This window comes from Lutra lutra, chromosome 2 (genome assembly GCF_902655055.1).
Source record: "Lutra lutra chromosome 2, mLutLut1.2, whole genome shotgun sequence".
NCBI classification, from domain to species: domain Eukaryota; kingdom Metazoa; phylum Chordata; class Mammalia; order Carnivora; family Mustelidae; genus Lutra; species Lutra lutra.
Genome location: NC_062279.1, coordinates 192,959,019 through 193,031,107, shown reverse-complemented (window position 1 = coordinate 193,031,107; position 72,089 = coordinate 192,959,019). Strand labels below are relative to the sequence as shown.

The 72,089-nt window shown below is 35.1% G+C and overlaps 1 protein-coding gene, 1 non-coding gene and 1 pseudogene across 2 annotated transcripts; 2 read left to right on the top strand and 1 right to left on the bottom strand.

Annotated features, from left to right (window-relative positions):
* Positions 1 to 58,132: 58,132 nt before the first annotated feature.
* On the bottom strand, positions 58,133 to 60,460 carry LOC125094180 (MIF4G domain-containing protein-like; annotated as a pseudogene).
* A 3,549-nt stretch (positions 60,461 to 64,009) lies between these two features.
* LOC125094459 (U4 spliceosomal RNA) lies at positions 64,010 to 64,144 on the top strand. Its single transcript, XR_007125508.1, has one exon. It is a non-coding gene; the product is annotated as a U4 spliceosomal RNA (small nuclear RNA).
* A 1,765-nt stretch (positions 64,145 to 65,909) lies between these two features.
* LOC125094375 (glyceraldehyde-3-phosphate dehydrogenase-like) lies at positions 65,910 to 67,184 on the top strand. The gene is made up of 2 exons (XM_047719965.1): positions 65,910 to 66,097; positions 66,897 to 67,184. The coding sequence occupies exons 1-2, from the start codon at positions 65,910 to 65,912 to the stop codon at positions 67,117 to 67,119; spliced, it is 411 nt and encodes a 136-aa protein (XP_047575921.1). The 3' UTR covers positions 67,120 to 67,184.
* Positions 67,185 to 72,089: the final 4,905 nt, after the last annotated feature.

Here is a 72,089-nt window from a genome sequence, read left to right as displayed (position 1 = left end):
ACTGCATTTTCGGTTTTTTTTTTTTTTTAAGATTTTACTTATTTATTTGACAGAGAGAGAGATCATTAGCCAGAGAGGCAGGCAGAGAGAGAAGGAGAAGCTGGCTCCCTACTGAGCAGAGAGCCTAATGCCAGGCCTTGATCCCAGGACCCTGATATCATGACCTGAGCTGAAGGCAGAGGCTTAACCCACTGAGCCACCCAGGTGCCCATGCATTTTCTTTTTTAAAGTAAGTGATCTGGTTCACTAAATAAACATAAACAATTTCAGTTAAAAGTCCCCCCTAAAAAGAAGTTAGTTAGAATAAAAGATTCTAAACAAATGCCTGTAATCATTAATCTCTGACAAGCTAAAAGGACAAAAAATTATCTCGCCTCAAAATACACTTTATTTATCAGTATGCCCATCCAGTCCACAGCAGGTAGGCTCAGCGGGGCCACTTTAATCCTCCATTTGAATGCAGATTTCTAGATCTCAGATTTAGAATATCTCAGGGATACTAATTTTCTCTAGCTAAATATCACCTTACATTCTTAAGGCTCTTTATGATTTTATGACTCCTGTGAATGGAGCAATCTCCTTACTATGACTTTAAAAATAGTTCCCAAAATTAGCATCTGAAAACTGAACTTTAAAATTCTGATTTGAAGACTTATCAGTGTTTATTATTTAAAAACATCTTCTCGGGGCGCCTGGGTGGCTCAGTGGGTTAAGCCGCTGCCTTCGGCTCAGGTCATGATCTCCGAGTCCTGGGATAGAGCCCCGCATTGGGCTCTCTGCTCAGCAGGGAGCCTGCTTCCTCCTCTCTCTCTACCTGCCTCTCTGCCTGCTTGTGATCTCTCTGTCAAATAAATAAATAAAATCTTTTAAAAATAAATAAATAAATAAAAACATCTTCTATTCACAGATTTTCTATATATTATAAATGTGCTTTTCTGTATGGGTTAAATAATCAAAGTCCTACAAAAATATGTGATTTCCTTTGCAACTATCTTTGGTAGCATTCCCCTTGACAAATTTTCTTTATTCATAATTCCTCAACATGATAATACTTAAAATTAGATTTAAAAAGTTAAGATTCTAGCATAACACACTGCTTACATTTCCTATCACAAAGCTGTTTGCAGGTATGTAACATCTAATCTCAGTTTTAAAATGTGAGGTAAATAAACACTTTCTCTCTTTCTCTTTTTCTCCCTCTCTTCCTTTTCTTTTCTCTCTCTCTCTTTTATTCTTTCTTTCTTTTTCTCTCTCTTTCTTCCTTCTTTTCTTCCTTCTTTCTTTTCTTCCTTCCTTCCTTTCTATCTTTTCATCCTTTATTAAAATGTCTTGTGGAGAAGACAATATGAGCTTTTAAGGTTTTGAGCAGGACACTATACCCAAATCATGAAATTAAGAGTTTTCTTAGATGCTTCATTTTTATTTTTATATCTCCCTTCTCCCTCCAGGAACATCTGCCTACTCTGTCCTTTTGTGGTATTACACTCACAAGAATATCAGTTGATTTTGGTTTATCAAGTAATCAAGTTACTGGAGATTAGCATTCAGGTGAATGATTATAGGCAGTCATTAATAAAGCATTAATGTATTCATAGATATATGAAACCTTCAGTGATATAAAGAAGTAAGATTTAATTCTGAAACCTCTTAATATATAATAAATATATAAATATATACAGTAAATATATTGGTATCCGCTAATAGGTGACTTGTATTCCTCAAAAAAACACGCTGAAACTAACCCCCCAGTATTTATGAATGTGATCTCATTTGAAAACAGGTTTTTTATGCACATAATCAAGTTAAGATGAGGTCATACTTGATTAGTGTGGATCTTAAGCCAGTATAACTGGCATCCTTATAAAAGAAGAGTGATAAACACACAGAGAAGAGAATTTTGTAAGAAACAGAAGCAGAGATTGGAGTGATGCATCCACAAGTGAAAGAATACTGAGATTGCAAATAACCTGCAGAAGCTAGGTGTCTTGGAGCAGATCCCCACTCTGCACCTCCAAGAAGCAACCAAACCTGTTGACATCTTGGTTTTGGACTTCTCGCTTCCAGAGCTGTGAGAGAATAATAATGTTCTGTTTTAAGCCACCCAGTTTGTGGTAATTTGTTACAGTAACTGTAAGAAACCTATAGGGTGTCTTCAAAGAAAATGATCTGATATGTACTGCTGCTCCATGGAGGCCTCCTGGGAAAAACAATAAAGGTACATGTTCAACAAGTTATTAGTCTTCAAGTTAATAAAGGAGGATACTATATTCACAAACTAAAAGGTCCCAAGAAAAGTGAAGTATATGTTCCATTTAGCATGGCATAGATCATTATTTTGATACCTATGCTGTCTCTCTCTGTGTTGATACAATCTGAGGCCAGTCTAACATTTCTCTGCTATTCTTACATGGGACAACTTGACTAAAATGATTTTAGAGAAAAGGCATTCACACTTAAAGGAAAATCCATGTTTGGATTGGGTAGTTCAAGGATGAGCTGGCATTGTAAAAAGGAGGGCAAATATAAGTTACCCAAGAATAGGAAGTCCCATGTTTAGCTTGCAGACATGTTTAGGTTTTCTGAGTGCAGTTTTCCTCATCTGTAGAAGACACACAAGTCCTCTGATTCTCGAGGTAACCAACCCACTTCTAATGTATCCATTTTTTTAAACCTTCTTTTTTTTTTTTTAAAGATTTTATTTATTTATTTGACAGAGAGAAATCACAAGTAGGCAGAGAGGCAGGCAGAGGGAGAGGAGGAAGCAGGCTCCCTGCTGAGCAGAAAGCCCGATGTGGGGCTCGAACCCAGGACCTGGGATCATGACCTGAGCCGAAGGCAGCGGCTTAACCCACTGAGCCACCCAGGCGCCCCTAAACCTTCTTTTAAGTCAGAAAGGGAATAGTTTATCTTGACTTGTTTCACCTTGAAAAGACAGCTGCTTGCCATGTACTTTAAACAAGTTACAATATGAGAATGCTTATTCAAAATACATTATAACTTTAATTTTATCCAATTACTAAATAATTTTTCTCTTCTTAGAACCTAATTTCTATTTTTACCTAAAGTAGTAAAAAAATTAAGATCATCTTTTTTGTTGTTGTTATTGCTTCTCAAATGCTGGGATTTTACTTTTTATTGTTTTCCAGTGAGAGTTATCACTTTTAACAAGGATGAAAGAATACCAGTCTTCTTTTCAGACTGTTTTCCTAAAAGGCTATTTTGGGTCTTTGTGAAATTTCCTTTTATGCTTTTGATTATACTCCTGAAACATATGTCTTATTATCTACTATTCCCCAATTTCACAAAACAAAGTGACTCACAATATATACTAGTCATCAGTCTCTAAGATCACATAATTCCTTCAAGAAGAATGTTATCCACTTAAAACAATTATTTATTGGAGTGGCAAGATGGCAGAAGAGTAGAAGACTTAAGTATCTTCAGGTTCCAGGAGTTCAGCTAGATAGTTATCAAACCATTCTGAACAGCTACAAACTCAATAAGAGAGAGAAGAGAAGAAGAGCAGCAATTCTAGGAACAGAAAATCGACCACATTCCGGAAGGTAGAATATGCAGAGAAGTGATTCCAAGGCAACATTCAGGAAGATAGGCCATGGGAGAAAGGGCCAGCTCCTGCCAAGTGAGAGAGCAGCAGAGCACAAAATTGGAACTTTAGAAGTCTGCTCCACTGGGGTTCCTGAGTGGCTCAGTGGGTTAAAGCCTCTGCCTTTGGTTCAGGCCATGATCTCAGGGTCCTGGGATTGAGCCCCACATTGAGCTCTCTGCTCAGCAGGGAGTCTGCTTCCCTTCCTCCCTCTCTGCCTGCCTCTCTGCCTACTTGTGATCTCTATCTGTCAAATAAATAAATAAATAAAATCTTTAAAAAAAAAAGACAAACTCGATTTGAATATTGTAACACTAGAGGTAAAGAAAAGGAAAGAAATCTATATAGTATACTCATATACTAGTCTGTGATATTGAGAAATTTTAAATATAAGTCTTTTTTGAGATATATAAAGTTTTTTTCATATTCATGGGATATGTGGTTGGTACTAATTTTTTTGATGCCCATTTACATACATATGTAAAAAAATGTACTTCTAAGTAAATAAAATCTTAAAATAAAAAAAGAAGAAGAAGAAGAAGTCTGCTCCACTGAGGGACGTTGCTCCAGAGGCTAAGAGGAGGAGTGGAGCCCTTGTGGGGGGGAGTGTGGTCTCAGGACCCGCAGGGTCACAAAAAGACCAGGGGTGCCTGAATGTGGCAGAGCTCCCAGGTATTGGAGTGGGGAAGCCAGCTGCAAAGATGGAGCCAAGGAGGGGGATCTCACCTTGGGGTTACCATAAACTGTGATCCAAGGCCCAGTCCGACCACTGCTCTTCAGGCAGTGACACAACCAAGCAGCAGATCCAGGGAGACTCACCTTCCTCCTCCAGGAGGAGTGATGCAAGAGCACGCTGCAGGAATCAGCTGGCTTTGGAGACTCAAACAGGGCCATACACCAGAGATAGAAATGCTCAATCACAGGCCAGGTGAGCTCAGAGTGAGACCGGAAACCAGGGAGATGGGAAGGATTGACTGCTTTTCTCTGAAGCATGGAACCCTGAGCTCTCAGCTCCTATGGGGCCAGAGAATGAGAGGTTGCTATTTTCATTCCCATCCTCCAAAGCTATATGGAACACTTTCAGGGGACAAAAGCTACCAAGAGCAAAACCAAGCAGATTGCTTAGCCTGGCTCCTGGCAAGGGCAGTACAATTCCGACTCAGCAAAGACATTTGAGAATCACTGCAACAGACCCCTCCCCCAGAAGATCAGCAAGAACATTGAGCCAAGACCAAGTTCACCATCAATGAGAACTGTGGAACTCCAGAACTAGGGGAAAGCAACATACAGAATTCATGGCTTTTTCTGCATAATCCTTTAGTCTTGCAAAGTTAATTTTTTTTAATTTAATTTTTTTCTTATTCTATCTTTAAAATTTTTCCTCTTTCCTATTTTAACGTTTTTAACTACTTTATCTTACCAATACCCTTTTAAAAATATTTTTTTAATTTTCATTTTATAATCATATTTTATACCTTCAATGTGTTTAACCTTATTTTTGTATACATATATTTGTTTTTTCTTTAAAATTTTGGGATACAATTTCTTTTAACAAATCAAACTATACCCTAAATCTAGCACATGGTTTGGTTCTAGTCTCCAGTCTGATCACATTCTTTCTTTTTTTTTTTTTTAGAATTTTTAAAAATATTCATCTTTACAGTCATATTCCATCCCTTTATCGTGTTTACCCTTACTTTTGTGTGTATATATATATATATATATATATGTTTTTCTTTCTTTAAAAATTTGGGAGGTTGTTTCATCTAACAAACCAAAATACGTTCAAAATGAAGTGTGTAGTTCTTTTTTATTTATCAATCTAACTAACTATATATATATATATATATATATATATATATATAGTTCTATATATATATACACGCATATATTTATTTATATTTAAAATATTTATATATTTTGGTCAGTGTACATCTTTCTGGGTTCATGCTACCCTTTTAGAATCTTGTTCTCTCATTCATCTACTCTTATGTGGATAAAATGACAAGGTGGAAAAACTCACCAAGAAAAAAACAAAACAAAACAAAAAACAAGAGGCAGTACCAATGAATAGGCACCTAATCAGTACAGACATCAGTAATATGTCAGAACTAGAGCTCAAAATAATGATTATCAAGGTGCTACCTGGGCTTGAAAAAAGCATGGAATATTAGAGAATCCCTTTCTGAAGAAATAAAATCTCTTTCTGGAGAAAAAAAGAACTAAAATCTAACCAAGTTGAAATAAAAAGCTATTAATGAGGTGCAGTGAAAAATGGAGGCTCTTACTGCTAGGATAAATGAGGCAGCAGAGAGAATTAGTGATACAGAAGAAAACATGATGGAGAATAAAGAAGCTGAGAAAAAGAGAGACAAACAAATACTGGACAATGAGGGGAGAATTGGAGAGGTAAGTAATATAAGACAAACAATATTAGAATAATTGGGATCTCAGAAGAAGAAGAAAGAGAGAAAGGGGCAGAAGGTATATTGGAGCAAATGATAGCAGAGAATTTCCCTAATTTGGTGAAGGAAACAAGCATCAAAATCCAAGAGGCACAGAGAAACCTCCTCAAAATCAATAAAAATAGGTCCACACCCCCTCATCTAATAGTAAAACTTACAAGTCTCAGTGACAAAGAGAAAATCCTAAAAGCAGCTTGGGGCAAGAGATCTGGAACATACAACAGTAGAAATATTATATTGGCAGGAGACCTACCCACAGAGACCTGGCAGCCCAGAATGGACTGGCATGATACATTCAGGGCACTAAATGGAAAAAAAAAAAATGTAACCAAGAATACTATATCAAGTTTGGCTGTCATTGAAAATAGGAAAGATTAAAAAGCTTCCAGGACAAAAAAAACTAAGAGCTTGGAAACACCAAATCAGCCCTACAGGAAATATTGAAAGAGGTCCTCTAATAAAAGAGAGAGATTAAAAGTAAAGACCAGAAAGGAATAGAAACAATATACAGTCTCTATTCGCCTTACCAACAGTCACCTTACAGGCAATACAAGGGCACTAAGTCATATCTTTCAATAGTTACCCTGAATGTCAATGGGCTAAGTGCCCCAATCAAATGACACAGGGTATCAGAACTGATTAAAAAACAACAACAAAAACCAACCCCCCCCAAAAAAAAAGCCCCATCAATATGCTACCTACAAGAAATTCATTTTAGATCCAAAAACACCTCCAGATTTAAAGTGAGATGGTGGAAAATAATTTACCATGCTAATGGACATCAAAAGAAAGCTGGGGTGGCAATCCTTATATCAGATCAATTAGATTTTAAGCCAAAGACTATAAGAGATGAGGAAGGACACTATATCATACTTAAGTGGTCTGTCCAAAAAGAAGATCTAACAATTTTAAGTATCTATGCCCTAACATGGGAACACCCAATTATATAAATCAATTAATAATAAAGTCAAAGAAACACATCAAGAGTAATACTATAATAGTAGGGACTTTAACACCCCCTCACCGAAATAGATCATCTAAGCAAAAGATCAACAAGGAAATAAAGGCACTAAATGACATACTGGACCAGAAGGACTTCATAGATATATTCAAAACATTCACTCCCAAAGCAGAAGAATACACAATCTTCTCTAGTGCACATGGAACACTCTCCAGAATAGATCACATCCTGGGTCACAAATCAGGTCACAACCAGGACCAAAAGATTGAGATCATTCCCTGCATATTTTCAGACCACAATTGCTTTGAAACTAGAACTCAATCACAAGAGGAAAGTTGGAAAAACTCAAATACGTGGAGGCTAACAAGTATCCTACTAAAGAATGAATGGGTCAGTCAGGAAATTAAAGAAGAATTGAAAAAAATTCATGGAAACAAATGAAAATGAAAACACAACTGTTCAAAATCTTTGGGAAACAGCAAAGGCGGTCCTGAGGGAAAAGTATATAGCTATATAAGCCTTTCTCAAGAAAGGTCTCAAATACACAACCTAACCTACACCTAAAGAAGCTGGAAAAAGAACAGCAAAGAAAGCCAAAACCCAGCAGGAGAAGAGAAATAATAAAGATCAGGGTAGAAATCAATCAAATAGAAACCAAAAGAACAGTAGAACAAATCAATGAAACTAGTGGCTGGTTCTTTGAAAGAATTAATAAGATTGATAAACCCCTGGCCAGACTTATCAAAAAGAAAAGAGAAAGGACCCAGATAAATAAAATCATGAATGAAATAGGAGAGATCACAACCAACACCAAAGAACACAATTATGAGAACATATTATGAGCAACTATATGCCATCAAATTTGACAATTGGGAAGTCATGGATGCATTCCTAGAGATATATAAACTAGCAAAACTGAACCAGGAAGAAACAGAAAACCTGAACAGACCCACGACCAGTAAGGAGATTGAACCAGTCATCAAAAATCTCCCAAGAAACAAGAGCTCAGGGCCAGATGGATTCCCAAGGGAATTCTGCCAATCATTTAAAGAGGGATTAATACCTATTCTCCTGAAACTGTTCCAAAGAACAGAAATGGAAGGAAAACTTCCAAACTCATTTTATGAGGCCACCATTACCTTGATCCCAAAACCAGACAGAGACCCCATCAAGAAGGAGAATTAGAGACCAATATCCATGATGTACATGGATGCAAAATTCTCACTAAAATACTAGCCAATAGGATCAAACAGTATATTAAAAGGATTATTCACCATGACCAAGTGGGATTTATTCCTGGGTTGCAAAGTGGGTTCAACATCTGCAAATCAATCAATATGATACAATGCATTAATAAAAGAAAGAACAAGAACCATATGATACTTTCAACAGATACAGAAAAAGCATTTGACAAAGTACAGCATCCTTTCTTGATCAAAACTCTTCACAGTATAGCGATGAAGGGTACATACTTCAATATCATCAAAAACATCTGTGAAAAACCCACAGTGAATATCATTCTCAATGGGGAAAAACAGAGTGTTTCCCCTAAGGTCAGGGAACATGGCAGGGATGTCCACTTCACCACTGCTCTTCAGCATAGTACTAGAAGCTCTAACCTCAGCAATCAGACAACAGACAGAAATAAAAGGCATATGAATTGGCAAAAAAGAAGTCAAACACCAAAACTGCTAGAACTCATACAAGAATTCAGTAAAATGTTAAGATATAAAATCAATGCACATAAATTATTTGCATTTCTATACAGAAACAGCAAGACAGAAGAAAGAGAAATTAAGGACTCAATCCCATTTACAATTACACCAAAAACCATAGGATACCTAAGGATAAACCTAACCAAAGAGGTAAAGAATCTGCACTCAGAAAACTATAAAGTACTCATGAAAGAAATTGAGGAAGACACAAAGTAATGGAAAAATGTTCCATGCTCATGGATTGGAAGAAAACATATTATAAAAATGTCTATGTTACCTACAGCAATCTACACATTTAACACAATCTTATCAAAATACCATCAATTTTTTCAAAGAAGTGGAATAAATAATCCTAAAAATGTTTTGGAACCAGAAAAGACCCCTAATAGCCAGAAGAATGTAGAAAAAAGAAAACCAAAGTTGGCAGCATCACAATTCCAGACTTCAAGCTCTATTACAAAGCTGTAATCATCAAGACAGTATGGTAACAACACAAAAAGAGACACATAGATCAATGGAACAGAATAGAGAGCCCAGAAATGGAGCCTCAACTTTACAATCAACTAATCTTTGACAAAGTGGGAAAAAAACGTCCAATGGAAAAAAGACAGTCTCTTCAACAAATGGTGTTGGAAAAATTGGACAATCACATGCAGAAGAAGGAAACTGGACCATTTCCTTACACCACACACAAAAATAGGCCCGAAATGGATGAAAGACCTTAATGTGAGACAGGAATCCATCAAAATTCTTGAGGAGAACACAGGCAGCAACCTCTTTTACCTCACCCACAGCAACTTCTTCCTAGAAATATTGCCAAAAGCAAGGGAAGCAAGGGCAAAAATGAACTATTGGGACTTCATCAAAATCAAAAGCTTTTGCACAGCAAAGGAAACAGTCAACAAAACCAAAGATAACTGACAGGATGGGAGAAGATATTGGCAAATGACATATCAGATAAAGGGTTAGTATCCAAAATCTATGAAGAACTTATCAAACTCAGCACCCAAAGAACAAAGAATCCAATCAAGAAATGGGCAGAAGACTTGAACAGATATTTCTGCAATGAAGACATCCCCATGGTCAGCAAACACATGAAAAAGTTCTCAATGTCACTCGCCATCAGGGAAATACAAATCAAAACTACAGTGAGATACCACCTCATACCAGTCAGAATGGCTAAAATTAACAAGTCAGGAAATGACAGGTGTTGGCAAGGATGTGGAGAAAGGGGAACCCTTCTACATTGTTGTTGGGAATGCAAGCTGGTACGGCCACTCCTGAAAACAAAATGGAGGTTCCTCAAAAAGTTGAAAATAGAGCTACCCTATGACCCAGCAATCGCACTACTGGGCATTTACCCTAGAGATAATAATGTAGTGATTAGAAGGAGCACTTGCAACCAAATGTTTACAGCAGCAATGTCCACAATAGCCAAAATGTGGGAAGAACCTAGATATCCATCAACAGATGAATGGATAAAGAAGATGTGGTATATATATGTAGAATGGAAATCTATGCAGCCATCAAAAACAAGAACAAACAAACAAACACACAAAAAAATCTTGCCTTTTGCAATGATGTGGATGGAACTAGAGGGTATTATGCTAAGTAAAATAAGTCAATCAGAGAAAGACAATTATATGATCTCTCTGATATGAGAGGCAGGGCTGGGGTTGTGGGGAAAAAAATGGGAAAAAATGGGGAAAAATGGGAAAAATGAAACAAGATGCGATCAGGAGGGAGACAAACCATAAGAGACTCTTAATCTCACAAAACATTCTAAGGGCTTCTGGGGGATTGGGGGATAGAGATAGGGTGGCTGGGTTATGGACATTGAGGAGGGTATGTACTATGGTGATTGCTGTGAAATATGTAAACCTGATGATTCACAGACCTGTACCCTTGGGGAAAATAACACATTATATGTTAATAAAAAATAAATTAAAATAATTTAAAAAAACAATTACTGGATTTCACAGTTTGACACGGGGAGTGAAAGGAGAAATAAAACTTTTCAGTGAAAAAAAAAAAAGAACAACTTTTCACTGAATATCACCCACTGCTGCTTCTTGTATTCATTTCTCTCCAGTTCAAAGCTGGAACTAATGTAAAAATAGAAAAATTATCTCTCAGAACATAAGTTAACACTGAGATAGCACTTTGTCATATTTCTAAATATTCCAGCAAGTATTCCTGTCTTCTAGGAATTACTTTCTGATTGTTATGTAGACAAAATTTTAGAGTCTTTTTCTTTTCTTTTATATTTCCCTTTGAGAAGTTTTTCTAGGATTTTGAGTCTCTTTACTTGACTATCATTAATCAACCTGGTAACCTGAGCCTTAGTTCGTATGGGATAAATCGCATCTCTGTAGGACTCTGGAAGAGTTTTAAGACGTAAGAAATGCCCTTCCCCTTGCCATCTTGCCTCTTTAGCCTCCACAGAATAATACAACAAATTATATAGCCAAAATATAAACAAAATTCCAATGTTAGAGGAACACAGATGAAATTTCTCACTAACCTGAACTTTTCTTTGAACATTATTAAAGAGAAGATCATTAATGCATGCTTGCACCCCTGGGAATTCCCAGGGCAAAGTTTCCTTTGCTTGCCCACCGCCCTCACATTCAAGTTTCCTGCTCCATATCCTAGGTAAACTCTGTTCCACGCCTTTCTCCTAGAGACTCTCAGTAGTTTCTTTTCCCCTAGAAGCATGGTGTCTCCACTCTTGGGAAGAGAGTTTTCTTCCTAATTCAATCTTAAATCTTTGCTATTAAGTAGTGTCCTGAGGGTCAGCCAATACATCAAAATTTGCTGAAGCTCTATATCATTTACATGGAGAAGATGGCTTTAGGCCCATGACCAACCATGAAACATCCTAGTTTTTTTTTTTTTTTTTTCAATATTCTGCCAGAAAAACAGCATGCCTTCAAAATCCCTTAGCTGTCAATCAATAATGCAAGTTCCTGTCACGTGTCAAAAGGATGGTTTCATTATAAGTAATAGGAATCCTAATTGAAAATAGTTTATAAAATAAATATATTTGTATGTAACAGAAAGTCCTGAGATAGAGCAATTTTCAGATTTAGCTGATTTAGTGGCTTTATGATGTCATCAAAGACAGATCATTTTCATTTCCTTGCAATGTCATTATCAATTTTAGTTTATTCTCTGTGTGTAGAGAAATTTTATTATCTATCTATATTTCAATGAATTCTGTAAAAGGGAGAGAAAGAAAGAGAGAGAGAGACCTCTCCTCATGCAGCAAATTATCTTCCAGAAGAGACTTAGCAGATTTCCCTCATGCATTATTGCTAGATATGAGTCACATGCCTATTTCTGAATCAAAAACAAAGAAGGGTAATTTGCTTCCCTTAGTCGATTCATGCCCCATCTGTGATGAGGTGGGAGAACCAGCTTCAGCTTGAGACACTAGGTAAACAAAACTGAAGCTCTGTTGGGGAAAAAAAGTGAGAGAAGTAGACACTAAGTAGACATAAATATTGCCTTAAATGTAAGTTTTCTTTTTTTTTTTTTAAAGATTTTATTTATTTATTTGACAGAGAGATCACAAGCAGGCAGAGAGGCAGGCAGAGAGAGGAGGAAGCAGGCTCCCCGCTGAGCAGAGAGCCCGATGCGGGGCTCGATCCCAGGACTCGGAGATCATGACCTGAGCCGAAGGCAGCGGCTTAACCCACTGAGCCACCCAGGTGCCCCAAATGTAAGTTTTCTTGTTTTTCTCTCTCTTAGAAAAATGACAGTCCTTTCTAAATTCAACACCAGGATAAGGTAGCAGCTTTTCTTAAAAATTTCAATTCAGTAATTTCCAACAGAGTGAGAACAGGTGAAGGAAACAAAAAAACAAAATTATATCCTCAGCATATTAGGACACTGTCTCACTCTCAGGAGTGAAAAAAGATACTTAACAAATATGTACTCTCTTTATCTGGAAATAATATCATCTTTCAAAACAGATAAAGAGCCCTCACCCTTACCCAAATAAACCAATTTTCTTTCATAGCATGAGGGCCACTGACTTATTTGAAACTTCTCAAATTAAACTATTTTCTGAGTACTGTGCAGGTTTAAAAGTCTCTGCTTTGACATTCAACTTTGCCAGCCACACCTTCAATCTCTTTTGATCAGTGTTCAGGCATCTGAGAAACTCATTCAGGATACTCTTTTCTAGTGTTGCTTCAAGTCCACTGCCTGGATTCAGAAGTAAAGCCATTTTTGCCTACCGTCTCCCTGAAAAGAAATACCTAATTTGTTTTTGTCCTATTTTACTTAGCCTTTAGAAACAGTTAGCATTCCTAGCTGCCTTCCACCTGTGTATTATTGAAGCCAAAGTCTGAAACTGGACTGTACCACTTTTCATCAATTCTTGATTCTAGAATAATGTTGATAGTTCTCTATCAATGGCATTGAAGAAACAATGAAAAGAACCAAATTTTCATATATTATTTCCTAGCTTAGCTGCAATTTGACTAATATAATTTGCCATCTCATCCAGAGGAACTACACAAAATTTAAGAGATATTCTCTAGGTAATTTCAGTTATTAATTGAGATGCTGATAAAATTTTCAATTTCTCAGTCTGGCATCTACTCACTCTTAATAGTTTAGTTGGTGTCTTCACTGGTTGTCTATGGTTCATCTCAAATGTAAACTGTGCATATTGGTCTCCTAGGGATGTGGTTACAAAATTCCAGAAACTAGGGGACTTAAATAACAGAAGTTTATTTTCTCATAGTTCTAGAAACCAGAAATTCAAGATCAATGTGCTAGCAGGGTTGGTTTCTCATGAGGCCTCTCTCCTTGGCCTGCAGTTGGTGCTTTCTTACCAAATTCCGACAGGGCCTTTTCTCTGTGCACCTTCAGACCTGCTATCACTCTGTATGTGAGTACTCAGTCATATTGGACTAGGGTTCCACTAAACAGATTCATTTTACCTTAATTGCCTCTTTAAAAGTCCTATCTCCAAATATAGTCATATTCCAAGTTACTAGGGGTTGGGACTTCAACATATAAATTTGGAGGGAGTATAATTCATTTCCTAACACTGTAAAACAGACATTTTGATTATCCACCCCAAACCTGTTTCCTTAGGATGCACAACTTTGGTGGCACCATCTAGTTTTTGTAACCATTCCCTGAACTCTTCTCATGGATTCTCCATCTACTAACCTGAGGCAAGCCTCTGTTTCTTCCTGTGTGGGCTACCAGCCTTCATATTGACTCTTCATCATTCACCAAACTCCAGCCACATTAGCCATATCTATTTCTTTACATACTGGATTTAATTATGGATTGACTTGAATTTTCCTCTAAAATTCTTTTCCCATGTCCTCAACTGTATAGATTTTTCTGCTAATCTTTTCTCCATTTTTTTTCCTGACCATTCTATCCAAAGTATCCATCCTTTTACTTTTTTTCTAATACCCCTGTTCTATTTTGTGATCCCTCTGCAAAGGTATCATCTTCATTACCGTTTTTTTTTTTTTTTATATTTTCCTTAAACCAAATTATATGCATGTTCTTTTAGAACAAGGGTATTTTCTCTTTCATTCCCAACTTAAACAGGGCCTGGAAAATAAGAGAAACTCAAAAACTTATTTAATACATGAAACACAACAGGTCTTCAGGAATGACAGCGACCCATATGACAGACTGTATATCCAGCCAAAACTACTCTCTTTCCATGAAGGTTAGAGAAAAGATAATATTTCACACAGGCCTACAAATGCTTCTTTGTCTTCCACTTGTACTTTTCAGGCAAAGAAGAGTTCCTGAGTTAGAAACTAACATTTTTTCTGGTTATACCTCATGAGGTACCAGCATGATATACAGGAATAAAAAGAAAGAAAGCATAATATTTATTTTTGAATAATAAGAGTTATTTCTGAGGTCTCTCTGCTGGTATACACTGGTACATAAGGATTATTGGTGGAATATAACTATGTTCCAAAATCCAGGCTGCGGCAATATGGCTTAAAGTATCAAAAAAACTAGAATTATTCTGATTGAGAGAGCTATGTGAAAGAGCCAGCACACACTAATCATTTCAGACGTGGAACTCAAAGACACAATATTGCCTAACTCATCATATAAATATTAAGTCACTCTAAAAACTGGCAGAAATTAAGGTTAAGTAGACGGTGAGACCAGTTTCAAAATTGTTAATATATCAGAAAGATTAACATGAGGTCTACAGATGATTGCAAAGGGTAGAGAAAGAAATGGCAGAACTGGATAATATATGCCTCAAATAATCAGAAGTTCTTTGGGTTGAAGAATAATGATCCAAAATGGCAAAGGTGGGCAAAGGAGACACGGAGCTAATCTCTTCATCTTGATACTATACATAATATAATAGAATTGACTAAAATGTAATTTTAGATAGGATTTTCTAAGGTAGCTATGTATATTTAATAAACAATTTGGGTCAAGTTTAGAACTGAATTACCGAATTATCTATAATAAGGAACATTCTTAGCTACAAAGCATTCTTAAAAGTAATTGATTTTATATATGTATATATATATACACACACACACACACAAGTGTGTTAAATAATTGAAAATATGCTAATTTTTAAGCAAACTAATGTGTTATTATTTCTAGATGAAACTGTAGCTCTTATTAGAAGGCTCAAAATCAGCTTTTTTAATTATTGAATATAGGAACAAAATCACAAATGATTAAAACTGTTATACAAGGAGATATCTCAATGAACTGTTCAAATTTTAACATTAAAATATCAAACAATATCAGGCTTAATATCAAACTCAAAAACAATGAATTGCATATAGACATACTATCTTAAAGAGACCAAATATAAGATGTTTATTTTCTGAAGCCTGTATTTATTATGAATTAATAATTTTTAAATGGTGTTTTATTGCAGAATGGTCACCGCAGTAAGTGTAGTTAATATTCATGACATCACAGTTAAACATTTTTTTTTTGTGATGAGAACTTTCAAGGTTGAATCATCATGCTATATACCTGAAACTAATATAATATCAGATCCCAATTACATCTCAGTAAGTCTAAATAAATCTTAAAAAAATATAAATTAAAATAGTATTTGATGATCACCAAATATTACAAGATAAATATAGCAGTCGCTGTTAAGTCCTTTCACAGTTTGGAAAATTGGGGCTGAAAGGGGTAAGAGGAGTTTCTCATCCAAGGTCATACAACTGGTAAATGTCAAGTGAAACTTGAATCCAGGTTTTCATACCTGCTATAATCACCCTGTCAACTGAACTTCCATGTAGATATACTAATAACATTTGCTAAGAGGAAGAAGTCTTATTCTGAAATGCTCTTAGTAAGATGTTCCTCACTAGAGGATTAATAATACTGAATTAACCCAGGATCTATATATTTATCAGCCAGAGCTCCTTTTATTGGTATCAATTACTCAGTCCTGATAAGAATTCTGAGAAATAGTTACTGAGGAAATTGAGGTTTAGATTAATTAAGTTATTTGTACTAGGTTCACATACTAGGTGTAGAGCCCAGATTCCTATCTAGTAAGACTGATTCTGGATCATATACTCCTAAGCACTACCTTCTAGATCTCTTCACTGGGCACAGAAAAAATAATATCTAGAATTATTTTAGCAAGCCTTTCAAATTCTGAATATGTATTCCAAAGTATTCTGACTATGAGGTATTTTAAAAATTCATCTGATATGGGAATGTAAATTAGTAGAGCTATTGTGGAAAAAAATACAGAGGTTCCTCAAAAAGTTAAAAATAGAAATATTATATGATCCAGTAATTCCACTATCAGGTACTACCCAAAGAAAACAAAAAAAACTAATTTGAAAAGATATATGTATCTTTATATTTGTTTCAATAATATTTACAATAGCTAAATATAGAATCAACCCAAGTAACCATCAATAGATGAATGGATAAAGAAGAGAGGATATATATATCCATTATAATATTCCATTTATATTGGAATACTAATTAATCACAGAAAAGGATGAGATCTTGTTATTTATGACAACATGGATAGACTTTGAGGATATTATGCTAAGTGAAATAAGTCAGACAGAGAAAGATAAATATTGTATAATTTTACTCATATGTGAAATCTAAAAAAACAAAACAAAGGAATAAACAAACAAAAAGAGCAGAAATAGACCCATAAATACAGAGGACAGATGGTTGCTGAGATGGGGTATGCAAAATGGGTGAAAGGGAGTGAGAAGTACAAGCATCAGTTATTAAATGAATGTCATAGGGGCGCCTGGGTGGCTCGGTGGGTTAAAGCCTCTGCCTTCAGCTCAGGTCATGATCCCAGGGTCCTGGAATCGAGCCCCACGTCGGGCTCTCTGCTCAGCAGGGAGCCTGCTTCCCTCTCTCTCTGTCTCTGCCTGCCTCTCTGCCTACTTGTGGCCTCTGTCTGTCAAATAAATAAATAAATAAATCTTAAAAAAAAATAAAATAAAAAAATAAATGAATGTCATAGGGATGAAAAGTACCTCATAGGGAATATGGTCAATGGTATTATAATAGCATTGTATGGTAACAGATTATAGCTACACTTAGGGTGAACATAGGATAACACACAGAATTGCTGAATCACTATATCACACACCTGAAACTAATGTAACATTGTGTGTTGACTATACTTCAATAAAAATAAATAAAATTAATTCATTTGATGTGACATGTTTATAGTCATAAAATAATGCTTTTTTCTTTAAACAGATTCATAACACTAAACTGTACTAGTCCAGAAAGATAAAAATTTTATTTTTTTTATTTTTATTTTTTTTTAAGATTTTTTATTTATTTATTTGACAGAGAGAGATCACAAGTAGACAGAGAGGCAGGCAGAGAGAGAGAGGAGGAAGCAGGCTCCCTGCTGAGCAGAGAGCCCGATGCAGGACTCGATCCCAGGACCCTGAGATCATGACCTGAGCCGAAGTCAGCGGCTTGACCCACTGAGCCACCCAGGCGCCCCAAGATAAAAATTTTAAATTGGATTATTTTAAGATCAAAGTTTTTCCTACCAAAAACACTATAAATATTTATATTACTATTTTGTCTGTAACCAACAATTTCAAATCCCAAGACTCAATAATTTGTTTAAATATTTACTCTTTCTTGAATTGTATACTATATTTTGTCCTACCTTATCTCTCATGCCAAACTGTGGTTAAAGTCATTTATGAAAAACTGCTGTGATCTCATCACTCACAGAAACCATTCATCCTCTTTAATAAAACTTATCATCTAATTATAACTTTCTATATAGTCTGTTTTGAGATGAAAGAAGTGATATAACTCTGCTGTAATAGGCTTTCAAAATTTCATCTATCTGGATTTTTCTTTATCTAGAATGTTATAAAAAGTATATGTAAAGGAAATGAACTGGATACATATACACACACACATATTGTGGAATAATAAACAATGACTTATAACAGAAATGCATCTATAGTTAGATTTGAAACCCTGATGATCATCTCACTTCTACTAAACATCCTTAAGCAATGATCAACTTTGGTTTACTAAAAATGGAAGCATACTAAATAGTATATAAAGGAAGCAAAAATTTATATTCAGGATGAAAAGCCTATAGTAACTTGCTATTGAGTAGAAATGGAACTTTTTTTTCCAGTTAAAATTGCCTTGATATGATAATATCAAGGATATAAAAATGATCACTAGTATGTCATGTCTTAGAACAAACCACTGAATTAATTTTTGGACTTCAATTCTTGGAATTGGCAATGTGTATTTCTAATTTACAGTTTCTAAATTGATTATTTATATTTCCAAAATTCACACAAACCTTTGTTTACTTTTTAACAAAATTGCAATATTAGACCTATGAACTGAGTTTTTAAAAATGTAAACCCATAAGAACTTAATTAACTGTAACCTTACAAAATACAAAAACACACATTTTATTTTTCCTCTTATAACAGTCAATTCATCTGTAGGTGATAGATGACAAACATATGGAGCCCCAGGCAAGGGAAAGGCAATGCAGAATCTACAGGGAAATTTTATCCTAAGGCAAATGAATGCATAAAATCATAAAGAAGGTGAGTTTAGGGACAAATTATTCAGTTTCAAATCATCATCATTGTGACTAAAGTTCCTTTGGACTAAATGTTGTGTCTTCCTCCCCTCAACCCCAAATTCTTATGTTGAAGCCCCAGAAACTAATGTGATGGTATTTCTATCTGTGGTCTTTGGGAAGTAACTGGGTTTTTAGATGAGTTCATGAGGGCAAAGCCTCTATAACAGGACGAATGCCTTTATGAGAAAAGAAAGACACCTGAGTTTCCTTTCTCTGTCATATGTGGATAGAACTAGAGGGTATTATGCTAAGTAAAATAAGTCAATCAGAGAAAGACAATTATCATATGATCTCTCTGATATGAGAGCCAGAGCTGGGGTTGGGGGGGTAGGGAGGGAAAAAATGAAAAAGATGGGATCAGGAGGTGATCATACAGCTAGAAGGTGGCCAGAAGTGTGAGAGGCAAATGTCTGTTGTTTAAGTCACTCAGTCTACGGTATTTTGTTATAGTCTGCTTGTGGCTTGGGCTACTAAGAAAAATGCTCACAATGAATCAAATCTTTGTATACCTCATCACTAGTCTAGATGATACCTCACCATGAGTCTCTATGAGGTGAGAAATATTTGCCTTTTTTTGTTTCCTGATCCCAGGCAACTACCTAAAGGAGTGCCTGGCACATGTTAGACCTCAATTAATATGTGCAGAAGGGAATGACAGCCCACTGAACAACTGGATGCACAGAGTTACATTAACTAAAAGAGAGCAAAAATAATAGGAAGCCAAGTGATACATGATGGAACATCTACTATGTACATGAAACACCTCAGCCAGATCATGGTGGACAAATTCAATAGTAAAAAAAAAAAAAAAAAAAAAAAAAAAAAGAAAGAGCAAGCATTTAAACCTAAAGAAATAAAAAAAAAAAAAAAACAAAGTCATGAAGTTGTTGAACACCACAGGCTAATGTAGGTGAAATATAAGCACATCTTTATTATTAAATTGTAAAGCTCCCAAAGAGAAAGAAGCAGTGATAAGGTAGAAAGCTGGAAAGGATATGTAAGATTATTTCAGTCCTTCAGTGAGAGGCAAGGAGTACCTAAAAAGCTGTGATGTTGGACTGGTAAATGTTTACTAATGACACTTCAAAAAAAATATGTATCAATGGGATTGGAAGTGGAGCGTGTGTGTGTGTGTCTTGACAAGAAAAATGAGAAGAGGGAGAGAAAAGACAATATTCTAAAATTATTAGTCAAAAAAAGAATAGACTATAATTTCATAATTATTTATTCCTCAAGTACAAATAGGAAGATGAAGAAAAAATTCTTATAGCAGATAAAACCAACAGTTTACATAGATTTTCCTGCTGCTGTATCATGTCATCTGCTTCAGCCCAAGTCACTACTCTAAACATTGCTTTAAAAATGCAATATACTGAATTTATATATATATATATATACTGAATGATATATATACTGAATGATACATTATACCTGTAGTTACAAGAGAGTGACTGGAGATATATATGCACACACATATAGATTTTTATATATTTAAAATATATTTATATTTATTTACATATGTATGTAAATCTGTCAGGAAACCAGTTGGAAAATTCTGGCTGGTCAAGACAGGGCTTTTTTGTATCTATGTTCATCTAAATCCTGTTCATGAACCCTTGGCCAAAAATCACATGACTTATGTAAATTCAAGGAGGGAAAATTTTATACTTTTTCTATGTCCCCAAAAAGAGGAGAACTAGATGAGGGTAAACATTCAATTAGTAATTATTGTCACTTCCCTTAACTTTTAAAAAATATGAACATCTTTCTAGTATGTACAGCATGCCCATGGGACGCATCTTCCTTTTACTAAAAACTTCGCTCTGCAGAACTTATGAGGTTGCAAAATTATATATGTATATATTCATATATAATATATATAATAGAATCTGAGGAAATTTGTGCCAGTGGGGAAAGATGGATAAGTGTGTGAACACAGAACACCTAAAACACAACATGACATTTTAAATGTATCTGATATATTTCTGATTGTTTTGTTTTGTTTTGTTTTTTAATAATTGGATATTCAGGGAGTAGATATGTCACATTAATGGTGCAGATTGTCTGACAAAATCATGAATATCTGCAACTGCCATTAAACTGTGTGAAGCTACCTTTATTTCATGTCCAGTTGAGGCCTGTTTAAATCTATCATTTTTGCTGTTGAACCCATATAAAATCTGTGTGTCTCTTTTGGAAATAAACTTTCCCTCTTCATGTGTGATGCTTGCAAACAAAAGGATTAACTAAGGTAAAATGAGTCTTTAGTTTTCACTTTTGTATTCTAAATTTCTAAAAACTTCTAAGGTTGTGTTGTAGAAATTGACTCAAGACACCCAGAAAAGTGTAAAAGGACTCTGTAAGCCATCTAACTTCCAAATTGTCAGAACAATGATCACATCCTTAAAATACCTTACATAATAAAGGTGCAGACAATTTAATAATCCCACATATTGCTTGTGATACAGAAATTTCTGGGTGTAATGTTGGTAGTAGTGAGCTTTTTTGGGGATTTTAAGTGTTATGAAGGATAATATTCTGGAGTTCAGGTTGTCAAATTTGTAGCAGAGATGGGAGAAACAGGAATAAAGCAACACAGGATACAAAGCCAAGCTTACTATTATCAGAGGATATTTAAAGGCTGTCTGTAGTCAGATGTCACAGGCATTCAATGACATATATTTTAGCAGTCAAAAATAGCTACATTGTGATGCTTTAAAAGTTAATTAGGACAGGAACCTATACCTGTTACTTTTTCCTTGGATTTTGGTGTTATTTGTGGAGTTGGGAGAGAGGCGGTAGGGGAGGAAAGGTGAAAAAAAAGTGAACTTTCTTCTGGGGGAGGAGTCTTTTCAGAAGAACAATTCTAGTAAAGTCAAGATTTGAAAAGAAGAACTAACTGGTGGAGTAAAGAGAAGTATGGTTAGATTAAAACATAAAGAAAATGACTGGAAGGATAAAGAGAATTACATTAATGAAAATGTGACTGGTAAGTGTAACTCAACTTGTCCTAACTGGTTACTGTCCAACTGTAGGTGCCCCATCTCTATCCTTCTGATCCTATAACACTATAGCTATGTTCCTCTTCCCCAGCATCTATATTTTTTTGTGTTCTATTTTTTTTTAATTTTTTATTTTATCTTTTTTTAAGTTATCAACAGTAAGTGTGAAAGTATTCTATCGAGATTTACTAAAGGTCAAGTAAGCTCATGTTATCTCTGTTGTAATTTCTTATCAAAAAATGACCTAAAGTGATGATTAGTCTTCTCTGTCTCAAGAAAGTTTTTCATAATTGTTGTTATTGATGTTTTTTAATTAGAGGGTGCCTACCTGTGACTTTCTTTGGGAAGCTGTCCTCAGTCTATGGTAACAAATTTGCCCCACCTGCAGACCCCCAAGTGTCTAAAAGCTAAGTCTCCTGAGGCTGATTAGTTCAGAAGTATTAAAGCAACAGCATCTTTGCTAACAGTTGGATCAGTTTCTGAAGCATAATTTACCATAAGGTCGGGCTCAGCTTGGGACTTTGCCTGTGTCTGTACTTTGCTTGAACTCCTTTCTTCCTCTTTCTTTTCTCCTGGGAACACTTTCTTAATAAATTTTTTGCATAGGAACCCTGAGATCCTGGTGTGTTTGGAGGTGTTGTTGTTGTTGTTGTTATCATTTTTGCTTTTGTTTTTTGCCCTAAGAGGATTTTGGATAACTGATAAAGAAAATTGCATTGTACAGGGGTCTTAAAAATTGAAAAAGTTTGTAATATATCTCACAGTGAATCAAGAACTGAAGAACTGTGTCCAAGAAAAGCATATATTAGGAAAATATTTCAAAATCATAATTTTCATTAAATATGAAATTATGTATTAAAAATAAATTATTAAATTGTTTGTTATGTGGCAAAGAAAAATGAGTGAGACAAAGCACAGCTGCCTGATTAGTTAGACCAATGCCTGCCAAGTTTAAGAATGTACTCCTCCCTCCTAAGTTCCAATATAATTTTTTAATGTACTTTGAATTTATCAGACAGAGACTAAGAGAAATGTCTAAAATACAAATATAATTCAGGGGCACCAGGGTGGTTCAGTTGTTAAGTGGCTGCCTTTGGCTAAGGTCATGATCTTAGAGTCATGAAATCAAGTCTTGTATCTGCTCCCTGCTTAGTGGAGAATCTGTTTCTCCCTCTCCTTCTGCAACCCCCCCCCAACTTGTGTGCGCTCTCTCTCTCTCTCTCTCTCCCCCTCTCTCAAATACAATCTTTAGTAAAATAAAACAAAACAGAAATATACTTCAAAAATCACAAAAGGATTTTGGAGCAAAATAAATTATAAATAAATGATACAAAATTTAGCAAATATTGTGGTAAGGAACTTCTAGGGGTGGATCCCAGTGTTATCTCATCCCCTCATCTACAGATTTGTATAAGCTCTTTCTCCCTGAGTAACTGGTTTCTAAATAATAAAATAACTGAACCTAGAGAGAATTACTTTTGTGATTAGATTATAAGAGACTGTAACTTTGGTTTTGTCAGCAAACTCTCTTTCTCTGAGGGTCTGAGAACAACTAATAAGAAACTGAGGCCTTCAGGCTAATGACTGGAAAGGAACGAAAGCCTACTAATAACCAAATGGGCTTGGGAGTCAATCTTTTCCTAGTCAGACTTTCAGATGAGACTCGAGCCTTGGCAGATAGCCTTAATTACAGCTTAACAAGAGACACAGAAGTAGAGGACACAGGTAAACTGTGCCTAGATCCTGACCCACTGAAGCTATGAGATAATAAACTGTTTTTTAAGCTGCTAAATCTGTTGTCATTTGTTATGCATTAAACAATAACTAATGCACCTATTGCATTTCATACTATGTGGAAGTTACAAAGGACAGATAATGTCCCATACCTTCAAATTGCGATCTAATAGGCAGACTGACAACAAATACTACAAAATGAAGTTATTAACAAAAGACTTGGCATTCAGAAGAAGAGGGAGGGAGAGATCACAAAAGCAAGAGAGAGCAAGAAAACATCTAATTTGATCCTGACTTGTTTTTTCTTAATACTAAAGACTGAAAAACACATTGACAAGTCAAGTAAAAGGAGTATTACATCACTATCATGAATTTTATTCTATGTGTACTGGTGCTTTATCAAAATTTCAAAATGGTAGATTTCCTTTCCTGTAAATTGTGTTTGACAGATGAGAAAATGAAGAGTACGAGGGTTTAGAGGAATGAGAAAGAAAAAAAATATTTCAAAAGAAAAAAGTATTGTTACAAAGATAAACTTAATCAATTGTTAGTTTTGTTTACAGCTAGCACTAAGTTCTAAGAGAGAGTCTATGACTATTTTCCTTCCAAGTTGTATTCCAGGGTCGTATGAATCCTCAGAAGACTAAAACCACACAGGACTTCAATTTTATGAAATAAAACTCCATAATAAGTATACATGTGGTTCTAGATGTGTCTTATTTCAACCAAGGTTGAAGAGAATGGTGATATTAATTTTCCATTTAAAAAATTCAAAAACATCATGAAATAACTCTAAAAAGGAACAAATATTTCTTAAGGCTGTTTCTTAAGGAGATTTCATTTATTTCTTTTGAATCTTGCCATTTCTCTAGAGGTTAATTTATTGTAGTTTAACATTCTATACTCTTTTGCCAGTGGAATTTATTGCCAAGTACTGAAGTCATATATTTGGGAACAATTTCTTACATAGGACATTTTCCCACATGAATTTCTTAGAAGACATATCAGTAGGTTCTGAGACACCTGCCCATTCCTTTGTACTCATTTATTTTCCTGTTGAATATTACAGAAATAAATACTTTGCACATTGTCTCATCTCTGGAAAGCTTACCAAAAGGAGCCTCCTAAAAATAATTTGGCATCATTCAAGAAAGTATAAAAATAAGACAATATGTCATAATAAAGAATAAAAAGAAAAAAGAGACATAATAGAGTTCAAAATATTTTCTGGCTTTGTGTGTATCCAGCTGAAACATAATCTCATGAAATTTGTCTGATTGTCTTAGAACATTCCACGTAGGTCTGATTTTTCTTAAGCCAAGTTTGCTTCATTTACAGAACTTACAAAATCCTTGCTGTGACAAATTCATTTAGATGTCATTTGTTTCTGTGAATTTCTGCCAAGCTCCATTGAGATTTGGCCCTTATTTCTATATTTTGAGATAGTCAGTTTATTTGTGGAAGATATACCCAAATGGACTGAGATTGAATAGCTGCATTGCTTAGAAAGAATTCCCAAATGATGAGTCATTTTTTTCTTTCAATATTTACTTCTAATTCCAATTGTGTAAGAATCATAGTCATTCTTCACACAAACTATTTTCCCTAAATACATTAATATACTAGTCTGTCCCATTTTACATTTTTCAATTTAGAGACTCCTTATATTTCTTGTTGCCCTTTTAGGAAATTCATACATTAGGTCTATTTTTTTTTTTCCACTTTACTGGATCCTTCCCCATACTTGACAATTCAGCAGGGTTTCTTACTCTGATTAGAGCATGCATAGCTCTGAAATGTGCATTTGTGAACACAATAGCCCATAACTATATATATAGTTGATAGACTACGATTGCTATAAAAACATCTAAGAAAATTCTTATCTGTTCTTTTTTTTTAATTTTTGACTTTTTATAAACATATATTTTTATCCCCAGGGATACAGGTCTGTGAATCGCCAGGCTTACACACTTCACAGCACTCACCATAGCACATATCCTCCCCAATGTCCATAACCCCACCCCCCTCTCCCAACCCCCTCCCCCCAGCAACCCTCAGTTTGTTTTGTGAGATTAAGAGTCACTTAAGGTTTGTCTCCCACCCAATCCCATCTTGTTTCATTTATTCTTCTCCTACCCCCTTAACTCCCCATGTTGCATCTCTACTTCCTCATATCAGGGAGATCATATGATAGTTGTCTTTCTCCGATTGACTAATTTCGCTAAGCATGATACCCTCTAGTTCCATCCACGTCGTCGCAAATGGCAAGATTTCATTTCTTTTGATGGCTGCATAGTATGCCATTGTGTATATATACCACCTCTTCTTTATCCATTCGTCTGTGGATGGGCATCTAGGTTCTTTCCATAGTTAGGCTATTGTGGACATTGCTGCTATAAACATTTCGCTGCACGTGCCCCTTCAGATCACTACTTTTGTATCTTTAGGGTAAATACCCAGTAGTGCAATTGCTGGGTCATAGGGTAGTTCTATTTTCAACATTTTGAGGAACCTCCATGCTGTTTTCCAGAGTGGTTGCACCAGCTTGCATTCCCACCAACAGTGGAGGAGGGTTCCCCTCTCTCTGCATCCTCACCAGCATCTGTCATTTCCTGACTTGTTAATTTTAGCCATTCTGACTGGTGTGAGGTGATATCCCATTGTGGTTTTGATTTGTATTTCCCTGATGCCGAGTGATATGGAGCACTTTTTCATGTGTCTGTTGGCCATCTGGATGTCTTCTTTGCAGAAATGTCTTTTCATATCTTCTGCCCATTTCTTGATTGGATTATTTGTTCTTTGGGTGTTGAGTTTGCTAAGTTCTTTATAGATTTTGGACACTAGCCCTTTATCTGATATGTCATTTGCAAATATCTTCTCCCATTCTGTCATTTGTCTTTTGGTTTTGTTAACTGTTTCCTTTGCTGTGCAAAAGCTTTTGATCTTGATGAAATCCCTTGCCTTTGGCGATGTTCTTAGGAAGATGTTGCTGCGGCTGAAGTCAAAGAGGTTGCTGCCTGTGTTCTCCTCAAGGATTTTGATGGATTCCTTTCTCACATTGAGGTCCTTCATCCATTTTGAGTCTATTTTCATGTGTGGTGTAAGGAAATTGCCCAATTTCATTTTTCTGCATGTGGCTGTCCAATTTTCCCAGCACCATTTATTGAAGAGGCTGTCTTTTTTCCATTGGACATTCTTTCCTGCTTTGTCGAAGATTAGTTGACCATAGAGTTGAGGGTCTATTTCTGGGGTCTCTATTCTATTCCATTGATCTATGTGTCTGTTTTTGTGCCAGTACCATACTGTCTTGATGATGACAGCTTTGTAATAGAGCTTGAAGTCCGGAATTGTGATGCCACCAACTTTGGCTTTCTTTTTCAATATTCCTTTGGCTATTCAAAGTCTTTTCTAGTTCCATATAAATTTTAGGATTATTTGTTCCATTTCTTGGAAAAAAAGGGATGGTATTTTGATAGGAATTGCATTAAATGTGTAGATTGCTTTAGGTAGCTCTTATCTGTTCTTAATGTTAAATCATCTTTGAAAACAATTTAGAATATTGTTGAATTTGTCAAACATAGTAACAGATCACCACACTGCCAAATCATTTAACAAAGTATATTATTTTCTGATACTGGTATAGATAGCCCTAGTATCTCCACAATTTTGCCGAACTTCTGCACAGTAACATTTAGAGTGCCTTCTCAAAAGAACTAGAATTCCCTAAATTTACAACATAGCCCACATTTTAAAGCATTGCCCATTTGGGAAAGCATATAATCAAATATACTCAAATTATTTTTATTTATAATATTAATTACATTCTTAGTATAAATGTTTTCATTTGCAAAATAGTATCCTATGCATATTAAATTGGTTCTTATAATAAAATGATTGTAAGCACTTTTGTTTCCTTATCCCTTTGCTATTTTGCTGAATATTACAGCACATCTACCATATTGGGCAAAAGGGAATAATTCATTAATACTGCCTTGGAAAATTATACTTGCTTTGAAATTCACATTCTCCATGCAAGTGCAATCAAAATAAATTACCCTACTTAGCCTATAACTTGATTTTTGGACCACTTCGGAGGATTATATCTCTATGTTTTTATCATTGACTTTACAAGAAAAGAGCATTGCATTCAGATGTTCTGGTCTCTGTCTTTATGCAATTGACATTCCCCACACCCCCAACATGTATTCTAAATATCAGAGCACTTCACTTTAATAACACTTCATTTTAACATGACTCTTCATGGTCATTGAGGGAAAATGATTAAATTAAATCAGGAACACACAAGTATTCCTATGAACTATATTAAACACAAACTATTTGATCTTCAAATTCTCTTTAAACACATGGAAGTAAAGAATTTCTTTTTAATAGGACTTTGCTGTTAACCATATAATGCCACCACACTATAATGTGTGAAAAAATGAATTTAATATCATATAGTTATTCTCCTTCACTAAACTAATGAGATATATGAAATATGAAAATGATTTATCATAGCAAAATTTAAAAATAATTTAGGATAATAAAAATACACATTTGTAAAATTTAATTGTCAGTTTACTAGGGAAAATTGATTTCGCTCTGAAAACAATGGCTTTATTTAACCAGCTCAATAAAAAAAGATCTAAGTGTTGGCTGATTTTAAAGGAAATCTATTTTAATTACTCATTTGATCTTTGTACTATCATTTCTCCTTAAAAAAGAAAAATCCTACCAACGTTTCTTGGGACATCTGTAATAGCAGAGATTCAGTACTTCCCAAGAAAACTGATTTTTAGAGCAGAAAGGTTATTAGAAATAATTGCATAAATATATGAAATCTATTAATTTCCAGAAGTTTGGCAAGCTGTAAACTTAGACCACACAACTTAAGATAGTACCCATTAGATACCATCAAACACATAAAGAAGCATTTGATAAATAATTCACAGTTGAACCTTCCCAAATTTACTGGCACTAGAAAATTAAGCATTCAAATATGGTTCTCGGACTATCTCTAGATAGAGCAACTTAGGAAGGAAGCATTGTCTCTACACACTAGTCATTAAATACCATTAAAATATTTTAAATATCTCATTTTTGCTATTTTATTATCTGTCCTACTATTTCTATGTATTTCTGAATGAAAAAAATGCTGAATTAATAAAACAAACAAAATTTATAACTGTACAGTCTTTCCTACTAAGAATAAGCATCCTAGAAAGTCAAGAAATTAGTATAAATCTTTGAAACAAGGAAAGCTACGAGTGTTTAAGGTGATCCCTTTTCTTACTTGAGAGGAAGTTTGTCATGATATTTGCCCATTCCATGGTATTTGGATTAAATTTTTCAGTTTTATTGTTTTACATTTTCTTATTTTCTAGTTAGAGAAGGAAACTTTCTTTCTTGTGGAGTCCTTGTTCTCTGACATAGTCACCTAATCTGGGGATACAATAGTTAATTAGAATGTCTCTAATAATCACAAACAAACAAAATTTAAAGTAGAGGTAGTCAAAATTTAAAAATATATAAAATAAAATTATATTTACTTGTTAGTAAATGTTGAGGCCATTCTTTTATCTGTAGTGTCAGTGATGACAAAAAAAAAAGAAAGAAAGAAAGAAAGAAAGCAGGCAAGAAACCAGAAAACACTCAAATAGCTAGTAATCCTTTTATTTTCTGTAAGTAGTTTTAACCTCCAGACCCATTCCAGGACTAACCATGAGCACTCAGAGATGGTTAGTGCATTTTTTTTTTTTTCATAATAACCACCGTTCAGTTCTCCGCATAAAAATTAGTTGTATATCTATATCTATATCTATATATCTATATAGATATATAGATATATATCACAGAGAGAAACTGAAGTATAAAAGCATTCAACTACTTTTAGATAAACCTGATAAGAATATATTACACTCCAAAAAGTTCCTATAGGAATATGGACTATAATGATTAGAGTACAAATACTCAGTTTATATATAATTTTGTGAAAGAGATGTCTCATATGAAGTATTATTCTAAATATATCTAAAAATATTGTATTATGATTATTAGTAAGAGTATTCTACCATGGTAGTAGAAATACATCTAACAATTCTTGAATAAATCCATGTTGTAACTGAACTTAAATCATACACACAAACATCTCTAGTCTGCAGCATATGAAGAAACTGCCACTCCAAGTCTGATGATCAGTAGGAATCAAATTATTAAACAGGAAAGAAAAGAGGAAAAGAGATTCTGGATAAATAAATGTTTGAAATCCTCACATTCTTCTCTTTTCCTTAAGCTTCAAACAATAATTTTCATGGAGTTATATATTCCACAAGCTTTCATTTTTTATTTAGATTTGGCTTCCTTATTTCCTTCACACCTTTGTGACATATGGTAACAATCATTAATTGAAATACATTTATATTAAATTAATTCTCACTACATTGACTATCATTATTACAAAGTACTTCTATTTTTACACAGTAATATATAGTTTTTCAGGCATTTGCCAATCTCCTGAAATGGACAAATGAGAAATAGTATAACTAAATGTATTACTACTAAGTGAACACACAGAATTCATGTTCCTGATGCCATTCTCTGTGGCCCACCCCCACAAAAGTTTCAGATTTTCCATTCTTTTTTTACTTCCTTTTAAATTTTTTCTTTATATATTCATACTTTGAGTTTATAAAAAAATCATAATTATTTGATTATAATTTAATATACAGGAAAATCAAGATATCTTATTTTTGTAAACAATGACCAAATGAGAAAATAAGATGAGAGAAGATGGGCTTACAAAGAAAAGTAGTCTGAAAGAGCTCATTTTAAAAGAAGTCACTTAAACCTCATTTTCACCTTTTCTATCTAAAAGTTGTACATAAAATCTCCCTTAAATACATTGTAAAAGTCATAGGAAAATTTGCTGTTTAGGAGACCTTAAAACAATTACTTTATTTAAAAAAAAAAAACCACAGTTTCAATACAAATAATCACCTTTTTTACATGTTTTATGGTCAAATGTTTTAATATAAAATTTATTTAAATTGAGATGGCCACTAAACCTCTAAGTAAATTTATATGGGCATAAAATTAGCATTATGGAAAGTTATTTTAAGAAAGGTGACTTTTTTCCTGTCTCTTAAACATGTTAGACTCATTTCTGGAGAAATCTATTTTTCATCACATAGTAAAGGATTTCCATTTGGAATATCTAGATGAACATATTTTAATAAACTGACCACATTTCTATAGGCCCCTTCCTCCTCACACAGAGACTAGAATGCAATATTTTCATATTAAGTATATTTCTGGTAAATTCTGTTAATTATATCCTACAGATAATTATGTTAATTATATGTAAGAACAGCATTATTCCCAACAAACTAGATTTTTTTTTTATTTTATTTATTTGTCAGAAAGAGAAAGCACAAGCAGGGGGAGCAGCAGGCAGAGGGAGAAGCAGGCTCCCCGCTGAGCAAGGATCCTGACTCAGGACTCAGTCCCAAGACCCTGGCATCATGACCTGAACAGAAGGCAGGAGCTTAACTGACTGAGACCCCCAGGCATTCCAAATTAGATTGGTTTTAAAGACCCCCTCAAACTGTGGTAGTTCAGGAATCAAATGAAGCACATATGAAGCCTGAAAGTGTGATAGGCTCCTGATAAATATACATATGCTCAGATATTGATAAACATTGCCTTGAATCACACAGTGGCAACACAAGTCTAGCACACGGTGTTGGCACTACTCATGACTAGAACTCTTGGTTTTCTTTTTCATTTCTTTAGAGCATTCTATTTCTTAACAGTTTAAAGGGGCCAGCTGAGAAGACAGAGATCTATAAACCACACACATACTTCACTGGGAAACTTCAATTTCATCTCAAAAAAAGTCTCACAGATTACAGAATGTTTTAAGAAACACAATACCACAGAACTTTAATGTTACTTTTCTACTCAACATGTGGGTACTACCAGTTCATAGAATTCACAAGGGTGGACAATTTGTAATATATATCTATTTGTCTTTTTGTTTTCAGGCATGACAGAGAAAGAAAGCAAATTTGAAAATGAGGCATTAAAAAAAAATAGAATCAAAAATCACCACAATTTCAAAACTAATACTGGTGTGGCCTATTATTAATATCTATTTGGTATAATGGATAAGATTAGGTGCTTACTAAAATATTTCATAAACAAATACTTCTATGTGTTTAATTTTGTGTCACTTCTTATTAAAAATATTTTAGTTATTTAACAAAGTAGAAACTTGAGAAACATCCTACAAATTCTTGTTCCTAAATATATACAACCTTTCTCTTAAACTTGCTGAAATGTTTTGTCAAATATAACAGATGGCATTTCTTGAAACATATCTCTGCCTACTCAAACACTAATTTTATAATGTAATTATGTGAAAAGTCTACTTTGCTTTATCAAACCTATAGCATGTCAAGATAAGAATAATGAAATAAACAGATGGTGCATTATTATCAAGTTTTCTCAATACTCAGGGCATCCATATTTTTTATTAATCCCATTTGATCCTCTAAACATATTAGGAATGCTATTGTTGAGTGTTAGTATTGATGTTGTAGAGAGGTTTTTTCAAATAACTTGTAGTCCTGAAGGCATTACAAGATTTGTCATATTTCCCTTTTTATGAAGTGATCAAATACATAAAATAACATTGTGCAAGGAGAACCCAATGCCACTGAGTATATTTACAGAAATAACTGTAAGTAAATATTTTGAGATAGATTAATAGCTTCAGTATTCTTTCTGTGGCATCCAGATTTCAATTCATTTATAGTAAGGGGGGAAAAGAAGAGATGTCCAAAAGGATTATTTTAGTGCATAGGTTTTTATGCTTACACAAAATGAAGGCACAGCTTTCTTAAACTTACTATCTAAGGTTTATAATCCCATTTCTTTGTCATTTTCACATTCAAATATATTCTATTTTAATTATTCAAGGCTTTGATTACTTTTGGCTTCTTTGACTAATTCTTCTACATTTTAAAAATTGTTATATTTACTTCTTTATGTAGACATCTCCATTCCAACATGGCATATAACCACAGTTAGTAAGAAAAAAAAAGTAAAAAAAAATAATTATTATTATAAGTAAGATTTATTCCTATAAATTCTATGTATTTTTGTATAACTGTGCCAGGTTTGTTTTTTTTTTGGAAATGTGTTATTTTGTTTTAAAGCTATAGTCAAAAAGTGTGGAGTATCTGCCGATATTCCCTTTTCCTCCTCCAGCTCTTAATAAATTCTTCATACATATGGCATCAAAATGATAAACCAGTATTTATCAGTATTTATCAGTATTATAAATGATAAACCAGTATCATTTATAAAAATGATAAACCAGTATTAAGAACAAACACAGGTAAAGGGTCTTTGATTCCATCTTTACTGTAAATCAAATGATATTTTTGTCACGGCATGTTATTTCTAGCTGGTAAATTCATTTCTAAATAAAGTGATTATGACCTCAGGTATTTTGCTTAATGTAGAGTACACCATTTTCAGATTTCATGAACTGAACATAATTTCAACATCCATACCACACAAGATTACAAATATATTATTGAGAATCTCATTACTGTAATAACAAAACCCTATTCAAAGTATATTAGACTGTAATGGGAATTAATTGAAAGAATACTGGATTAACTCACATATCTACAAGTAAGGCAGTGACTAGCTCGGGCCTAAAAAGCCACTAAATTTGTGTGTATTTAACTAAAACTAAAAGAAGAAATTAAATCCCTGAAAAATGAAATTTGGAAGATTACACTGGTCATATTTCTGACCAAAAAGAGGAAGCAGATCTGGTGGAATCCCCTTGTTTTCTTTGAACCAATATTCTTTTGGTGTTCTTAATTATTCTCCTAGCTACTTTTCTAAGCCAAGTTAGCACATTTCCTAAATGTACATATCAAAAGTTGAATTTCATTAATTTTTAATTTTTTTTAATTATCCATACTTTTCCTAGGAAAATCATCTTTTGCATGGATCCAATGATCAGTCATACTCAGGTATATTTTCTATATTTCTGGAAATACTTCTATTTCCAGGCCAGTATGCTCCACAGAGTTCAAAACCTCAATATTTAACTAGTTGGTTGACATAGGGAATTAGGTTTATCAAGACCAAATACATATCAGTATAAGACTCATATTTTCCTATGCCACATATCAAAACACACACACAAAAAAGAAAGCTACTGGCCATCTTGCAATGATCTTCAGGTCAATAAGGAAATCTGTCGTCAATATGAAGAAACCGGAGTCAGAGAGTCATACCTGACCCATAAATCTCCCTCACCTGAGCTCTTCGCTCATAGATTTAAATACATAACATCTAATGCATCAGTGAATATTGTCAAATCCTATTGAATAATCTGTGTGACTCCTCCAAATTGTTCCATCTCCATCACTACTACCTTAGTCTATCTTACATCAATGCTCAGTAATGTTACTCAAGTAGATTACTGTAGATTTAGTAGACTTAGAGTTAGATTACTAAGTATTCTATGTGTGTGTGTCCACATTTACTGCCTTACAAACAGTCCTCAAGGCAGTGTTTGTGATTTGCTAACATGCACATATTTTCATATGCAATATATCCTTTGGACCTTTGTTTAAAATGTTTGACCTACCTCTGTATGTCTTGTAATACTAAGAGAAATCCCTTAAAATGCATTCCAAAGACTATACTAATAAGCCATTTTTCACCAGTCTCCTCCATAGCCCCTAAACATCTAAACTTATTTTTTTGGCCTTCTCAGGCCTCACTACCTCAATCCTGCCCTTTCCAGGAGCCTCCTTTGTACTTTCCCACAGATATTCCTAGCCCTGGAATCTCAAGAGAAGAAAAGAAACAGGAAGACAAGGGAATAAAAGATAATAATTATTTTTTAAACAAAGGGGATGAGAAAAGAAACAGAACACGAATTCCTTACTGATCATTTTTAAACATATTCTGTCAGAGAGATAGCTGTGTTTAAATCAGCAATTGTTTTGTTTTATTTTGTTTTTCCTCTTTTTAGTTCTGTCAAAAAACATTTTATATACTTTGGCATTCTAATGTTAGGGATGGACGCCTATAAAACTGTCAGGATTTTTCTTTTTATCATAATAAGATGTTGATCTTTACCTATGATAACACTCCTGTCTTCAAGTCTACTTCAACTAATAGTAGTATACACATATCAGCTCTCCTGTAGTTGCCCTGAGCATGATATAACTTTTTCTATCCAGTCCTTTACTTTCAACTTATCTGTGCCCTCTATTGTTTTTCATTATTTTTAGTTTTCCATTTTTTTCTATTATTTTAAAGTTTTTGCCCTCATATATTTTTATTTATATTTTATTCATATACCTTATTTTAATTGGTTTATTCTGTCTGCTTAAATTGAATATTCTACCACATCATGTAATAGCTACTCATCAGCATAATTCCATTTCTAGTCTTTCTTTTTATCTAATGCAGTCATATATATTTATTTCTACTTATTATTAATACAAAATACAATTGTATATTTTTGATAGGAAGTCACACTTCTCTCCTACAGAACTACGAAATAACAAATAAAGGTCATTTGTACTTTAAAAAAAATACTCACATAGTTACTTTTCTGGTGCTTTTCATTCTTCTTGAAAATCTGAGTTTTTACTTGGTATCATTTGCCTTTAGGCGGAGAAGCTTCCTTAATCTTGTCTTATGATACAATTTGATTGGTAACAAATCTCCTCTCATTCAATTTATATGAAAATATCTTTATTTTGTCCTTAATTCTGAAGAATACACTTACTAAATATAGAATCCAGGATGACAGTTTTGTTTGTTTTAACATTTTAAAGATGCCATTATGTTGTCTTCCACCCTCATCATTCCTGATGAGAAGCTACCTAGTAAATGTATCATAAAAAATTTGGGAAATTTTAAGCCATTATTTTGTTCTAAAGTCCCCCTCTTCAATATTTCCTTTCTTTCTAGAACTCTATTTATAGCTTATGAATTGTCCTAAAGATTACTAAGGGTCTACTCGCATTTACTTTTTTTTTTTTTTTCCCTATTCTCCAGTGGTATAATTCATGTTGATCTAAGCCCAAGTTCACAGTTTTTCTATCTACAGTCTGAAATCTTTGGTTAAGGCTATTTTTCTTTTAATTTTAGCTAATATAATATTCTACTCTAGAACTTCTTTTCTGTTCTTTTTTTTTTAAGATTTTATTTTCTTAGTGACAGAGGGAGCAAGAGAGAGAGAGAGAGAGAGCACAAGTAGGAGGAAGAGCTGAGGGAGAGGGAGAAACAGACTCCCTGCTGAGCAGGGAACCCAATGTGGGGCTCTATCCCAGGACCCTAGGATCATGTCCTGAGCCAAATGCAGACACTTAACAGACTGAGCCACTCAGTTGCCCCATTTCTGTTCTTTTTAACAGTTTCATTTCGCTGCTGACATTTCTTATTCATTATCTCATTACATCATCTTATTCCCTTTTTTCCTAGAATATATTTATGGTGGATGTTTAAAGTCTGTGTACTAATTCTGATAGCAAGGTCACATTGAGATTTTGATTATGGACCTATTTTCCTTTTCTTCACGTGTATAATGATTTGTGATTACATGCTGAACATTGTGTGACACATTGGGAAAAGCCTAAATTGTGTGACCTTCTTTTGAAGGATATTGACTTATATTCTTGCAAGTAGTAAGTTACTGGTGGATTCTTTCAACATCCCCATGTTTTTATTTATTTATTTATTTATGATTTATTTAGACGTGCAGCTGCTTGCCTTTAGTCTTAGATGCCATGATTATTTCTCCTAATATATGGCCTTTTTGGAATCTCAACAAAATGCTTAGGATACATATAATTATGCTTTCTACTCTGTCTTGTGAGAAATGCAGCATATCTCATCACTGTGCAAACTTGGGTGTCTTTACTTATCTCTCGTTCTATAATAACTTCTTCTCCTAAGCATTAGAGATTCTGTGTATACATGTTCCAAACTTTTGTGAAAATATAGGGTATACCTCACACAGCATCTGAGGTCTTCTGCTTTATAGTTCCCTTCTCTACAATATGCTGTTCCACAAATTTTAACCATTTTAGTCACCATTTCTGTTTCCTCACCTCACAGAGCAGTATGCTCTGCCTACTTTTTATTTTCATGTGCTCTGAATATGCCTCCAGGAAGAGAGTTGAGGCAAGCACATAGCTACCTCCACAAAAATACAGTTTATTACTTCCTATTTAATAATGTCTAAAACAATTAATGTATTTTTTACATGGTTTTATAACTGCATCAGAAGATCATATCTGGTACCAGTTACTCCAACATGGCCACAAGTAGATCATTTTTATTTATTTCTATAGTAAAAAGATTGTAAGAGTGAAAAGATTATTTTTCTCCTATGTAAAATACTAAATAAAAAATAAATACACCTCTGTAATTTAATAATATTTAAAGATTCAATTTGGAAAGGGTAAAGATGACAGAGTAGGAGAATCCTAGACACATCTTGTCCCATGAATACAACTACATAACTATCAAATCGTCCTAAACACCCCAAAAAGTGACCTGAAGACTAGCAGAACATCACAACTAAAAGTAGGGAAGAAGCCACATCAAAAATGTGGGAAGTGCAGAGTTATAGTTTAAGATCCTGGCTGCTACAGAGAAGAGGGAGCCATGGTCATGGAAAAGAGAGAATGGAGCACAAAGGAATACACAAGGGAATGCACATAGCCATTGGCTTGGAAAATAAAAAGGCTGAATTTCATGAGTCCTGGCAAACAGTGGGGCTTAAAACCTGGGGTTTTAAAGGTCAGTGATCTTGGCTGGGATAGAGCATCAATAACACTATGCTATTCTTGAAGAGAAGTTAGGCAGACAACCTGGGGGCATGTAGTGTGGAAACAGCCATCTGAAAATTGCTTGGGGCACACAGTGGGGGAGATTATTTGCTCTTCTCAGAGCATACTCCTGAGAGGCATCATTCATGAAGGCACCTCTGGGGACAAAAATGCTGACTGGTGCCATTTCCCTCCCTTACCATTCAGCACAAACATAGCTGCCTATAAACGGTAGGGACAGTGACTGTTTAAATTGTTTACACAGAGCCCCCATGTATCCAGTGGATTGCCCTTCTCAGTCACACTTACTTCAGTCCCAGTGTGGCAGACTCCTCTCCCCAGAAGACCAGCACAAATGCCATGCCCAAAACTTGTCTCCTGACCAGGGAGTTTTGTAGGGCCTTGTTCTGGTGGAGGTGGTGACAGGTCTCATTTCACAAGAAGACCAGAACACACTTAGTTAAAACTCACCACATTTAGGCCAGGGACCAAAAACCTACCCACAGAGGGCAAGGAGGGCCTCTGCAAACAAATGGCGTGAATGATAGAGCAGCCAGAACACAAGAGCAATGTGGACATAGCACAGATCAGAAACACCCCCTGAAGTGCCAGTCCTGGGCACTATATGACCTCTCCTTCATAAAGGCATTACTTTCAGGAGCAGGAACTATAATTGGTTTTTCTACCACAGAGAAGAAGGCAGAGACTAAGGCAAAATGTGAAGACAGAGGAATTTACTCCAAATGGAAGAACAAGGTAAGGCCATGGCCAGATAACTAAGCAAAACAAATATAAGTAATGTGCTTGAGGGAGTATTTAAAGCAATGGTCATAAGGATACTCACTGGGATTGAGAACAAATAGAAGACATTGGTGAGACCCTTACTACAGAGATAGTTAAAAAGGAATCAAGAATGAAAAATGCATGAAAAGATTAGAAACAAGCTTGATGCAAAGCAGCAGTCTGGAAGAAACAGAAGAATGAATTAATGACATAGAAGACAAAGTAATAGAAAGCACTGATTAAACAAAATAGAGAAAAAATTATGCAAATGAGAATAGACTTAGAGAACTCAGTGACTCCATCAAACACAGCATAGTAACATTCATATTCTGAGAGTCCTAGAAGAGAGAGAAATGGGGCAGAAAATTTATTTCAAGAAATAATATCAGAAAACTTCCCTAGTATGGGGAAGGAAAGAAACATCCAGGAGGCACAGAGAACTCCCATGAAAATCAACAAAAACAGGCTAAACCAAGACATACATAAATTTGCAAAATATAGCAATAAAGAAAAAATCTTAAAAGCAGTAAGACAAAAGAAATAATTAACTTGCAAAGGAAAACCCATAAGGTTACCCAAAGATTTTTAACAGAGACTTGGTAAGCCATAAGAGAGTGGCATGATATATTCAAAGTGCTGCATAGGAAAAAACTGCAACCAAGAATATTCTATCCAGCAAGGCTATCACTAAGAAGAAGAGAGAAAAAGAGTTTCTTAGACAAGCAAAAACTTAAGGAGTTTGTGGCTGCTATACCAGACCTGGAAAAAATATTAAAGGGGATTCTTTTGAGTAGAAAGGAGAGACCAAAAGTGACAGCATAGACATAGGAAACATAAAAGCAGTAAAAATAAATATTTCTGTAAAAAAATTAGTCAAGTAACTCACAAAAAATGATATAAAATACAATAACATATACCTAAAATGTGGGGACGAGTGGAAAAAAAAATGAGTTCAAACTTAAACTGAAATTGATCTCTCTGTATGTCCCATCATCTATGTTCAGTCTTAACACTTTTATTTAACATAGAAATGGAAGTCCCAGCCACAGCAATCAGACAACAGAAAGAAATAAAAGACATTTAAACTGTCAAGGAAGAAGTAAAACTCTTGCTATTTGCAGATAACATTGTATTATATATGAAAAACCTAAAATACCACCGCATTTTTCACAGAGCTAGGAAAAGCACTCCTAAAATATTTTTGGAATCATATAAAATCTGAAATAGTCAAAGCAATCTAGAAGAAGAAAAGCAAACCTGACAGTGTCCCAATTCCAGACTTCAACTTACATTACAAAATGTTATATTCAAAACATTAAGGTTCTGGACGAAAAAAAAAAAAAAAAAAAAAACATAGAACAATGCAACAGGGTAGAAAACCCAGAAAAGAACCCACAATTACATGGCTAATTAATCTTTGACAAAGGAGGAATGGATATATGGTAATAAAATGATAGTCTCTTCAACAATTGTTTTAAGAAAACTGGACAGCTACAAGCAAAAGAGAACTGGGCCATTCTCTTTCACCATACATAAAAAATAAACTCAAATGGGATTAAAAACCTAATGTGAGACCTAAAACCATAAAAGTCCTTGAAGAAAGCCCAGGAAATAATTTCTCTGACATTGGTTGTAATAACTTATTTTCTAGACAGGCCTTCTGAGGCAAGGGAAACAAAAGAAAAAATAAACTATTAAGACTTCATTAAAAAAAAAAACAAAACGTCTTTTGCACAGCAAAGCAAACAATAAACAAAAATTAAGGCAACCTACTGAATGGGGGAAGGTATTTGCAAATGACATATCCAGTAATGACAGTATCCTAAATATATAAAGAACTTATAAAACTGAATACCCCCCCCAAAAAACAAATAATCCAGTTAAAGAAGACATGAATAGACATTTCTCCAAAGGCATACAGCTGGCAAACAGACACATGAAAAGATGCTTAACATCACAGATCATGAGGTAAATGCAAATTTAAACTACAATGAGATATCACCTCACACTGGTCAAAGCTAAAATCAACAACACAAGAAATAACAGGTATTGGTGAGGGTGTGGAGAAAAGGGAACCATCTTGCACTGTTGGTGGAATGCAAACTGGAGCATGCACTTTAGAAAACAGTATGGAGTTACCTCAAAAAGTTAAAGATAGAACTAACCTATGATCCAGCAATCACACTACTATATATTTATCTAAAGAACACAACAATATGAATTGAAAGGGATACATTCACCCTGATGTTTATAACACCATCATCTACAATAGCCAAATTATGGAAAAAGTCCAAGTGTCTATTGATTGATCCATAGACAGATAGATAGATAGATAGATAGATAGATAGATAGATAGATACAATGGAATATTTCTCAGCCATAAAAAGAATGAGATCTTGGCATTTGCAGTGACATGAATGGAACTAGAGAGTATTATGCTAAATAAAATAAGTCAGAGAAAGACAAATACCTTATGATTTCACTCATATGTGAAATTTAAAAAACAAATGCACAAAGGGAAAAAAAGAAAAGAGAGAGAAGCAAACCAAGAAACAGACTCTGAATCACAGAACAAATTGATGGTTACCAGAGGGGAGATGGGAGGTTTGACGGGTGAAATAAGGAGAGCCCTTGAGATGAGCAGCAGATGTTGTATGGAAGTATTGAATCACTATATTGTACACCAGAAATGAATATTACACTACATGTTAACGAACTGGAATTTAAACAAAAGCTTTAAAAAAATAAAAATTAATTTCACTCACTTGCTCTCCATTTTCTTCAATTTCTTTAAAAAAATATTAGAAGGAAGCAATGTAAATCATTCTATAAATAATATTACTGTGAAAATTCACCCATTATTTATATATGCCAATTTCATTTCCTTTCTTTCTAGATAATAAAAGAGATATAGAAATGTGTGGATGGGGTGCCTCCGTGGCTCAGTCCGTTAAGCGTCCAACTCTTGGTTTCAGCTCAGGTCATGATCTTATCAGTTGTGGGAAGAAGCCTTGACTTGGGCGCCCTGCTTGGGTGTCAGTCTGCTTGAAGATTTTCTCCCTTTGCCCCACCCCCTCTCTCTCAAATAAATAAATAAGTCTTTAAAAAGATAGGAAAAAAAAAGAAAGAAATGCATGGATGTACTTGGTGAGCCCTTTGAAAGTACTGAAAACCACTACCTCCCTCTCTATAAAAAAGAAAGTGCGTGTATACAGACACGTATAACATTGCCTAAAATGTCTTACTATGAACTTACATGGAATGCATACTATTTTAAGCACACTTTAGGCAAATTATCCAGGCAATTTGACTCAAATTTCTCTTTTCTTGAAACAATATAATGTGAACAGAAAACATTAAAAAAAAAGACACTTACAGTTAAAGGAATATAAATTACTTCTTAACGTGTAGTCTTTCTGCAGACTTCTCCTACTGTCAAAAAGTTTTTCCTTCACTTGAACTGAAATTGATCTCTCTGTATGTCCCATCATCTATGTTCATTTATTGAGATCTTAGACTTAATTTAATTCCTCATTCATGGAATAGCCTCTCAAATACTTGAAGTCATCTCTTGGAAGTCTCCCCATTAGTTTTTCTATCATTACTTATGTAATGATATATATTTTTAAGATTTTATTTATTTATTTGACAGACAGAGATCACAAGTAGGCAGAGAGGCAGGCAGAGAGAGAGAAAGGAAGAAGCAGGCCCCCTGTGGAGCAGAGAGCCCGATGCGGGGCTGGATCCCAGGACTCTGGAATCATGACTGGAGCCAAAGGCAGAGGTTTTAACCCACTGAGCCACCCAGGCGCCCCTGTAATAATATTTTAATTTACCTCTTTGTTCTATTTATTTCCAGTTTGTGTTTAAATTCTTTTTTTTTTTAAGATTTTATTTATTTATTTGACAGAGAGATCACAAGTAGGCAGAGAGGCAGGCAGAGAGAGAGGAGGAAGCAGGCTCCCTGCCGAGCAGAGAGCCCGATGCGGGGCTCGATCCCAGGACTCTGAGATCATGACCTGAGCCGAAGGCAGCAGCTTAACCCACTGAGCCACCCAGGCGCCCCTGTGTTTAAATTCTTATAAGTGGAATCTTCACAACTGATTCCAAAAATCTAACAACATGTTAGATTCCGTGTTCTGGAAATACTGACTAATTTTGTTTGGCTGGGAATACATCCTCTATGAAGGGGAATAATAAGAAATGAACCTAGAAATTATATTGCAGTAAGCTCCTGGAGGGGCTTTCATGCTTTCCAAGTAATTTATGTTTTATTCTGTGACTAATAAGAAACTGTTTTTGCTTTAAACAGGATTTTCTTTTGACTACGGTCACACTTTGGGATAATTATTTTGACAGTGGTATGCAATTTGGTTTGGAAAGTTTAGAGAAGGCACTTAAAAAATGCTGGTTGAAGAAAGGCAGGCACAAGTTCAATTAAGATGGCTCATATAATTGTATTAGTGGAAAACAATAAAGTTCGGAACTTTATGTCAGTGATGATGGAAATATAAATTACACACAAATGATGAAGCTACCAAAAAGGGAAAGTAAATAATAACCCATTACTTGGTTGAAAATTTAAAAATGAAATAAATAATTTGTATTTCGTGTGTTTTTACTGACACCACTAACAGAAAAAATAAATCAGAACAGGATTTGGGGCCTCTGGGTGGCTCAGTGGTTGGGTATCTGACTCTGGATTTTTGCTTAGGTCATGATCGTGGGATCAAGACCCACATCAGTTCTGCACTCAGCGAAGAATCTGCTTGAGAGTCTCTCCCTCTCTCTCTCTCTCTCTGCCCCTCCCTCCATTGTGTGCACTCTCATTCTCTCAAATAAATAAATAAATCTTTAAAAAAAAAAAATAACATAGAGCACCTGAGTGGCTCAGTGGGTTAAGCCTCTGCCTTTGGCTCAGGTCATGATCTCAGGATCCTGGGATCGAGCCCCACATGAGGCTCTCTGCTTGGCAGGGAGCTTGCTTCCCCCTCTCTCTCTGCCTGCCTCTCTGCCTACTTGTGCTCTCTCTCTCTCTCTCTGTCAAATAAATAAATAAAATCTTAAAAAAAAATAACAGGATTGGGTAGAGGGGAGAAAGTTGATAATGATTATAATCATAATAATGACAACCATATCATCACTAATACGCTCAGACATGGTTGTGAGTACTTTATAAGTATTAAACCTTGTAAATCTTGCATTTTACCTTGTGATAAGTACCATTAGTATCTCCATTTTATAGATAAGGACACTGAGGCACATGATTAGGAAATTTGCTGAAGTTCATCCAGGCATTACCTCATAAAACAAGGTTTTAAACCCATACAGTCTCATGCAGAAGTCTGTACTCTTTTTTTTTTTTAAGATTTTATTTATTTATTTGACAGAGAGAAATCACAAGTAGGCAGAGAGGCAGGCAGAGAGAGAGGAGGAAGCAGGCTCCCTGCTGAGCAGAAAGCCCGATGTGGGGCTTGAACCCAGGACCTGGGATCATGACCTGAGCCGAAGGCAGCGGCTTAACCCACTGAGCCACCCAGGCGCCCCAGAAGTCTGTACTCTTAACCCATTCTACCATACTGCCTCTCTATGACAGTTCAGATTATTCCTCAAATAGTTCTTAACAATAAATAAAAATCCTCTAATTTTCAAGAACATAGTTAAAGCCTCTAAGAAAATTGTTATGGCCAGAATATGAAATTATAATTAGAAGCAGTGTACCCATAATGCAGCTCTGGCTCAGATCTGTGTCTCTCTTTAAACACGGTTAGGATGTGGAGGTTGACCTCTTCAATGATGTGAGTCGAGTTGCAGAATGGAGCTATGCAGGAAAGCCTAAAATTCTCCTTATCCCATGCAAATCAGTGAAGTATTTTTTTTCTGTTTTTATTAATCTTATCCATAAAATATTAGTCCTTTTTAATTAAGTGTATTATTAATTTCCTTTTCTTACCAAATATCCTAAAAGTACTAAAACCAACTGATAACTAATACTTTCCAACTCCCTGAACTAATACAGTGACAGAGTTCTTGGAAAGTGGAAAGAATGAAAAATTATTGGAAATATGTCCCAGATTGAAAGAATACCTCAAGAACTGTAATCAATGTTAATTCAGTAATATGTTGTTCGCATATTTTGTATTATGTCTATGTCAGCCCCAAATCTCTATGAAATGAGGTGTAGAATATTTTATCTGAGGTAAGAAACAAATAAATGCATTTCTGAATAAATCAGCTGCTAGAAATCAAACTTCCCACTATTTTGGAATTGAAGGGCAGGTGAGAGAGGAGGAACCTAAATAATGTTAAGTGTATGGTATATGACCAAAGTTAATCCACACTGACTGCTTAATTAGTTAAATTTCAACCTCCAATTCATTTCTCTATAGTTGTGTGTTAAAAGCATTGCATGCAATATCTCATTTTATGCTTAAAACCAACAAGTGAGTTATAAATTATTAGCATTTCTCATTGACACATGATGTGAATGAAATTATGTCATCCAGAAGAGACCCAGTATTAAGGCAATATAGTGAGGTATGGAATGGACAGAACTCCTATGGAGAATACAAAGGATCCTCCTTTTCCGCTTTTCAAAGGGGAAAAAACCCTGTTTCCTCTTTTTCAATTTTGATGAGGGTCATCCCTGACAGTAACTGCTACAGCCACAATTTGGGTCAAACGTTTATCCCACTACTACAAAGTTCAGAGTATCACATATTTTTTCCATACTTTATATTTGGGACAGAAAATCTGTTAAAGTTTAGGATAATGAGAAATGTAATCTCAGTTAATATTTGAAAGTTAGCACTTTTTTAACAACTGAAGAAAATATTACTTCTCCTTCAAATGTAGGCAATTTCTGAACTGAGATAAGCATATGGGATGATCTCCATAAATATCAAGGAATAGTATATAGCATATTGCATTTTAGAGCTTAAAGTGCCACACTGAAAGCATCCAAGTTTTCAGGAATGAAGTAAAAGTGTTATAATTGCATTGTATACATCAATTTCAAAGACTCGAGGTAAATAAACAAAAAATATACTATGGGTACTGCAATTGAAATAATATTGAGCTTAGTATGCTACATATTTTTTTCTAAAGATCTTATTTATTTATTTGACAGATGGAGATCACAAGTAGGCAGAGAGGCAGGCAGAGAGAGAGAGAGAGAGGAGGAATCAGGCTCCCTACTGAGCAGAGAGCCTGATGCAGTGCTCGATCCCAGGACCCTGGGACCATGACCCAAGCCGAAGGCAGAGGCCTTAACCCACTGAGCCATCCAGGCGCCCCAGTATGCTACATCTTCAGGAACTTACGGATAGTTGTTTGGTGATGACTTTTTTTTTTAAGTTTGGTTTTGTATTTTAGCCCAAAAAGAAGTTGCTTATTCTGTATCTAGAGTTTCTAAAAGAAATTTCAAGTCAGCCCTTTTCCTTCTGCTCAGTTTAAAAATCCAAAATTCCTTCTGAAAAATGCAACATGTTTATTTACTTAAGATAACTTCTTTTCAATTTTCATTATTCAGAAGAAAATTAAGTCAATTTATATGATTAACTCATCAACCATAACTTCATATTTAGAGAACTTCAGAATTATAAGAAAAAAAATTGCAAAAGCCCTACTTTTCATCTCCCAGAAATCTAACTTGCATGAATACCATGAATTTTCTTTTCTTTCTTCTTTCTTTCTTTCTTTCTTTCTTTCTTTCTTTCTTTCTTTCTCTCTTTCTTTCTTTCTTTCCTTCTTTCAAGATTTTATTTCTTTGTCAGAGAGAGAGAGAGAGAGCAAGCAGAGGGAGTGGCAGGCAGAGGGAGAAGAAGGCTCCCTGCTGAACAAGAAATCCAACGTGGGACTCGATTCCAGGACCCTGGGATCATGACCTGAGTCAAAGACAGATGCTTAACCAGCTTAACTACCCAGGCGTCCCATGAATTTTATTTTCTATAATCTATCATTTATCTTTCTATCTATCATCTATCAGTTTCTCTCTCTACTTACTTACCTAATACCTACCTCCTCAAACATATCCTTTAAGTTGGATTGAGTGTGGAGAGTAACAAAGCCATTATCAATTCCCCCATTTTTCCTGTTAAAACTATCTTGAATATGTGGAGATAGAAACTGAACTAACTGAAAATTCATTTTTCCAGGCCACTATGTTCCAGGGGCAGAGAGATTGAGGGAATGAGGAATGTGGCATAATTTTGGATAATGACGTGTAGCAGAGTATGTTGGGTCTTTTTCTAAATTTTTATTTGTTAAAAGTTGACAAATGTATGCATTGCTTTTCCTCCTCCTCATCCTGTCCTTCTCCTTCTGTCTTCTTTCTCCTCCTCCTCATCCTCCTCCTTCTTCTTCTTGCATTGAACATGAATTTGATGGCTGGAACTACAGCAGCTATCTTGAAATCATGACATAATAATAACCAAATTTATAAAAAGTAAATATTAAATAATAGTAGATTCTAGGCAAAATAATGAAATACTAGGCAGATGCATATCATTTATATGAGAATATTTTTGGCAAGGAAACAATCACATCATATTGCAAAAGTTCTAAATGTAGAAAATACTCACAAAGGTAATTCCATTTTGTAAATATATAAGGAGGAAAGCGAAAAGTGTGGAGAGTCTGGGTACTCCTGGGAAGTGGAATAAAAAAAAGTAGGGGTGACAGAAATGGTTTATTTATTTTTTTTTAAAAGATTTTATTTATTTATTTGAGAGAGAGAGAGACAGTGAGAGAGAGCATGAGCGAGGAGAAGGTCAGAGAGAGAAGCAGACTCCCCGTGGAGCTGGGAGCCCGATGTGGGACTCGATCCCGGGACTCCGGGATCATGACCTGAGCCAAAGGCAGTCGTCCAACCAACTGAGCCACCCAGGCGTCCCGACAGAAATGGTTTATATTAGATGCAGCTAATAATGAATTGTGTTCTCAATTATAGTACTTAAGAACAGTACTAAAACTAACCAAAAGCTAATAAGTGATTATTGTTAACATTTACCAGCTTGTTTTTCTATTTATTTTGCAGAAATAATATTTTCAAAGAATAGAGAACTTGAAAAATAAGAATACAATAAAAATGTCATTTATAATCATTTCACCAAATTTCCCCCCATTTTTGTCATACCACTTCAAACAAAGTGACTTAAAACAACGATTTATCAATATTTTATCTCAGTATTATGTGGGTCAAAAATACGAGCAGAATCCACAGGCTTATCTTACCTCTGTAACACCTGGGCCTCTGAAGCAATAATGTGAATGACTGGGGCTGCTGAAGCTTCTCTCTGTCTCTGTCGGTCTCTCCCCCAAACCCCTCATGGCCTGTCCATGTGGCTACTTTGAGGTTTTGTATGGCCTACACACAGAGTGATCTGACTTTTTAAATGAAAGTTCAGGGCTTCCTCCCCCATCCACTTCCCCCCTCAAAAAAAGAAAAGGAAAAGAAACTGACAAGCCTCTTAAAGGTTAGGTCTCAAACTGGCAAGCATCAGTTCTGTCATGTTCAAAGCTTGGATTCAAGGGGATGGGATATAGCCCCTACCTTTCAAAGGAAGGGATGTCAAAGAATCCCTAACCATTTTTAACCTGTCATAACAGTTATCTATGTATCTATTTGAGTACTTGATTAAATGGCCAGATATCTTTCAATCAAAATGAAACTCAACATAGGTGAAGGAAAAAATAAAACTCTAAATTAAAAAAAAAATTAACAGTATACAATAAATTGTCAGATTGATAGAGAAGGTTAAAAAGAAGCAGTACTTATAATGGCTAATTTAACTGAAACATCTAGTTAGTTTTCAGGCAAAGCTAGATATAGTGTTCAAACCATATTCTCTCTCTTTCTTTCACCGTGGAATAACTCAAATGGAGAGACTTTGTCATAAGACCATACCTATAACAACACTGTAGCTTGGAAAAAAGGGGTGTCCAGTTAGCCAGCCTGAACCACATAACCACCCCTGTGGCTAGAGAAATGGGACCATCTAACTCAATTGCCAGTTTCATTACATGGGAGAAGTATATTTCTCAAAAGGATGCATTAGACATTAGTTATCATAAAAATAAGTGTTCACGTACTTTAAAAGGAATATAGGTGTTGTAATATTATCAAAAATAAAGGCTATTTTACCATCTGCATGTTCCTTATCTGTGTTATTTGTATTCTTAATACCTGCTATTAAGTAGAATTATAGTGATTTTAAATATAAGAAAATGATTTTAAATATAAGAAAATAAGAATATACTTATTGCAGTTTAAATAAAAATAAATGTGATTTGAACATATGCCAGGGAAATATATCTCAAGATTTTACATAGAGTAATGATTTTCAAAATACCATTATATCTTGTTAAATATGCACAGAGAATTAAATTATAAGAACAAAGAATCACAGAGTAGAAGGATGTATCTCCCCCATCTGAGCATTAGCCCAGGCAACCAGACCAACTACTGACATTTTTTCTAGGTCAGCCTTAAAATAGTCACTGGAAGGTTAAAAATCACTCCCTGTCAACCATTACCCATCAGCACCAACATCAAGCACAGGAGAGATAATAGTTGAAATGAAGGTCTTCAGATAGAACAAAATTTACTGGGATATGGACTATCACTCTTCTCAATATCTCCCCTGGTTAGAGAACTATAAAATCCAATGTGGACCAGGCTTCTGAGCCCAGTCCAATTAGCAATTGTGTTGCATTCACTGTTTTCCACATCAAGGAGACCTATGTGCCAGAGAATTTCCAGAAATATCTTTCAAATGAAGGGAGGTTAAGAAACAAAAGGTGGCATGTCTGAATTTGTCCCCGTAACCTATACATGGGTTTCTGTTTTAAGAATGTGACAGTTTTGATCAAACTCAAATTTAGGAATACCAGTGAGTATCAAAGATGAAGTTTTTGTTGGTGGTTAGTAGCTCATAAATGGGACTGTATGCTATTACAATGATGTTGGAGAGAGAAAGAGTGAATTGTTATAATAGAAAAGAATAAAAAAGCAGTCTAGGACTTGAAGATAAGAAGATGTAACTTACAGAACATGACCTATATGCATTACCCTATTGAAAACAATCTTTACTTGTCGTTTAGATCAATGTTTTCCCAACTGCTACTAGTATCCAGGGCTCTTCAGCTGTTATGAGGAGGCAAGGAAGAGGGTGCTGAGTGATTGGGATTTCTCATATATACTTCAAAGCTCAAAGCAAATCCATCTTGATCAAAATAATTTTGTTTTTTATTAATGTATGTGGGTGGACTTCCATGAAGAATTTTACTTGAAGGAAACAGTCCCTAGCTATAAAAATCTAGACATTATTGAGCTAGATTGGTGGTCTCTTCAAATATTAATAAAGATTTGGTTATAATTGCCATGTCATTATAAATATTATATGCATTATAATGCATGTATATCAGAGATTTTTAAAGGATATATGACCTATTTCACTTTCAGTTATTAAAGAAGGTGATGGTCTCATTAAAATCAATATTAATAATATTTTAATGAAAGAAATGTGATTGATTCTGTATCTCTATTTTTATCAGTTTTATTTAGAAATTTGTGGCTTAGCAATTTATGAGCTTTCTTTAATATATTTCATAACTGTGTTTAATAACTTATATACCCGAAAAAAATACCATGAAATAGACACAGATCTAAAAGGAAGAAGGACTTTGGTGGTTGTGATGACATTATGCTGGTCAGCATATTTAACTCAGACAACCAAATGTTCACAGATTTTTATTGAAAAGTTGCTAATAAATATTGGGAACTAATGGAATGTTTGTTTATTTGTTTTTAAGTTGTTAGTAAATTGACTTAAATCTCTCCTGAATCTTTTCATTTAGATTTTTAAAGAGATAAGACATTTATATTTTCAATAATCCTTTTATTTTTATATGCATTATATAAGAGATTGTAAAGGTATTATGAATCTTATTATAACTATAAAAATCATGTAACAGGTACAACTCCAAACATCTGTTTTCAAAATGACACTGTCCATGGCACAGTTTTCTTTTGAAAAGCATTAATTTTCCACTCATTGTAAAAAAGTTACTTTTGGGCGCCTGGGTGGCTCAGTGGGTTAAGCCGCTGCCTTCGGCTCAGGTCATGATCTCAGGGTCCTGGGATCGAGGCCCGCATCGGGCTCTCTGCTCAGCAGGGAGCCTGCTTCTCTCTCTCTCTCTCTCTGCCTGCCTCTCCATCTACTTGTGATTTCCCTCTGTCAAATAAATAAATAAAATCTTTAAAAAAAATTAAAAAAAATTTAAAAAGTTACTTTTATGTTGAAAGAACAGAACTTTTATATTTATTTTCAATTTTATAACAGTATCATCGATATGTTATTACTAATAGTCTCTTGTCATTCAACAAAATGTCAACAAACTCTGAGCAAAAATTTTTTGTAATAGAAAAATAGGTAATTCATCTTTAACTTTGACAACCTTTCTTTTAGGGACTACATGGAGGTAACTAGTAAAACGTTGGGATATATACAGTTTTTACGAAATCTTAACAAAAACATAATACAATTCTACAATTCAAATGGGTTTTATTATAACACTAACCATATTTGGGATAGGTGGTATTCAAATATAGTATATTGAAGAAGTTGAAGGCATATGCCAGTAAAACAAAGTTACAAAGCCTTTGCCTCCCTGAGAACACATGCTTTATGAAATGAGTGAGAGTTCCAATGAAAGACATGTATTACGTTGCAAAAACTAAATGCTGCCATCATTTAGGTTAAAAAAAAAAAAAAAGGCAATCTAGTATTTCTTCCTGTACTTCTACAAAACATATAATAAGTACACTGATGTATATGTTTGCCACTGTGTAGACAACAATATTCTGCCAACAGTCTATACCTATTTGATTGCTGTTAGTATTCAGCCTGTGTGCCATTACCAGAGAGAGTAAATCTCATTAGGTCAGTGCTCAAAAGTCTTTACGTGCTCCCCCTTGGCTACAGATAATGTGCAGATGACTCTCCATGGCAATCATGGCTCCTATTTTCATATCTGAATCATCCTCTCCACGTAATCTTCCCGAGAAAAATGAATTATATGCATTGGTTATATCGAGAAACTTTTAACTGGATTTGGCCTATGTTTTCCCACCTTAGGACTTGTGCTATTTTAATTCCTTCTGTCTTTCTTTTATAATAATTACTGCTTCTACAAACACTACTTCCTTCAAACCCACCACATCCTGATTCTTTTCCTCATTTATATTCCCCTAAATTAGAACTACCAATTATGGGTATGTGTATGTATATATTCATGGCTCTGTGTGTGTGTGTTTCATCAACACAGGGGGTACTGACTTGACAATGGGAATGAGTTCTTTCTCAACTATATTAAAGGGGAGGATCATGATTGCTCATGTTTATACTCTAATATCCCTGGATCAGCTGTAAATAAGGAATAACTTGTCAATTTCTTAGCTTTCTGTCAATTCAACATCAGGAACAATATTAAATGGTCTTCCCATATTATTTATGTTTTTTTCCAAATTGATATTTTGTGTGTGTGTATATATATATGTATATATATATAATTATTTTGTATAATGTTAATATTGCTTTTATAATTTAAAATTGTGATTATTATTTTCCTAGATGAATTATAGTTAACATAAGAAATTACAAATACTTTTATAATAATGTAAGATCATAAGGGAAAAATGTATAAAAATCTTTCATTATAGAAGAAAATGCTTAAGTATAGTATTTATACACATAATGAGGGAAACATCTTGTACCATAATTACTAAGCATTAATAGGTTCAATGCCCAATTTTACTAGTTATCCAATAATATAAAATAAATAAACACTGAACTTGACATTCCAGATACCTACTTACAAAATCTTGAAAGACACTAATGTAGTTTTAAAGTCATTTAATAAACATTCAGCTATATCTCTTTTTTGAAATATTGTTTTTTTCAATTAAATTGGAGAAGTGAAAATGGTTTATGCTTTTATTTGATGTGAACCCTACATGTCAGAGTTAATGGTGGACAATTCTAGATAACACAGAGAAATAGACCAGCTTTAGGGTATTTTTTCTGATGTATAATATTTGATTATAACAATTATTTCTTTATTAAAATCTCATGTTATCTGTTGATGGAAAGTACATTAGATTAACAGCAGACATTGAAAGCACTACTGTAGATTTTTTTTCTTTTAAAGATTTTTTTTTTTTAGAGATTTTATTTATTTATTTGACAGACAGAGATCACAAGTAGGCAGAGAGGCAGGCAGAGAGAGAGGGGGAAGCAGGCTCCCCGCTGAGCAGAGAGACCGATGCAGGGCTTGATCCCACGACCCGGGAATCATGACCTGAACCGAAGGCAGAGGCTTAACCCACTGAACCACCCAGACACCCCTACTACTGTAGATTTTAAATTGAATTGTTACAGAATACTTCACTGACAAGTACTGAATTTAGAGAATTGCTTAAGAAACCTGAAAAACATTATGAGGGGTTTGAAGGGGCAGGGGGTAGGAGGTTGGGGGAACCAGTGGTGGGTATTGTAGAGGGCACGGATTGCATGGAGCACTGGGTGTGCTGCAAAAACAATGAATACTGGGGGCGCCTGGGTGGCTCAGTGGGTTAAGCCGCTGCCTTCGGCTCAGGTCATGATCCCAGGTCCTGGGTTCAAGCCCCACATCGGGCTTTCTGCTCAGCAGGGAGCCTGCTTCCTCCTCTCTCTCTGCCTGCCTCTCTGCCTACTTGTGATTTCTCTCTGTCAAATAAATAAATAAAATCTTTAAAAAAAAAAAAAACAATGAATACTGTTACGCTGAAAATAAATGAAAAAAATAAAAAAAAAAAGGAAAGAAACCCATTGGGATAAAGAAGATGTGATATATATATGTAATATATACTATATAAATATAAAATATATATTTATAATTCTATATTTACAATCATATAATTACATATAAATAGGATATATTATAAATATATTTATATTCATATTATTTTCATATTCATGGTTTATTCATATGAATATAGTGTATTTATTTATGTTTATGTTTATATCCATATTTATATTATATAATTTATATCTATTACATGTATTATATATTATGTAACATGTTATATATTATAAATTTTATATAAATCATATAAATTTATATTTATATAATATATAAAATAATATATATCATATAATATATAATATATATTTATGATTGATATATTTATAATTACACAATAACATATAAATAAAGCATAATTATATTATACATATAATATATTTATATTTATGTAATTTATATTTATATTCATATGTTTTATTTGTTATATTATATATTTGTTATATAAATTATAGATATAATATATATTATATGATTATAAATTATATAAATTTATGTTTATATAATATATAAAAACACAATTGATATGTTTCTAATTATATATATTATATATAATGGAAATAACATTTTTTTTTAAAGATTTTATTTATTTATTTGACAGAGGGAAATCACAAGTAGATGGAGAGGAAGGCAGAGAGAGAGAGGGAAGCAGGCCTCCCACTGAGCAGAGAGCCCGATGTGGGACTCGATCCCAGGACCCTGAGATCATGACCTGAGCCGAAGGCAGCGGCTTAACCCACTGAGCCACCCAGGCGCCCTGGAAATAACATTTTAAAAATTCTCTTGTCTCATAATTTTTTATTAAATGGTACATTTTATTGACTATTATTATTATTATTTCCCATTGACTTATTATTTCTAAGGTCAGCAACTAACGTTTTGAAAAGCAGAAACATACGAATGAATAGGAATGGAATATTTGGCCTCAACAGGGGAGTGCAGTTCTCCTAGTCAAAGGTTATCAAAATGTTTATTTGATCAGAAAACAAATGATTTCTTCAACATGAGCAGTTGCTTCTGGGTTTCTTGAATCATTGATAACTATAAAATGAGTCTTCAGTGGATTTACTACTCAGGATCTGAGTGCTAAAATCTTGGTCTTAACTTCTTCACCTCTCAACACTGAATATGCCTGTCTGAAAAAAGAATATCCCTAGAAATATTAGTAAGTGTGTAAGAAGGCTTTCTGAAGATGCTCTATGTGTCTATGTGTTGAAATTTACTAAAGTAATTTATGGTTGAGGCAAATACTTCAGTTTTTCTCCATTCTGAAGAGAAGATTAAAGTGTACAATATGAAAATGGTGAGCGTAGTGTTCCCATTTTCCTACTCAAAATTTCAAAACTTTTAAAATGTATGTAGACATCCTGCTCCAGAGGGAAATATCGGAAAGCTTTTCTTTGGTATACTTGATTTTTTCATTATGTATCTTTTAAATAAATATCAATTGACTGTTGAAGGTAAGTCACTTACAGGCTTTAATTCTGAAGTAAGTCTCATGACCTGTTTTCAAGGAGGACCAATCCTAGTGGAAGAGATAAATGCAATGACCACAAATGTGTGCAGAGTATGTGAACAGAAAGAGAGGACAGTGATTCCAAACTGAAGTTGGTTTAAATACAGCTTCCCAAAGGAAATGTCAGACTGAATTTCAGTAGGTGAGCAAGGATTATTTATTAGACTTAGAGAGGAGAAGAAGATATTCCAGAAATAAAAGATAGTAACGTTGTATGGAAGTACTGAATCACTATAGTAATTCACCTAATTTGTACACCTGAAATTAGTATTATAATGTTAACTAACTGGAATTTAAATAATAATTAAAAGAGGGGGCGCCTGGGTGGCTCAGTGGGTTAAAGCCTTTGCCTTTGGCTCAGGTCATGATCCCAAGGTCCTAGGATCGAACCCCGCATCGGCTCTCTGCTCAGCGAAGAGCCTGCTTCCCTCTCTCTCTGTCTCTGCCTGCCTCTCTGCCTACTTGTGATCTCTGTCAAATAAATAAAAAACAAAACAAAACTTAAAAAGATAGCAAATGCTAAAAAGAAAAAAAAAAAGTATCATGTTATACCTGGGGGAAACCAAACTAATAAGGGGCTTCAGAAATATAAAATGCAAGGCACCGCATGACTAAAGACAGGTCTGAGAAATAGTCCGAGGGCATATCATGGCCACCTTTGAATGTTATGTAAAGCGCCCTATAAGAGGTAGAAAAGTCCTTGAAAATCATTGAGTGCTTTTAAATTGCATCTGAGAAAGATACCTTGTGGCTTTATAAACTGTGAATTTAAATGCAGAGAAGAGAAAGCCGGAAGACTGCTAAAACAGAAAAATAAAAATAAGGCCCTGGTGTTTTCTATGTTGGTGTTTTCTGTGTGTGTGTTTCTAAAGAATTAGTTGTTGAACAATCACCAGCACATGACAGGCTGTATTCCACTGGTGACATTCGAACACTGTATTACTATAATCTTCATAAACTTTCAGAAGTAAAAATAGACAGTGTGATATTATTCAGAAAAATCTCTCCATGCCTCATAAAACTGTGTACATGAAGTATCGAATTAAGTGACTAATTGAAATCAGCCAAGAACATGCACCTCCTAGCTTAACCTAAAATACACATAAGTTATAAAATTGAAAGGGCTTCTATGTATAATCTGTAAAGTAATTGCTTTCTCTACCAAAATTACTGCATTCAACAAGGACAGAAATTATTTGTGGTCATGCTACTCCATCCAGGGACCTCTACTCTAATCCTGTCACTTATGTCTCAATACTGGGAACAGGTTTCTATTTTTTCCCAGAGGTTCTCCTATGTCACAACCACTTTCATAAATCTCTGCATAAAAAAGTGTTCTCAAGAAGGAAAAAATGTCAGTAATTTAAAAGTCACCTACAAAATTACACATATATATTTTGGTGTCAAACATTCATACAAATGTTTTAATACCTAAACTATATAATAAGTATGTATCTGCAAACAATATTTTGCATTGCATTTCATACTTTTTAAGCTTTATATAAATTGTACCACAGCTATGTTTCCTTTGGCAATTTGACTTTTTCACTCACATGCTACAAGATTTATCCTGGTTATATCACAATTTATTTATTCACTTTCCTATTGATGGACCTTCAGGTTGATTCCACTATTTCTCCATTACTGACTATGCTAAATTTTTTGAAGATGTTACTCCATGCACATGTATGAGAGTTTCTATGTAGTTGATGGTAAAATGACGTTGATTTCTAGGGTATACACATCTTCTATTTAGTAGTTCCTCCCAAAAATTACATTTAAGTAAAAAAAATCTAAACATTACATCAAATGAAACATAATAATACATTAAATACCAGTTTGTGAAGCACCATGTTACATGCTGTGGTAATGTTTTACATATTATCTCATTGAATCCTCCTAAAAACTAGGGCTCAGAGTGATGGTACTATGCTGGGGGCTTCACAGTCTGAAATTGGTTGAGTCTTGACTAGAGTCCGGGTGTGAGATCCCAGACCTCTTTCTATTTTGCCTAGTGGCCTAATCTGCCCTAACATTCCCTACACTAAGTTTCTTTGGAGAAAAATGGAAGAGGAAAGTCATTTGAAAATCTCACAAAGTACAAGAGAGAATACTGATATAGAAATGAATTTTAGAGGATAAAACTGGAGAGGTTCTGGTTTTAGAGTCCAAGGGCACTGGTTTTAGAATCAGACAGATCTTAATAAAATTACCTGTTCCATTAGTCATATGATTTGTATGAATTAGGGAAAACTAGTCATTCTGGGCCTCAGTGTTATCCTTTATAACATAGTTGTGAGATTAAATATGAAATTGCCAATAAGGCCTCGAGTGCCGACTCAGGTGATGAGTGCTCATTAACAGGTTAATATTATTGTTACTGCTGAAAGGTGAGCCAGAATAAGAACTGAAGAGAAATAAAAAAGTCAATATTGGTTTCTTTCCCAAAAGCAACTTGCAAATGAGTCAACAATAATACTTTCAGACATGGGTTTGACTTTGATAATCTTTCACTAAGGAATTCTTTGTTTTTTAATGTATATTTTTAATATTAGAGAAGTTTTATCAGAAGATTCTCACCCTGGGGTGCCTGGGTGGCTCAGTGGGTTAAAGCCTCTGCCTTCAGCTCAGGTCATGATCTCAGAGTCCTGCCGGCTCTCTGCTCAGCGGGGAGCCTGCTTCCCTTCCTCTCCCTCTGCCTGCCTCTCTGCCTACTTGTGATCTCTTTCTCTCTGTCAAATAAACAAATAAAAATCTTAAAAAAAGGAAAAAGAAAGTTCTCACCCTGACCTGATATACTATGTGATGTGGTACTGTCATTTATTTATTTTTTTTAAAGATTTTATTTATTTATTTGACAGAGATCACAAGTAGGCAGAGAGGCAGACAGATAGAGAGAGAGGGGGAAGCAGGCTCCCTGCAGAGCACAGAGCCTGATGTGGGGCTTGATCCCAGGACACTGGGACCATGACCTGAGCCGAAGGCAGAGGCTTTAACCCACTGAGCCACCCAGGTGCCCCGGTACTGTCATTTATTAAAACCCACTAGAAATAGATTTGTTTCCAACGTGGTCCTTGCACAAAATATATAAAAAGCAACTTCTGGTGTGATTTGTGTTCCACCCCTCGGCATGCCAAAGTATCCCACCAGTAACCAACTATAGTACCCATTTTACAGATGGGAAACTGAGGCATCAAGATGGCTGTTGCATCAGTGAGTATATAGTGCAGTGGTTGTTGAAGCTGCCTTTCTCTGCCTGGCCCAGGTGGGAAGTTATGGTGGAGAGGCTGATGGGACGGTGGGGGCAAGACTGTTTGGTATCTTCCCCAATCCCTGAATCCGTAAGAAAGTGCTCAGGGAAGGACTACAGTGTAAATAGGAAATATCTCAAGAGCTCCTGAAAGTCTGGAAGGGACAGCCTTTGGGAGAGACCAACTCCACCACGAACCTAGGAGGTTAGGTTAGGTGAAGGGCCAGTGCTTCTGGCGAGGCAGCCTGATCTGCAGGCCTCCTGGGAGACTTCACTGTGGTGATCCTCGTGGGCAGCCAGGGTTGCCTCCCAGACGGCTGTCTGAAATTCAATGATTTTCCAGTAGCAGTTCATTGGCCGGGGAACCGACAAGCACATGGGAGCGGGAAGCCATCCCAGATCAAGACCAAGTGCTCATCCGTGCACAGTCTGCTCCGCTTCTCCAGCTTCTCCCCCATGTGGTGCAGCTCGGCCCCAGTGGTCCACCTCCTTCTCCTTGCTCAGACTGTCAGGCTGGGCCCTCTAGAAGAGGCAGAGATAGACGGGGGTCATTTGGGCCATCAAGGGGTTTTGTTCACCCTCAGGCTGTCAAAGAGGTTGCAGATAAAGGGGACATAGCCGACACATCCCTGCAGGGACAGGGCTCACAGCTGCTCCCAGGCCTGGTACTGCTGCAGTGAGTTCAGTCCCCGCCAGAAGCCACTCTGACCTACGTGCTTGCTCTCGGCTTGAATGATGTTCCACTTCTTTGCTGAATACGCAGCCCTGCAGAGAACCGTCCACAATCACATTAGCCACTTTCTCCAAGTCTATGGCACCTGGCTCTTTGAGTGCTGTCTCCAACAGCTGCTGAGTCTCTGCATCAAAAGATTGGACTTTACAGTCCTCTCTGCCAGGCTCTCCATGACCGTCCAGCCCCGGCAGCTCGTGACTGACGTGGGACACTAATGACAGCTCCTGCAAGATCGTCGCTGCCCGGCTTGCGGGGCAGGTGCGTGTGTCCTGCTTTCCGGGCTCTGGCTGCTGGTGCCACCAGCTCACCTTGCCACCGCCGAGGTCATTTCCCAGCACGGTGCTGGAGTCTGTTTTATATATTTTTGTTTTCTGCTTAATTTATAAACTGAGGCTCAAAAAAGGAAAGAATAAGGAAATGAGGAAGGATATAGGACTAACCAGCTCTGTATCACCCTGAAACAAACAATACACTGCGACTAAAATGAAAACAAAGTCACTAAATCAAATTGTAATCAAATGTTATAAATCTTGCCGCTTCTGTGAATGTTAAGGACATTGTTTTGAAAATTAGTAAGAAAAGAAAGATTGACTAAGTGTGATATTTGCAAAATAGTGAACCATAAAGTAGAAGCAATATGGGACAAGCTAGGAAGTGATTATAACTCAGTATCTTCTTCTGTCCCCAAAATTGATCTCCAAAGTTTAACATTCTGATAAATGCTTTCACTCCTACCTCACAGCCATTAATCATTCCTGTTACAGGTGGTACCACTGTCGCTTTCCCACAGACAACTCTTCTTCGGTCATGTCCGTGTCTCCAAGCAGCACTAACACTACTTGTTGGTTGTCTTTCCTCACTTACAGCAATGAACTGAAGGTGAAGCAAAGCTACTGTTGATAATTGGCAAGATATATTCAAGACTCAGAAACCTGCTTTCTGGATTAAGACATCCATCAATGTCTTAACCGTCCTCCCCATCTGTCTCCCATTTAAAAAAAAAATAGTATCTGAGAGGCAGAAACTTTTGAATCTTTGATATTTAGAAACTTACATATTTCACAGAAAATCATTTTAGTCCTTTTCCCCTGATTTCATTGTCATTGAAATTTTTAAATGAATCTGCACTGTGATCCTGAAATTTCCACTTCGTGTAATTTTAATTTACTATTTAATACTATTTACTATTTAATTTACTATTTTATACTATTTTATCTGTTTCTATAGAAGAAATAAGGGAATCACAAAAATGATTAAATTTTTCTTCTACTTATGTAAATCCTAAATCAAATGAGCATAGTTTTATCAAATCCCTGAGTGGTACACAGGAGAATTTCTTAACTGTAGCCTATCAGTCAATAATAGCCACACACATGTGCACACATATGGACGAACATACACACAGCCATGAAACCATAGTAGAAAGTTTTCAAAAGTGTCGTGAAGCAGAGAGTTTCTTTTCACAGATGGAATATATTTGAGTAACACTCTGGTTTAAAAGACCTTATTGTCATTCATATTGCTGTGTTTACTGAGAAGGTAAAATAGATTTCAGTATGTTCACCTAGTTTTAATAGCAGTAGTGCATATTATTTTTATTGAACTTTATTGTGCATAACATATCTTTGTAAATGTCATTATTTGTGATTCTCACAACAACGAAGAAGTAGGCAGTGTGGGATTATTCTTTATCTGTAGATAAGGAACCTGGGATTTATACAGTCATGTGGCTAGTGGGTAGTAGTGCTGAAATAATAATCCTGTCCCTCTGATATTCTCACATCACTGCTCATTTTCCCTTATCAAATAATCTGTTAAACTCCAGTGACCTTTAAAAATACTTCTTTTTTTTTTTTAAAGATTTTATTTATTTATTTGACAGAGAGAGATCACAAGCAGACAGAGAAGCAGGCAGAGAGAGGGAAGCAGGCTCCCTGCTGAGCAGAGAGCCCGATGCGGTACTCGATCCCAGGACCCCGAGACCATGACCTGAGCCGAAGGCAGCGGCTTAACCCACTGAGCCACCCAGGCGCCCTAAAAATACTTCTTAAATCAAAATAGATAATATTTAAAAGAATGAGAAAATGCAATATGTCAAAACAAGAACTTGTCAGGCACCGAATGAAACACCTGGATCCAAAGATGAGTGAGATAAAATTCAGGTTCTCACTAACTTTAAGGTCTAATAGAAGGGAAATTATATTTTAAGAAATAATTCTAATACAACATATTTAATGAAATATCGCTATATAGAATATGTCTCATAGTAACAGGAGATGAAGGTTGATGTATAAGCAGATCTTAGATCATGGAAAGCCTTAAATGCTAATACAAGGAATAGATGATTTGTTTAGTTTTGTTTTTTTACAGGTAATAAATACAAATGAAATATAAGAAGGAGAATAACACAATAAGACTTGTATTTTGAAATTTCATATCAGCAGTAATATAAAGAATAAATTGGAGGGATATGAGAGAATTCAGAAGCTCTTTTGAAAATAAGGAAGAGAGGAGAGAGACATTAAACAGTTATGAAAAACACGAAATGGTGGATTTATATAACATATAGCAACTAAATATAGAAACAATGAGTGCTTCCAGAATATTTATAGAGAAAATAGTGGACAAAGGTACCATCCGACAAAACATAAATGGATGATAAAATATAAGTCTTAAGGGAGGATGTTAAAGGAAAGTTGTTTCATGGCATCTGGCCATTCTGAGTTTGAAGGGCATAGGGGACAGTGAAACACAAAACCCTAATGAGAGCCTGAACTAGGAAGAAAATGATTACTGAAAGAATGGCTTTAATAAAAGTAATTGCAAATCTGAAAATCAACCAGTTTCTGGAATTTTTGTGTTGTTTTTCTTTTAAAGGCAGGAAAAAGGGCGCCTGGGTGGCTCAGTGGGTTAAGCCGCTGCCTTCGGCTCAGGTCATGATCTCAGGGGTCTGGGATCGAGTCCCACATCGGGTTCTCTGCTCAGCGGAGATCCTGCTTCCCTCTCTCTCTCTCTGCCTGCCTCTCCATCTACTTGTGATCTCTCTCTGTCAAATAAATAAATAAAATCTTTAAAAAAAATAAAAAATAAAAAATAAAGGCAGGAAAAAAGGGAAGAATTTCGGCTAGGTTCCTCAAGTAACAAAACTACTTGCAAGTTTCAAGTTAACCATATTTTATCTAAAGTTATCATTAATAAATAGCATTTATAAAATAAAAATTATTAAAATAAAAAATATTAAAATAAAAATATTAAAAATAAAAAAATCTATCATTAATAAATATCATTTAATATTGAATAGGACACAATGGAATGGGATCAGTTATTTAGGATCCTTTTTATAGGAATGTGTTTGTTAAAAAGAAATATAATTAGACATTAAGAAGATATGAATCATATTTCCCTGCTTCCATTGGTAGATCATAATCAGCTGGGGCTAATGTATGACAAATGAAAAATAGTGGATGGGACTGCCTTTACCATAAACAAGTATTTAAATTTGCAACATTGAACACTGAGAGTATGGTAAAGTAGCCATCTATTATTGTCACTAAGATGCCCAGTAAAAAATTGAAAAAAACAGGAGTTATTAGATCCTTCATGACACCAATTAACACAGATACAATTTCCTTTTCATTTTCCATACTCCAGAACCCTAAATGATCCAATTTATATAAGATGCATCTGTCTTCAACTATACATAAAAAGAATATCATACAACTGAAATTTTTGCTGCCTAGACAATAATATACTGAATACCTTATAGTATTAGCTTTTTATATGGTAAAATGTAATTCTCTCAAAGATAGAAATATGATTGTATTCTGAGACTTTAACTGGTTAAAATAAATTTTACTTAAAGGGTACCATTAGCTATCTATTGTAGTAGGAACAAGCTATATCTCTGGTAGAGTTAAAATATGAAGAACTTGAAGTAGAAACAAAACATAACCATGTATAATACACTTTATAGTGTATAAGAAATAAATTAAGGGGAGGAGAATGTCCCACATGGGCCTATCCTGAAGGAATCTATGGCCCAATGTGTTATAAGGATGACTGATTAATTGTGCAACTTGGAAACACCTCAGATTTTCTATAGATACAGGCAATTAGAAAAAGTAACATGGTAATTGGTTTCAAGTCTATTGCAAAAATGACTAACATGATCAAACATATTAATGTTTTCTATCTTACCAAGTTATAATACACAAAGATGAAAATATTATTTTATTTCAAAGCTATGGTATATTTTCATTTATATAGATGAAGACATATATAACAAGGACTCTGAAAATTCCATTGACTAGCTTCCCATTAAATTTTAAAACTACTGAAAACAGAATTCGAATTTTTCATGCAAAAACTTATCACCAGTGGTCAGAAAAAGAAGCTATATTCATAGGATTTTATATAAAGAAAAGTCTGCATATAAAAAGTGCAAATTTTTAAATAAACTCACATACATAATTGAATTTATTGGAGTCCCAGTCCCAATACTTACTATTAATGAGTGATTAAACTATCCTATTTTTCTCTAAGATTAATTTTCTCACCCGTTAAACAGGAATAACAATAATATAGACATTGAATGGTAGTTATTAGATTGGAAAGTATAATATCAACCAAATCTCCTCGTACATAAACACTCTCAAAACAGACAGAAAATGTAGGTGCTTCACTGTTCTGTTCTGTAGGTGCTTCTTGTTCTGTCATAGAAAACACACTTCCCTTCAAACAGTTTGTAACGAGCAAGTTGTGTGATCCCATATTTCCTTTCTCTATCAAGCTTTTCCCCATAAAACCACATGAACAAATTAATCACATTCTTCAAGATTTTGCTCAAAACTTACCTTGTCAATGTTTATTCTGAATTGTAAAATTCACTTTCATAATTATTGTACCAGTGTATTATACTTTCCAACCTAATATTATACTTTTCCACCCTTAGTGTCCATCATGCCTCTTAAGTTGGTCTATTGTCTTTCTTTATTCCAGAGCAGTAATCTCCTTTTAACATACAATATATCTGTTCATTTTATATCCTTTTTTTTTTTTTTTTTTTTAAGATAGAATCTGACATGAGGCTTGATCCCAGGACCCTGAGATCATGACCTGGACCAAAATCAAGAGCCAACCATTTAACCGATTAAGTCACCCAGGCATCCCTATATTTATTATTTTTTATCTGCATTTCCTTCTTAGACTGTAGACCACAGGAAATGAATATGAATAATATGAAGGGACATAATAAATTAGACAATTCTTGATTCTAAGTAAAGATGTAATTTTCCATGAATATTACCTAAAATACAGGAAAAACGAAAAAAAGTTCCTATTCCAGCTTTGCGCAGTGGCAGTATCGTAGCCAATGAGGTTTATCCGAGGCGCGATTATTGCTAATTGAAAAAGTTCCTATTCCAACATTTATAAACAAGCAAACACCAGAATGATAAGAATGATAAAATCTCCTGGAGTCGGCGGGAATGGGGAATAAGGCATACTAATCTACTTTGGAATTGTTACCTATCCAATAGTCACTTATGCAACATTACTAGGTAATTCTAAGCATTTTACCTAACTCACTGAATTGCCTTTTGAAATCTATTTCTCTCTACATCATTATATTTGGAGATTTCATTTAACATGTCAATCTCTCTTATTCATATAGTTGTTCAGAATATATTTTTGTTAAAGAGAATATTAGAAGTATTTTCAAGACAAGAACTGGGTGTTTGAGAATAAGATACAATGTTATAAAAGGCTTTAGATATTAAAATGTAGAAATTCATATTTCTCTGCCTTTCCAACTCATCTGTAGGGTGTAAGGCCTGTAGTCTCCTTGGATTCCATGGAATTTATTTTATTTCTTTTTAGCATAGTGATATATCTCAGATATGCATCCTCCTCACTTTGAAAGGATACCACTCTGGGATGTGCTTTGCATTTACATAATGCAGGGAAGAGGAACACTTAAAATTGTTGGGGAATCTCTGTTTAGGACTCTTCTTCAACCATTTAGGATGGTTACATTTCTTATCCCTGACCCTTTCACACTGGTTTAGTGTACTTTTTAGGCCTGGAAAAAGATTAGCTTTAGCTAAACCACAGACATATTTCTTAGAGACACAAATGTTTCATTGAGGTCCCAGAACTGACAGATCTGAATCTCTTTATTCTCTGAAATCTGACAGAATTCAAGTTCAAAGACGTGAGAATACAAGGCACAGATTGTTTTATTGAGAATAACAAAAAAGTTGATCTGTCTAGTTTATATATGATAACTATGATCATTGAAATCTAAACCATTTAGACGTTTTAATTTCTTGAGTTCAGCTAAATATAACCAATTTTACAAATTAATATATTTTACACACAAAAGCTTGATTTAAAAACAAAACAAAATAAAAAAACAGTGAATGCCTACTACACAAAAGGTGCATCTGTTGTTCCCAAAGAATGAAAAGTTGAGTAAGAAATAATTCTGATCCTCAAAAAGTTTACAGTTTTAACAAAGTAAAACAAATTTAGGTTTATAGGGAGTACAAAAGAGAATCGCCTAATATTAACTGTATACATTGCACTTGATAAGACATTGAAGAATCTTTGTCCTTTTGCTGAATGACATAAAGTGTTTCTAGCTAGAGTAAACAACATAGAAAAGGCATACAGGCATGAAGTTGTTCAGCTTATTAGAGGATATCATGGGAGATTGTTTTGAATGGAATTTTAGTGTCATGAGACACTACAGGTAAGAAAAAGTTGGTAAAAGAAAAGTGAGAGAATTGTTTAAAGCCATAAATTTTCTTAATCTTAAATGACAAATTTAAGAAAATAGATTTTACTGTATTTGCAATGAAAATTTTGAAAGCATTTGAAGTATCATTGTTTAAAAGGATTTTAATTATTTTAGACAGAAATGTAATAATTACAGGCTGAAGTATTAACTAAAACTTAAAATGGGGGGCGCCTGGGTGGCTCAGTAGGTTGAGCCGCTGCCTTCGGCTCAGGTCATGATCTCAGAGTCCTGGGATCGAGCCCTGCATGGGGCTCTCTGCTCGGCAGGGAGCCTGCTTCCTCCTCTCTCTCTGCCTGCCTCTCTGCCTGCTTGTAATCTCTCTGTCAAATAAATAAGTAAAATCTTTAAAAAAAAAAAAAACTTAAAATGGGGCTTTCTGCTCCTCCCTGTGTGACAGACAGCTGCATCTTCTGGTGCAGTGCCAGCAACATCCCCAAGACATAATGATGAAGGTCGGAGTAAACAAATTTGGCTGTACTAGGCTCTTAGTCACCAGAACTGCTTTTAACTCTGGCAAAGTAGACATTGTTGCCATCAGTTATTCCTTCATTGACCTGAATTACAGGGTCCACAAATTCCAGTATGATTCCATCCATGGCAAATTCAATCACACAGTGAAGACTGAAAAGGAAAATCTGTCACCATTGGAAAACCCTCTGCATCCTCCAGGAGCAAGATCCAGTCAGATCAAATGGGGTGGTACTGGTGCTGAATACGATATGGAATCCACAGGGGTCTTCATCAACATGGAGAAGTCTATGGCTCACTAGAAGAGTGGGACCAGGGGGTCATCATCTCTGCCCCATCTGCTGATGCCCCCATGTTTATGATGAATGTGAAACCATGAGAATATGATAACTCCCTTAATATTGTCAACAATGCTTCCTGCACCACGACCTGCATGGACCCTCCAGCCAAGGTCATCCAAGACAAGTTTGGAATTGTGGACGGGACTCATGATCACAGTCCATGCCATCATTACCAGCCAGAAGACCATGAACAGCCCCTTTGGAAAGCTGTGATGTGATGGCTAAGGGGCCAAACAGAGCATCAACTTTGCTCCTATTGGCACCAGCAGGGCTATAGGAAAGATCATCCCTGAGCTGAATGGTAAGTTTACTGGCATGGCCTTCTGTGCCCCTATCCCCAATGTGTCAGTCATGCATATGACCTGCTGCCTAGAGAAGGCTGCCAAATATGATGACATCAAGAAAATGGTGGGGGCACCTGGGTGGCTCAGTGGGTTAAGCCTCTGCTTTCAGCTCAGGTCATGATCTCAGGGTCCTGGGATCTAGTCCCACATCGGGCTCTCTGCTCAGCGGGGAGCCTGCTTCCCTCTCTCTCTCTCTCTCTGCCTGCCTCTCTGTCCACTTGTGATCTCTCTCTGTCAAATAAATAAAAATCTTAAAAAAAAAAAAAAAGAAAGTGGTGAAGCAGGCATTGGAGGACCTCCTCAAGGGCATGCTAGGCTATACTGAGGAGCAGGTTGTCTCTTGTGACTTTAACAGTGACCCCCATTCTTCTACCTTCTATGCTGGGGCTAGCATTGCTCTTGATGACCACTTTGCCAAGCTCATTTGCCAGTTTGACAATGAATTTATCTATAGCAACTGGCTGGTGGACCTTATGGTCCACATGGCCTCCAAGGAATAAGAGCTCCCTGGACCACCAGCCCCAGCGAGAGCAAGAGGAAGAGAAACAGAGAGACCCTCAGCTGCTGGGGAGTCCTTATCCCAACTCATCCCCTAACACACTGAAAAATCTCCCAACCTCAAAGCAGTTTCCATCTCAGACCCCCTGAAGAAGGGGCGGGACTCAGGGAGCCCTCTCTTGTTTCATACCATCAATAAAGTATACTACATTCATCCTAAAAAAATAAATAGAATTTTACATGGATCACATGATTACATCATTACCTACATCAAGGTACTGATAGTGATGATGATGTCACATTTTTCATCATTGACACTCTAACTTATTATTTACTCAAAATTCAGTCTTTGAGTGATATTCTTGGTTCATAAACCGGTCACTAAAATCACTTTGAAGATACTATATTCCTGATTTCAGGAAACTAGAGCCATAATTTGGATAAATACTCATGCAAGAAAATGACATTGAGCCACTAACCTAGTGCTAAAGAAAGCTATTACCTATCTTATGTTAGGTAAAGCTGTATATGAATGGACTAAGAACAGAGTTTTTCAACTGGAATGATTGTAATTTTTTTTAAAGAGTTTATTTACTTATTTGGCAGACAGAGATCACAAGTAGGCAGAGAGGCAGGCAGAAAGAGAGGGAAGCAGCCTCCCTGCTGAGCAGAGAGTCTGACATGGGGCTTGATCCCAGGACCCTGAGATCATGACCTGAGCTGAAGGCAGAGGCTTAACCCACTGAGCCACCCAGGTGCCCCTCAACTGGAATGATGGTAATTTTCTATGACAGTTTACAGATCTGCAGTATGAAATCAGAGTTAAAACTCATTTATTGAAAAATATCTTGTACGATAAAATAAAAAATACATGAAATCCTTAGGACTAAGTCAAGCAAAACATAATCCTTAAGGACAAGTAGAAACTTTGTTCAGAGTGATTAAAGAAACTCTAAAACAAACAAAAAACTGGAAGAGACAAATAATTGTGAAGAAAAAAAACTATGCTTATGATTATGTCTCAAAGTGTAAAATATCAATTCTAAAATTGATCTATAGATTCAATATAATCCCAATCAAAAGACCAGCATAATTTTTTTGTGGAACTAAACAAGCTTATTCTAAGATTTAAGAATGGGAAAGATCATTCTAAGAATAAAAAATAGAAGAACTAACTCTACCAAATTTCCAGACTTACTATAATGTTATAGTAATTTAGGCAATGTAGTAGGCAGAACAATGTTCCCCTAAAGATTTCCATGCTTTAACTCCCAGGGATGGCGAATATGTTATTTTATATGGTAAAAGGTATTTCGTAGTTGTGATTAAGTTTAAGCACCTTAAAACAGGAAAATTATCCTGGATTATCTGGGTTGGTCCAAAAACTAAGGAGGTTATTCTGAATTATCTTGGTGGGCCAAATCTAATCAATGACTCATACAAATAGGAAAAAAGAAAGAAAGAAAAACAAAAACGTGAGGTAAATGTGACCATGAAAGAAGGATATGAGAAGTTAGTCTGAGACAGATTCAACTCAATATTGCTAACTTTTATCTATAGATTGCTACCTTTTTATAGATCTATAGATCTATAAAGAGCTAGAGATACATCTTTATGGATGGAACCAAGGATTGCAGGTAGCACCTAGAAGCTAAGAACAACTCTTAGTCCTATAACCAAAAGAAAAATGAATTCTGCCATCAAGCTAAATAAACCAGAAAACAAAGTCTCCTCTAGATACCCCAGAAAGGAAGGCAGTCCTATGAATTTGCCTAATAAGACCAGTATCATATGTATGACCTATAGAACTGTAAAAGAATACAGCCATTTCATTTATGGGAAGAGGAGGAGAGAAGAAAAAAGACTGGTTTCCAATTATGCATGGAAGGAGCTTAGAAGTCACTAGCCTGTCCTAACAAGTAAAGGCTAAACAGAATTAAATATCAAAAAGTTTTCTTGACTCTGTAAGAAAGTGGAGGACACAGGGCAAACTGTTACAACCAGGATTGCAGTGGCACACAAATGAACACAGGGAACCAGGACTTACCAGAGTAGGGACTTGTGAGTAGAAACTGCCTTTGGGAACAGTACCTAGGTAGGAAAACTTGAACTGTAATTCACTAACTGCTGAAGCCTTGGTACAAATAATTCTGAGAGTTAAAAACTCCAGAAGGACCCAGTTATAGGAGGAAGGTGGGTGGCACATTTCCTAATTTTTACCCCCAACAGCTTGATGAGGTTCTTATTGTAAATATTAGAGAAAAATTCCCTCTTGCTTCCAACAAGAAAAGGGAAAGAGGAACCATTTTAAAATATACCAGAACACTCTGTTCTTAACAAGGCCTGCCCTCACATGAAACTAGTTAACCAAAGCCTAACATCGGGAGAGATATTATCAGAACCTAACTGACGGGGAGTGGGGAATTATTCAACTCCAGCTGGCCCTAACCTTCCACATGGAGGAATGGGAATATCCAACTTCAGCCCCTTCTAGCCTTCCTTCCTCCTCTAAGTGGGAAGAAAAATCTGAGGAACTCTTGTGAAATTCACTATCCAAAGAAATAGGCTCACTAAAGACTGAGAATTAATCATAGGACTAAAGAATGATTCTTTCCCCCCACTCTTCACCACCGTATTACTAAAGACTTATTTATAACAGTTACTTTCACCCTGGACATCATGTCCAGCTATCAAGAAAAAAAATCACAACACATAACAAAAAACAAAACAAACAAACAAACAAAACAAAACAACAACAACAAAAAAAACACTGCTACACCTTAAAGGCACAGAGCAAGCATCATAATCAGACATGGTAGGGATGTTGGAATTATCAGACCAAGAATTTAAAACAACTATGATTAAAATCGTAAGTGCTCTAAAGGATAAAGTAGATAACATACAAGAGCAGATGGGCAATGTAAGCAGAAAGACGGAAATCCTAGAAAGAACCAAAAGAAGTACTAGAAATTAAAAAAACAAAAACAAACAAACAAACAAAACACTGTAACAGAAATGAAATAAGGCCTTTGATGGGCTTATTAGTAGTCTGGACACAATTGAGGAAAGAATCTCGGAGCTAAAGGACATATCAATAATAACTGTGAAAACCAAAAAAAAAAAAAAAAAAAAAAAGGAAAAACAAAAAAGAAAAGAAAGGCTGAAAAACACAAAATAGAAAATTCAAAAACTGTGGGACAACTACAAAAGGTATGCAGATAATGGAAATACCAGAAGGAGAAGGAACAAAAGAAATATTTGAAATAATAATTACTGAACATTTCTCCCAAATTAATGTCAGACACCAAGCCACAGATTCAGGAATCCCAGAGATCACTAAGTAGGAAGAATGCTCCCTCACCAAAACAAAACAAAACAAAAAAAGCAAAAAACAAACAAACAAAACTATATTCAAGCACATCAACTTCAAACTACAGAAAATCAAAGATAAAGAAAAATGTTCTGAAAGAAGCCAAAGGTGGTAAAAAAAAAAAAAAAATCAGTATTATTTATGGAGGAATATAGATAAGAATTCATCTGATGTGTCAGAAATCATGCATACAAGAAGAGAACGGAATGAAATATCTAAAGTGTTGAGAAGAAAACAAAACAAAAAGTGAATGCCCACCAATCTAGAAATTCTACCTGAGAAGTTATCCTTCAAAAGTAAAAGATTAAAAAAAAGAGAGATTCTCAAGGGGAGATGCAAAATGGGGGGCTTGGAGGTAGGAAAAGAATAAATGAAACAAGATGGGTTCAGGAGGGAGACAAACCATAAGAGACTTTTTTTTTTTTTTAAGATTTTATTTATTTATGTGTCAGAGAGGAGTGAGAGTGAGCACAGGCAGACAGAGGCAGAGGGAGAAGCAGGATCCCTGCCAAGCAAGGAGCCCGATGTGGGACTCGATCCCAGGATACCGGGATCATGACCCGAGCTGAAGGCAGCTGCTTAACCAACTGAGCCACCCAGGTGTCCCCCATAAGAGACTTTTAATCTCACAAAACAAACTGAGGGTTGCCGGGGGTGGGGGGGTTGGTAGGGAGAGAGTGAGTGGTTGGGTTATGGACATTGGGGAGGGTATGTGCTATGGTGAGTGCTGCGAAGTGTGTAAACCTGGTGATTCACAGACCTGTACCCCTAGGGCTAATAATACATTATATATTAATTTAAAAAAAAGTATCCTGATTTGAATGATAAATTAAATGGCCATTCAATTTATGTCTCCAGAAAAAAAAAAAAAAGAGAGAGAGAGAGAGAGATTCTCAGACAAAAATTGAAGGAATTCATTTTCAGTAAACTAGAAGAGAATAATATAGATCAGAAACTTGGATCTACGTACAATAAGGAAGAAAATCAAAGAGGGAACAAGCAAAGATAAAATAAAAAGTTTTATTTTTCTTATTCTTTATCGAGCTAACAGATAAGAGTTTGTTCAAAGCAATATTAATAATGTAGTTGACTATGTATGTTTATGCATATATCTTATGTATATATATATGGTTATGTATGCATATATAAAAGTAAGATGAATGACAGCAATGGTATGAGAGATAAGAGGGAGGAATTAGTATTATTTCATTATAAATTACACTACCTGTGAATTGGTACAGTGTTATTTGAAAGTGGACTTGAATTAGTTGTACAGGTATATGGCAAATTCTAGGACAATTTAAAAAAATAAAAAAGGAAGTATAATTGATAGGCTAAGAAAGGAAAGAAAATGGAATTACATAAAATGCTCAGTTAAAACCATGACAAAAACATGGAACACAGAAAAGGAACAAAAACAAATAGAAAAGAGCAATGGATGTTGCTTTTTTTATATTGATTATATCAATAATCACCTTGCATGTCAACAATCTAAACACACCAATTAAACAACAGAGTTTGTCAAAGTGGATAGAAAAAAAAAGATTAAAGTGTAGTTTGTCTCCAAAAAACTCACTTTAAATACATGGACCATCTGGGTCA

What these genes read in the sequence shown, in the direction of transcription:
- LOC125094375 (XM_047719965.1), top strand. Translation starts at nt 65,910, where the DNA reads ATGATGAAGGTCGGAGTAAACAAATTTGGCTGTACTAGGCTCTTAGTC. An exon ending in ACAGTGAAGACTGAAAAGGA is followed by an intron (nt 66,098 to 66,896) that starts AAATCTGTCACC and finishes AAAGAAAGTGGT; the next exon opens with GAAGCAGGCATTGGAGGACC.